The sequence below is a fragment of the Microplitis demolitor genome, chromosome 6, assembly GCF_026212275.2.
Source record: "Microplitis demolitor isolate Queensland-Clemson2020A chromosome 6, iyMicDemo2.1a, whole genome shotgun sequence".
Classification (NCBI taxonomy): domain Eukaryota; kingdom Metazoa; phylum Arthropoda; class Insecta; order Hymenoptera; family Braconidae; genus Microplitis; species Microplitis demolitor.
In genome coordinates, this window is record NC_068550.1 from 6,803,676 (window position 1) to 6,875,764 (window position 72,089).

General features: G+C 28.6%; 2 protein-coding genes and 1 long non-coding RNA gene across 6 annotated transcripts; 2 read left to right on the plus strand and 1 right to left on the minus strand.

The window, feature by feature from the left end:
- Nucleotides 1–456: 456 nt before the first annotated feature.
- On the minus strand, nt 457–8,411 carry LOC103568774 (protein yellow). 4 transcript variants are annotated; one of them, XM_008545739.2, is made up of 7 exons: nt 8,332–8,411; nt 8,145–8,246; nt 3,465–3,732; nt 3,077–3,258; nt 2,554–3,011; nt 1,345–1,588; nt 457–1,269 (listed from the first exon to the last, which is right to left on the minus strand). In XM_008545739.2, exons 3-7 carry the CDS (start codon nt 3,709–3,711, stop codon nt 1,024–1,026), a joined length of 1,377 nt encoding a protein of 458 aa, XP_008543961.1. In that variant the 5' UTR covers nt 3,712–3,732; nt 8,145–8,246; nt 8,332–8,411; the 3' UTR covers nt 457–1,023. The 4 variants fall into 4 exon arrangements, with proteins under 4 accessions (XP_008543961.1, XP_008543963.1, XP_008543960.1 ...); XM_008545741.3 differs by lacking the exon at nt 8,145–8,246 and having other exon boundaries at nt 8,332–8,363; XM_008545738.2 differs by lacking the exon at nt 8,332–8,411 and having other exon boundaries at nt 8,145–8,325.
- Nucleotides 8,412–13,629: 5,218 nt separating this feature from the next.
- Nucleotides 13,630–14,149, plus strand: LOC128668005 (uncharacterized). Its single transcript, XR_008403894.1, has 2 exons — nt 13,630–13,866; nt 13,937–14,149. It is a non-coding gene; the product is annotated as an uncharacterized LOC128668005 (long non-coding RNA).
- An 18,571-nt stretch (nt 14,150–32,720) lies between these two features.
- On the plus strand, nt 32,721–33,743 carry LOC103568809 (protein 60A-like). Its single transcript, XM_008545783.1, has one exon. The coding sequence runs from the start codon at nt 32,721–32,723 to the stop codon at nt 33,741–33,743; it is 1,023 nt and encodes a 340-aa protein (XP_008544005.1).
- Nucleotides 33,744–72,089: the final 38,346 nt, after the last annotated feature.

The following is a 72,089-nucleotide window of genomic DNA, read 5'->3' on the forward strand; positions in this document are numbered from 1 at the left end:
TAATGAACTCTAGACCGTTAATCTTAATATACAGAAGTGAATGTATAAATTGTAAGGTTACACACGCTCATGTTAAGCTAAACATCAATATATCCTGTTAATCAACCTGCTATATATTAGTTTATTGCAGTCTATCAAAATTTTTCCGTTATCCATTGATTGGTAAGCACATTTTATATAAAATTAAATTTTTCCATTACACCCTTTTTTTATTTCAAATTTATCTTTATGTTTAAATAAAATATATTTATAACTATGTGGGTGTTGAAAGCAAAAAGAGAGAGTTATAAATATTGTAGATCTAACCATCAAGATGAGAGCTCTTTTATTCTCAGTTTATACGATCTATCGATCTATCACGAATCTTTTTCTCTGCATTGCATAACAAAATCCAAAACAAATGAAATATACACGTATGTATATATATATATATATATGTAGTGGACTTTTACGCACTTTACATGGCGATTCACTGCTCCGGCGATGCTCGTTACCCACGAGAAATCTTACGATTAGCAAAGACAAGAGTCTCTTTGTCTGACAGTGCACATTTATTTAACCTAGCATTCTGTATAATACTCTCTTATCTTACAGATTTTATGTTTAACTATTTTTACATATTATCGATAAAGCGGATGTGTGGCCCTCTATGTAAGTTAGCTATTCAAAAAATTAACCTAAAAATATTAAAGTGTTTAGGCCGATATTCATAGTCAGTACAGCTTAAGATCATCTTCCCCATGCTAAATAATATGAGTAAGGTGATCTTAGGCTGTAAGTTCTGATTATGAATACGAGCCTTAAAGTTTTTCCAGAGAGGAAGTGGCCATTTTACCCCCACTTTTTAAAAATCTGCCTAATATGCTATTGGCACACGTTAACATTAAAAGCCGAAAATTTCCGACAATCCCCGAGGATGATAAACTCTCTGGAAAGACTTTATGTTTGTATTCCCTCCACCATGGACTCTGCATTCAGTGAATATTAAAAACTATGTGATGAACAAAAAAAAAATAATTATCATCAGTAGTAATGTTGATAATGTTGGTTATTATTGGCTTGCAATCCTGATGGATTTCTATGTTGTTGCCCATGATAAAGACTATCGTGAGATAGTGGCGTACACTTTGTTCCGCTAATCAAATCTTCAACATAGGCAGCCTGTATACGGAAATTCGTTTCTGCTGAATTTAGAGTATTGGACATTAATTTTTGAAACCGTCCTGTTATAACCCAAATTTGTTCTTTGCTACTATTCATCTTTACAATCTAAAAATAAATTCATAAATGTAGATAGTTAACAAGTAACCAAATTTTATTACGAATAATCGAACATAAACGTACCTTCAAACCGGAAATAAATTGTAATGTTTTACTGTTGGCTACAGCAATATCGACATTCGACCCACCAAACTCAGGGTAATTTTTACTATTCCAACAACGAATTGCTGTATCAGACATTGAACCATAAAATAAAATTCCGTCATTGTTCATTGCTTCAGGGCCAGATTGTGTTGAACGTCGTTGGGGAAATGGTTTAAACGAATCTGGTTCATTACCGGGATCATTTAAAAATAAGGTCGAATTTCTAAAAAAAATAAATAAATGAAAATAAAGATCTATTTCAACCCTTTAGTGTTTCAGAGTCTCGAAGCTCCTCAGTGTGTCGAATGGACAGAGCGCAAATTAAAAAGCGTCGTAGGTTCAGATCCCTAGTAGCATTGTCTTAAACGAATTACTCGACAAATATCCTTCAGCAAGTTTCTTACGGTAGATTTAGACAAGACTTGAAGAAGATGTATTTCATAAGTATACTTGCCAAAGATTTCATCAAGTCTTGCTTAAGATTCTTCTTAAAGACTTACGGAAATCTGTAGAAACAGTCTGCAGCAATTCGAAACAAATATGTCTACTATATATCAATCTTAGGTCAAAGTTGCTGCAGAATTGCTTAAGATATTGGGTTTCTTTTTCTCCGAATCACTCCAAGCTCAACACACAGTACCTATAGCTGACCCAGTGGTCCTCATTTAAATTTAAAGGTCTACTAATTAATAATATCACTCGATAAAATTATATTGAATATTTAGTGGGCGCCACTGAATTTATTAGACTAATGCTGAATAGACGGCTCAGGAAGTAACGAAGTAAGGGTGGCCATGTCCAGGTATCTTAAGCAATTCTGCAGCAAGTCTGAGCTAATGCATTTTAACAAATTTACTTAACGCATCTTATGGAAGTATCCTGCCTCAGACTTACTGAAGTCTGAAGATACAGATTTACGTAAGACTTCCTTAAGAATGCGTGCAATATCGAATAGTAGTGTTACCGTGTGCTCATTTCCTCTCATTTTAACCCTATTTTGTGTACAGTAACAGTGCCGTAGTTAGAATTATTTGCATAACTAAGTCTAGTATTGAAAGAACCAAATCTATTTTTTTTCTACAATATGCGCTCACTTCTAGTTTTCCAACGATCTGTCTGACCATGGAATGGGGTTCCAAGATCAAGTGCCAAATAGTTAACAATAATAACAATAATTATAAAACGTACCTAATAATGGACGTGGGCACATAACTTTCAACAACACTCGCCAATGAATGGAAATATAAAATTCTATCGCCGGTGGTAGCAAGTGGGCCTAAAGTCATTCCAAAAATACCATCCATGAGATCAAAACTTTCCCCAGCAATAGTGAACCTTCCGTACTCTGGATACGGATAAAACAAATTATTTTGTATGTTCCAAGATTGTTTATTTTTGTGATCGTAAACAATTAACTGGAATTCAGAAACATCAGCAATGTAAACAAATGTGTTGGAACATTGGCCTCGTATATCAACAACTGGGGTTATCAACAATGATTCACTCTTCATAACGTTATCAGGAAATTGGTAACGAGATATTAATCTGTCGGTTGTTAAGTCGAAAATAAACAATTGGGCTGGACATTTTCGTTCTTCAAGTAGTCTTCCAGTATCTAACACCCATAGTCTACCGCATTCATCGATCTGGGAAATAATTTTTGGATAAATTGCATTATAATTCAAATTTTAGATAGTTACTTTATGCATACTTTAATGCGATATACGCTGGTGATATGACTACAGTATCCTGGTTGGTTTAATTCCCAATTGGGGTAAGGAACAATAAGAGGATTACCATTAGATGTTAGATTTGAAACATATCCAAGAGTTATTGGTACACCTTCTTGAAAACGGGGTATTGTTACAAATACTCGTGGTCCCATTGGACCAACTGTAAAAAAATTCTTTTTTTGTAAATGCATATCTACAATCTCGAAGAAAACATGGGGTGTTAGACATCCTAAATAGTAGGACTATTTTGAAATTTTGACCAAACAGAAAAAAATAATTTCGTGTTTATTTGCTTATTTATTGCACAATGAAAACAAAATTTTGTCTCACTCTCTATTAAGTAAATAAAAAAATATATTGACATACCATCGGAAGCATCAACATCTATCGGAAATGGAGCACCAGGAATATAATTTCCATTTAAAATTGCCTGCTCTCTTGTGAAATCATTTGGAAATAAAAAATCTAACGTTTTCCATGAATAAATTAGACGTAAATTTTTATAATTTAAATTTCCATTTACATTAATATTATTGTTTGCTTGTTGTTGATAATAAGCCGCACAACAAATAATATTTACACCAATAAAAATGATGAGTTTCCATGAATTCATATTTCGTAATAAATTTTATATCTAAAAAAAAACAAATAACATCCAATATATTATCATTTATATTCATTATACTTTAAATCTATTTATCAAAACTTCGTATTTCCGCAAAATGATAAATATATTAAATATCAAAAGTCATTTAAATAAATCACTCAATAAAAGTATTTATAACTATAATGAATATGCAAGTATTGATTTATAAATAATTGATCAATGAATAAAAAAACTTTTTTTTTATTTAAGATAATAAATTATGAATTATTATTATCATCATTATTATGATTATTATTTTTGTAACAAGACAATGACCTTGAAAGAGCGTTAATTGAGAAAGGAGGATTTACTACTGATCGTAAAACATACTTTAATGTACCAGTAGGTCAAGGTTATAAATGTATATATGTCTGTATATGTATATGATTAATCCAGTTTATTAAGTGTTGACTTTCACAGTTTTATTTAATATAAATACTCATTAATTTATCATATTATCAGTTTGAATAATTTAAATCATAATATGTATAAATATATTCATAAAAATAATCTATTAAATAGATAAGACAATTAATTTTAATTAATAACCACAAATTATCACTATTCTTGAGAAAAATTAATCATATATGATCATATATGAAGTTTACCGAAAGTCTGCCTATGTGCTCTATATATGCAATACATACTCCATATATGTCATATATAACCCATGTATGATTTATGTATGCATCGTATATCGATCATATATCGAGTATATAAAACATTGATTGTATATGAAGCATACATGGATTATATATGATTCATATAAGGTCCATATATGAATTATGTGCTTTATATGTTTATGTATGAATCATATACTTCATATAAGGTTCATATACAAATTATATGCTTCGTATATGGTTATATATGAAGCATTTCTGATCCGTGTTTCTTTCATATGTGGTCAATTTTTACATATGTTTATATACGGTCAGTACAGTTTGTTTTATTATTAGAATCATTAACACGACTTGAAACACATACTTCTCATTGCTCGCAATGTTAATAATCCAAACTTTAATTACAAATATCTCGAATTAGAGATGTTCAATCGACTTTAAACATTACTGGTAATTGCATCTTTATAGCTTTAATAAGTATACAAAATTTAAAAATTTTTTGACACTATGCTCATTACCCGACAACTACACAGAAATAAATTTTCTTTAAAAATTACTGTTAAGTTCCGTATTGTAACCGTGGGACAAATGGCACGACCTAATTATTTGTCGGTAAGTGAGATAACTTTTAATTATTTTTCAACAAATTTTACCGTAGTCTACTATAAATTTTATTCGGTTTTCGGTAAATTTTATAAAGACTAGGGAAGACCGGGGCAAGACGGCCCACCTAAACCGATTATTATTCTTTGTGGCTTTTAACCATCAACTCGATTTACTCTCATCCAACTTTAACTCAATTCATTAAAATTTTGGTGAAGCTTCTGAAAGAAAAATTTTTTTTTTTCGGGCAAGACGGTCCCCTCCGAAAAAAAATGAAAAAAAAATTTTTTTTTTTTAATTGTAAAAAAGTTTCCCGCGTTATAAATGTTTATATTTTTCTCTTTAATAACTGTATTTAATTTTATATTACTCGAAATAACCTTTTTTGATATAATACGAGTAATTTATTCACTTCTGTAGAAAAAAATTGAGTGTTTTAATTTTTTTCCAAACATATTACCAAATACTGTACCAAATTTTATAAATATATTATTCATAATGTTGCATATAATAATTATAATTGTTTTGTTGGATTCTATAACAAATTATATGAATAAATTAAAAGTTATTTAATAAAAAATAACTTAATTAATTAATAATTATTTTTTTATTGAATAAAAAATTGATTATTGGTATTTTTAACTTTTTCAAATGCTCTATTTTACTCCAATTCATAGAATTAACCAAAAAATGATATTTCTATTAAATTAATCATGACTAGGTTATAATAATATGAAATACATTTTTTTTTATAATTTTTAAGTGGTTCATTTTACCCCTAGTTTTACGTATAGGGCTAAAAGCTAAAAATGAGTAAATAATCTGAATTTGTGATAATCAAAAGAAAACAAGAAAAAAAAAAATTTTGGTTAATTTTTGAGGTGGGCCTTCTTGCCCCAGGGGGGCCGTCTTGCCCCGGTCTCCCCTATCACAAAATAAATAAATTTTGTCGTAATTTTTACTTCAAAAATGGCAATAAATAAAAGCGGCGCATTTTGCCCCACGATTACAGTGAATTTAACGGTAATTTTTTAAGAAAATTTTTTCTTGTAACTTTAATAACTAATACTTACGTTCTATTTATCTTTGTTTTAAATAAAATAGAAATATATTTATTTAAATGAATTAACTACTTCGAATTAATAATTATCGAAATTAGGTTTTATTTAATTTTGAAATTTTAAAATATTCACTGTAGGGTACGATCGTGCAGACGGTCACTGAGAAACTGACTAAGAATTCGATGAGAACCGGATGAAATTTAATGATTATCTTCTTCAGTTTTCCAGCGTGTGCGTAATGTATATGTGCATATAAATATATACGTATACTTGTTTCATTAGTATCAATGTCCGCTTACTTTTTACATAATTACATACAAAAGGTATCTTACCTACTTTGTTTATTTTTTTTTTTTTAATTATTATTTTATTCAAGCGAAGACGTTTGAGTGATTATTATATTTATTATCTCAGCAAAAGTATAAGTATTATTAGTCGAATATCCTGAAACTGATAAATTTAAAAAAAGAAAATCAATTGATGACCGTTATAAATTAGTTTAATTATTATTAATGAATGTTTCTGTTTAATTAGCCACGGTTATAAATTTAAAAAATTTTTAATTATTTTATTTTTACTAAAAATTTTTTCAAGTCGGACATTGTTCAGTTTCTTAAAACAAATAATTTTTTAAAAGCAACTTAATAATTAATCGCGTTAACAAAAATGAATTATTAATCCATTGAATGTCTTTGTTTATTTAAAAATTTTACTATCAGTAAATTTTATAATTTTATCTCTGTACAAAGTTTATCATTGCGCTTCAATTAAGTTTATTTTATAAACTTTATAGTAGAAATAAATTTTATTATGAATTAAAAATGATAGAAATTTTTTTAAATTTAAAACAAATTCATGGTTAGCATTCTTGTTTACGCTAAATAACAAATTGACATAATTATTATAAAAGTCATTATTATAGATCAAAGGTATAGCATCAAATTGTATACGGAGAAAACATGTCTGGAAAATATTATAATATTTAATATATTTTGGTAAGAAATACTAGTGTACATTAACAAATGTATACATTACTATTTGTTACTAAATGTATAGTAAAAAATCGGTCTGTCGGTTGACCCTGTGGGCCAGCCCCAAAACTTCCCGCCTATTTCGAGCTCCTGGGGCTCGAAAATACTTTTGTATGCGTTTATTTTTGAAAAATAACGTTTTTTACAATTTTTTCTACAACGATATCTCTCGAACGAATTCACCGATTGAGACGGCTGAGGTGGAAATCGACGCTTTTTATTGAATTCTACGACTGATTAGATTTTGAAATTGATTTATCGAGTCGTTTTTGAGAAATTTCCAAAATACTAAAAAAAATTTTTTCTTTTAATTCTTTCGTTAACGGTTGCTCTTGAACGAATGAACTGATTTCGATTGTTGGGGTGGCATTCGACGCACCTTACAAAGTTTTAGAGCTGATTAGATTTTGGAATCAATCCATCCAGCGAATTAAAAGTTATTCAAAAAAAAACATTTTTGAAAAAATTTTATTTTTGAAATATCTTCGAACGTACCGTACTGATTAAGCCCAAATTATTAGTGTTTATAGTAAATAATAAGCCGCGTCGAATGACGCCTCGAAGATCAAAATCGGTTCATCCGTTCAAAAGTTATAGAATATTTACATACGTACGTACGTACGTACATACATACACTCGGACATCATCTTGAATTTAGTCAGAATAACTTCCTAGAACCTCAAAACGTCGACATCTGATGAAAACTCGATTTTCGAAAATCGGGGTAAAACCAATAACTTCTCGAATTTTTGAAAATTTACAATTTTCTTAGCGGGAAGTTAAAAATGATAATCATAGTAAAAATATAAAAATAAATTTAAAATATGCATTAAATACTTTAAGGTATGCAAAAATTATAAAAGGATTTGTAATTTTTCCAAAAACAGATCGAAAAATTTAAAAATTGCTAAGGTAGAGCATACAAATATGTTTTAAAGATTCAAAGACCTTTGTCAGAGACAGGATTCACACGCGAGAGATCAGGGTTCAAATCCCGGTCAAGTTAAATGGTTTTTAAATTTTAAAATTGACACCAACACATAGACGTAATAATAATGATAATAATACTTATGTTGAAAAACTACCAGGTCACAATATCTAGCCTCATCGAACTCAAGTAACCTCAATCCAGTCTCACTGAGTGAAAATTTTAAGCCTCAAATGATGTTCAAAAAGCTTCAAACCAGCTGATAAAAATTTAATTTTTTTGAATAACTTTCGAATAAAGTCAAATTTTTTGAACTGGGCAGTAAAAATAATTTTAAACTATACCTCGAAAAAATTCACGTAACTCACAGTTCGACTGTCAAACTTAAACTAACGTTAGAAAAATATAATAATATACACAAATTTATTAGTATCGATGAAGCAATATTGACGATAAACAGGTGCTATTTAAAAGTCACGCATTATTCATGCAAGTATATATATATATATATATATATATATATATATATATATATATATATATATATATATATATACCTATAACCTTGCGATAATAAGTAACCATCACTATTATGAAATATTAACAACGTTGCCTACTCAGAAAATTCAGTTAAATAATTTTTAACGTTAGAATATTTATCATTTTAATTTGATGATGAATCACTTTGTTTAAATATTTTAATAATTTCATACAAATTGTATAAATATATAGACATTGAAACTACATTAACTATTATCTGAGTTGTTGTTGAATTGATTTTTGGTGAATGACAATAATTTTTTGGAATAACGAATTTTGGGTCGAAACGTCTGTTTTGATTTCAAACTAATTTTGAGTAAATTTATTTAAATTTTACAAAGTAGTTTTAGTTTGTCTTTCGGAATTTTTTTTTAGTTATTAATAATTTATGACTTACTTTTTTTTTTCAAGGCCAATGTCATATTTCGTAATGATATAAGATAAATTAAGTTTAGAATTGGGCCTTAAGAAGTCTCAGTTAATTCAAATCATATTTAAATTTTATTTTTAAATCAATTTCAATGACAATCATAACAATGAATATGTACATAGTGATATATATATATATATATATATATATATATATATATATATATATATATATATATATATATATATATATATATATATATATATATAAATAAGTAGATTTAATAAAATTATACGGGTACGTCATCATTAGTTATCATGGATCTAAATTTCTATTGAATTAAATTTAAATTCTCGATGGACCGCCACCTGGTGATATGCGGGTTTAAAACTGACGACCAACGTGAGAAAATAAAAGCATTTTAATATTTCATAAATCGAATTTATATTTTACAAAATAATATTTTTTTTTTATTGTTGTATTATATACGTCAGTAAGTAGTACTGAGTACTGTAGTTATAAATAACAACTACAGCGAATTGGCAAAAAAAAATAAGCGGGATGATGATGATGATGAGGATGATGATCGTATATGACGCGTGCCAATACAATCGACCCTTTACAAAGAAAATCACGACTGACTCAGTCCCACGCTATATAATAATACAAAGACACGTGTTTCATTCAACTGAACCTGCACTGGTACTGACAACCCGTGTGATTTTTCTCAGTCTCTTTTATATAATATCACTATAAGCCCGTACCAATTTTTATCATAAGTACATAAATAGTGTAATTTAATTTAAATCCTTAAAAACTTTAATTATTTTTTAGAATAATTCTTTTATTCAGTTATTAGAATAATATTACTACAGAAAAAAAATATGTTATTCGGACCAAGAAAAATTTTCTACAGTGAAGGGAAAGTTTATTTTTTTCTACATAGACTCTAAAATAATGGAGCTTTTGGAATTATTTTATTAATAAAAAATCATTTAATCTACACTGACTCCGCATCGACTCAAAATGAAATTCGCATTAATTTCCCAAATTTTTTACAGTATAATAAATCGAAAGATTCAATTTTGTCAATATAATGAAGTATAAAATGATAATTCTTACACTCGTCATCCATCAAAATGACGATGAGCAATATAGAAGAATGAATCGCAGTTAATTTACTCTACGAGGGTTGATGACGTATAGAATAAAAGTCATAATAATAATAACAATAGTAATAGATAAGGCATATATTCTGTAGGGTGGTATTGAACAACGAGCTTCCGATTGAGAAGAGTGGCTGACTCGTGTCTCATGTTTAAGATTCATTTTATCTGAATTCGTTTATCATGTTCTTCTTTTCTTCCGTTTATATATTTTATATATCATTGTCTAAGTTCATAGACGAAACTGTGACTCATCTTGTCGGATATGTGTCATGAAAAAGATTTCTAAACCATTTAATAAATTTACATATAATACTAGGGATTTAATAATGCGAAAACATAGTTTATAGCAGTATTCATAATAAATGTTATCAAACTACACTAAAAAATTTTTGGACTTGGTGTAGAGTAAATAATTTCTTAAAATTTGTCTAAAAATTTTCGGTGTGAATTAAAAATTTTGACACCGTTATTTTATAGTTGATGACCGTGTAAAGTTTCGAGGCCATTTTTACACCAAAATTTTTTATAGTGTACACTGTAAAAAATTTTGAGTCCGAGGTCCGGTGTGAACGGTTTGTATTAAATTTTGGATGATGTGAGTTAGAACGTTCACACCACAAATGGTGTAAATGTACAAGCTCTTTATTCAAAACTCTCGATTACTTCGACATGAGGTATTTAATTTTTATTTTAAAATATTCTACATAAATAATACTAATGATATACTAGTGCTGTATCCTATATATTATTTAACAATTTCGAACTATCGATTATATTTTCGGTCAATATTTAGCTTATAACACCAAACAGTGTCAAAGAAAACGCTCATACTGTGCAAAAAAAAAACACCCCGTGGAATTTCACATAAAAAAAAATTCACAACGAGCAGGCCATGTGTAAAGTCATCGGTGACCATTTTCACACCAAGAATTTTTAATAGTATAATATTTATCAAACTATTAATATTCATAAATATGATTTAAATAAATTAAATAGCATTGTCTACAATTACGAAAGCTAATGATTCGTTGTTAAAAAAATAAAATAGAGTCTTTTGGGACTAGGTATTATGTATGGTTTACTCCCAGTGGAATTGAATAATTGTTGTGATACATATGTTTCGTGTACTCTTATGTTGTATAGATATAATTTATAAAGAGATAATATAATGAAGAGAAAGATTCACGAGCAAGTCACGTGTGGGAAAGATATACAAACTAGTGGTTTTACTGTCAAACGTTATTAGATCAAAAGGCTCAATAAAAAAGGGTGGGTATGCCTACTTATCAAGTTACTATAAGGGTTCCCTTATATTTTATTTATTTATTTTTTTTTTCCTTGTAATTTTTATCGGATTATAATAAATCATTTATTTTACATCACAAGGTAAAAATTGCGTTTTGTACGGAATAAATTTTAAAAGAACTTAAAATAAATTTTAAATGAGAATCTTCTCCATCACTTGGAGTTACAGCGTTTGAAAATTGTGTTTTTTATATAATCATTTGTTTGACAATTCCTGTCTATCGGGTTTCGCTCATATTATTTTTGGTATCGATTTACACGGATATCGATTAATTGTTAATTTTTGCTGTTATTTTTAGGAAAACAATTCTAATTGAATATTCAAATAAAGAAAATCTATAAATATATATAATAATTCTGAAATATGTCTTTAAACAGGAACACCGTGAGTGACTGAGCGCGATCTCGCGGCGATTGCTGAACTACTCGAGCCCTGTTGCCTAGCTGTGGTGACTTCTCCTTCCCCCATTTATAATACTGTGTTACAAATTTATTTTCAAATAAAAACAAAAACTCAAGTTTGTGATTATATTATTTTTTGCTTTACCAAATTTCAGATAATGATTTTTAATTTTCTCATCATTGGTTTTATAACGACATTTAGACACAATGCCATAATACTAATATACAAAATAACATTATTAATTAATACAAGTGTCTGTAATTCTTTATGACGTTGAATATTAATTTTGTATTAGAATAACTTTTTTTTTTTTTTTTTTCACAGTGTATACATTATTTCAGATGTATATAAACTTATCCAAGTGAGAAGTTGTATACATTTATATTTAATATGTGACGTCAAAAGAATGACGAGTGTGTCAATAGAATAATAATAAAGAATTGAATTGAGAGCAAATAATAGAAGAATTATTTTTTATATATTTTTTTTTTCATTTATGACATTCAAAATGTTACGTTATGATTAGTGTAGCTTGTAAATAATTTGAAAGTATGAACTATTGACATTGTAACACGTAAGATCATTAAAGTTTAATGCTTCACTGATTTAACTACATTACTTTTGTATAAATTTATATGAAAGGAATGTAGATTAATATATATATATATATATATATATACGTTCATTAATTTTTTGAATAAAAAAATTATGTTATAAAATTTTTATTTTAATTTAAAGGTCATAGTTTCGGTGCAATTATTAATTATTGTTCCATATCATTATTTATGTCATTTATAATTTTAACTATTCCGTAAATTGGAAAAGGTGGGCCAAAACGGGACCACTAAGGAAATAATGAATTTTAGTTTATTTGAATTCGGTGAAACCCGCAAAAAAAGGTATATATAGCTGATCATATACCGAGAATTATACTTTGCATATATAAAAATAGATAAAATTATATATGGGAAAATATATAAAATTTTACCGCTTATAAAATATATCAGTCATACATGGATTGTTGTATAACATATTATATAATGATGTAATACATTTTTGATATAACATTTAATATACCAGTAAGATATATATTTTTTTATTCGCAGATATATAACTTGTATTATATTTGGGATAGTATATGATTCTATGTATAATATGTATTATATTTCACAGTATTGGATGAACAGTATATTGAAATCGATTATTGAATTGATTTTAGAATCGGATGAATCCATTAGAAAAATTAATAATATTATCATATATCACATATATGTAGGATTATACATAGTGATACATAGCAATAATATATTACAATGAATATGCGGTAGTATATACATGGTAAGTTATATTGTGATACTTTATAAGGGTATATATATGTAGAAAAATATACTTAGTATTATATAGCAATAATATATCTCATCATATATTTTACATTATATACTTTCACATATAAAAAATTATTATATTGTTACATTATATTTTGCAATGTACATGGAAATGTATATGGAAGTAATAAATTTGAAGTTATATCAAGTCACATATATTATAACTATATTGAGTAAACATATATAATTAGATATATATAATTTTATCGTCATATATGGTCACATATTCACCATATACTTATCAATATATGTTCGACCATATATAGTTTTTTCATGTGGGAAAGAATTTTTCTAAAATTTTAGCGTGGTCCGTTTTGCCCACCCTTCCTCAACAATATTTATTATATAATATTGATATTAAATTAAAAGCTGAGTCATGTTTTTTATTGTGGAAAAAAATTATTATCGAAATATACGCACATAAAAATTTTTATTTTACAACTATATGATAAAAATGAATCACTAAACTATTAAGTTATATATAGATATATACGAATATATTTTGCCGACGACTTTCGTATCGACCACAACGTTAAAGCGCACAGACGATTATTTGAAAAATTAATAAATTTCAGAAGTTCGTGAGTTTTAACATTTTTGAAAAAATGATGAAAAAAATTACGTTGATTCTTTGCGTTTCATTATTTCTCATGATAATGGCGAGTGCTGATGAAGATCTCGACTACTGTACTCCACTTGGTCATAAGGTATGGTTATTGAAATTACATAAATTCATCGTTAATACTATGGTAATCAAACAATTAATTTTTGATTCAGTGTACTGAAGAAATTTCATGCTGCCAAAATGAAACATCTCAGAATTTGGGAACCGATGCATTTTCCAGCATTGAATGTGTTTATAGAGCAGAAAACTCAGCATGGATATGTGTGGAAATTATTCATTATGATTAAATGACACTTGTTGATTGTAATAATTAACTATGCTTGCATGTTCTTTCAAATAATAAACATTTGTTTGAATAATTCAAATACGTTCATTTTATTGGTCTTAAGAAAATAAAAAAACATGTTGATACTTTCAAAAAATTTTACGAATTCCAAAACAATTTTTAGTTTATCGGGATTCGAAAATTTCTTTCGATCGCCTTTTCTCTTACACTGTAAAAAGAGTGGTGTTAAAAATGGACTCATTTTAACTCTGCCTGGTGTTAAAATGAAATTACACTGGTATAGGAGGTGTAATTCGGCGGTGTTAAAATACCGGTGTAAAAGCGGTAAAGAATATCTACACCAGCGGCGGTGTTATTTTAACATCGGTCTAGAATCTCTACAACGGCGACGGTGTTATTTTTAAACTGCTTACGGTGTTGAAATTTAACACCGCCGATTTTAAGACCTACACCGCTTGGACTTACACCGGTGATTTTTTACAGTGTATTAAAGCTTAAAAATTATTAATTTAGTATCCAGATTAAAGCATAAATTTTGGATTTTATGTTTCGTAATAAATATATGAGATATGAGTAACTCGTGCGCTTAAAATAAGAAAATCAAGGTAATTTTGATGACTAAGTGACTCGAATTTTAAGTGAAAAATTTATCAATTTCGTCGTATGCGATTGGCATAAAATTTATAAAATTTTACATCCACTTAAGACGTCATTTTTTTTTTTTACATTAAAAATGATGGATTGGAAAAAAAAAGTCTTAACCCCATGACCTCATGAAGCCTTTTTGGTGTGCCCTCGATTTCAAGTAGTTCCCACAGGTCCATTTGTAAGTCGAAAAAACATATTGTGGCTGTTGACAAAAGCCATAGGGGGTCTGTGAGTACTACTGTTGTGTGTTGAGCCAATAGTTTATATACATATATATCTACACCCATACATACAAGTGAATCATTAAATCATGTGTCGATCGTTACCCTCATATCCAATACAGTTATATAGATAATAGGCAACGAGGTGCTGAGAAAGATAATGTTGCATTGGACGAATATAAATAAAACGAAGTCCGTGTGAGTTTAGTAGGAGTATTGTATTCACTGACAACCACCATGATGAGTACTCCCTCAAAGTATAAATGCGGTCCACCCTCGGTCGTCCCTCGTGTCGGTGGAATCGAATCATCCACCATCGGTTATCCAGATAGATATGTATATGTATATATATGTGTGTGCACATGAAGGTTACGGGATGAACAAGCGGGTGGGAAACCATGACCGCTATCTCATTACCAGTCACTACCGTTCCCATGGGTACTTGTACTCGAGATGCCAAATAATACTGGTCATAGTTTGTAGTGTATAATATAAATTGTTTTGTTTGCTGTGTGAATGTAATCTTGAGGGTCCATCACATTTATTTTTATGTCATTTATATCAACTAATTTCATGGTTCTTTTTATGGTCCTATCCGAAAAAAAATAATTTAGATTTTCGTGGATTTACGTTGATCTGAAATTTTGAACCGATCTCAGAAGATCTCTATGACTTCGAAAGATCGTCATTGATTTTCGATCTGTGGTGATCTTTAAAGATCTTTACCGATCTCAGTAGATTTTCCAAGCATATTAATAGAGATCTATTTAAATGTATGCATATCGAAAATTTCAGATAGATCTCAAAAAATTTTTAATGATCTTGGCATGTCGTTGATGATTTTAGATCTATGGCGAATTCAAAAGATCTCTATTGATCTCCTTAGATCTTCAAGGATTTCACTACAGTATAAATGGGGGTCTATCTACAGAGGTCACCGACGATATCTGACGATTTCCGTGAAGTTCCACGAATTTTCATAGGTATCTAAAAAAAAAAACTCTGGCAACCATGAGATCTTCCTGATCTCCGTAGATCTGCTAGAAGATACATAGATCTAATTTTTGTAAAAATCAGATCCTTGTTGATCTACTGTAGACTAATATAGATCTGAAATTTGGAACAGATCTCAGATCTCTGATATTTTTGGCAGATCGTCAATGATTGTATAGACTAATGATGATCTCTAAAGATCTCCAATGATCTCGATTTTTTAATGATTTTTAACCAACGTACCTTGACAATTTTTTCCCTGGTATAATACTATCATATAAATTACAGGGGTGTGCAAAGTGTATATATTACACGGAGAGAAAATTATGGTAGCTGTTCCTAGTACGTTTATGAAATATCATCCCATACCGTTATGGTAATGATTACTTGGGATTATGGGATATAGACCCATACTTTCTGGGAAAAGTTTCAATAAGTATGGGAACAATCCCTATCAGTATGGTAACAGATTCCATATCGCATGTGAAAGAATCAAGGTAATGATTACCATACTCATAGGAATAGTTCCCACAAGCAAATAGTAACCGATCCTATAACCACATTGTAATGGTTCCTAAGTGTGTATGGGAATAAGCCCTAAATATTATGGTAAACATAACCATCATATTATGGGAATAGTTACCATAATAGTATGGGAACGGTTACCATAATATCATGGGAATGGTTACCATAATATTATGGTAATAATTCCCATAATATTTAGAAATTATAATAATTTTTTTTTTTTGTAAGAAGCGTTTTTTTTGTATATTACAAAATTTTAAGTATATAAAAAAAACGCTTATTTCAAAAAAAAATTTATTATAATTTCTAAATATTATGGTAACAATTACCATAATATTATGGTAATGGTTACTATAATATCATGGTAACCATTACCATAATATTATGGTAACCATTATCATAGTTACATGGTAACAATTACCATGATTCCATAGGAACTATTCCGATACCATAAGGGAATTACATCCATAATGATAGGAATGATTACTATAATATATATGGGTGCCGTTCCTATAATCAACATTTCAAAAAAACCGGTTACCATGCAGTATGGGAACCATTCCCATAATATATTGTAACTGTTACCATAATTTTCTCTCCGTGTACTATTTAATTTAAAATTCAAATTTTCAAATAATAATTTGCATTATTAGTCAATTCTCTACTAATTCGAAAACTGGGTAAATTTCGAATTGTTACCAAGTTTGAATTATTTGCACATCCTTATTAAATTATTATTTTTTTTTGTGATTTTTTGCACACCCCGAGCGTGATTATTTATTTTGTATCAAGCTTCAGTTTTACATACTTCGTAAAGTCTTTTTTTTTTTTTTTTTTCAAGTTCTTAATATTTTTTTAGTCTTATCTATTATTCAAGAATAAAGAATGGTACTTTAAAATAAGCAATGCTGATATCACGTAATGAAAGATTTAAAGAATAATAACCGAATATGGTATATAGCATTAAGAGACACACGTGTTCAAATGTATTGTAGATGACAGTTGACTGCATAACGTGCACGTGACAAACACTCATACCAATCTAACATCAAAGTCCATGCTATCCACTCAGCTAGTTCATGTTACACAAAATGAAAAATATATAATAAACAGAGAGGGAGAGAAATTGAAGATTAATTAAAGCTAAATTGACTTTTTTTTATAATTATAAATTAATTATTCATCTGATTAATGATTTGTCTCTTAATGCCATTAACCCGTACAAAGTCTTAGGAGGAACTTTTTTTTGTACGTCTGAAAAAATTGTTTATTAGAAATTAAAACAACCCGTAGAAAAAATAGATCTGATTAAATCCAGTCAGATCTAGTTAGATATTGTATTTATATCTGATCATATCTGGAAATACTTCAGATCTAATTACATCTGAAAATTTTGTTTCTGATAATTCTCCAAATCTTGTCATACATATTAAGATTTGGCCAAATATACTCAGATTTTTAAAGATCTGAGTGTATATGAAAAGATCTGAGCACGTATTAAAAAAAATTTAGGACATATATTTAGATCTGAACAAATTTAGTTAAATCTTGTCAGATTAAAAATTTTTTTTTTTTGCGAAAACTAAACAATTTCGCAACGAAAATAATTTTTTGAAATATTAGAAAAGAGTTGAATATAATTGACGTGTATAAATGCAGATATATAATATATATATGAGATTACAAAAAAGTAATGCATATATGTATAAGCTAAACATATGTGGTCCATGAGGGTGAAATAGTGTGGGGTGAATTCATCACCTGTGGGAACATATGATTTTACTACAGTGGGAAAACTTTTAACAAATATATATTTTTATTCCATCCATTATATATATATATATATATATATATATATATATATATACATTTATAAACAGTTCGTATACATACATTGGCTTATGTTGTCATTGACATTTGCCAATATACTAAGGAAGCATGAAACGTGTAGACGTACAATTGACTCCTGGTACTCCCACGGACCCGGAAGACATTTAGACATGAATGTCGGTTATAAATATTGGTAAGATAGACAATGAAATAGATAGAGAAGATACACACGAAGACGTATGAACTACGTAAGAAATTTCTTTTGCATTGACACTAACATCCAAGTTTCGTGCTTGGAAAACTTGTTCACGTAGGATTCTGCGGGATGTGTTAAGAAATTGACGATTTTATTTTTCGAAAACAAATTTATTTTTATTTGGCAAATAAATTTAAACTTAAATTAACAAGGAGAACTTTAGTGTCAATAATAAACATCACAATAATATTCATAATATTCAACTTATGTTACAAAATAAATATAAATTGTATGTATGTATGTATCTATATATAAAAAAGGTATAAATTGATATTATTAAATAAATTACCGTATCGGTATGACTAATGGTTGATATTTTGTATAAATGATATTTCGATCGCACAGCAATCAACTTTAATGTTACGAGTAAATAAAAAAAACAAATGTCTGATACAAACAAACAAACAAACAAAAATATAGTTAACATGCGTGGGATCGCGATCGGTTGAGTGAGAGTTGCGAATCGCGGGAGCAAGTTAACTCACAGCAATCGGTTAAAATCTGACGAAATACGTCGCGTGGCTATCAATAATCGCTGGCAAGTTGTTTTGTGCTCACCATAAAATGTATGTGTATGTATATATTGAACGAAAGCTATCGTGCTATAAAGTAAATAGGTAAATGTAAGCATTTAACTGGCAGCTTACTACGACGTGCCGACGTGTGCAGTAAATGCACGGCTTTTATATCGGTGCCACTATTGATAATAATTTTTATTCATTTACACGGCTATGGGATATGAACTGAACTATACAACCTTCTACTTTGAGTTTTTACTCGGGTCAAAAAAAAAAAAAAATGTGGAAAATCCAAAAGTGCACGACTCATAATACTCATTTATTATGAAATAATAAAATAATAACAAAAAAATGGCGGGAAGCACGAATAAATTTAAAATATTTAAAATTTGTTGTTGTTTTTTTTTTTTAATTATATTAGTAATTTTTTATAATTATAAAAGAATCTTTTTAAAATATCTCGATTAATAATAAAAATATATATATATATATATATATATATATATATATATATATATATAAAAACAAATAAAAAAAAGAGAATTGAATTGAAAAAAAAACGAAATAAAAAAAAAAAAACAAATGAGTCGTGCAAAAAAAAAAAAAATTTTTTAATTTAAAAAAAAAGCAGCTGTACTAGGACGGTAATGTGCAAGCGCCCCTGGTGGAATAAATGTACGTATAATGTAGATATATCACCATCCATGTTAATTTTACATAGATATATATATATATGTATAGTTATACAGCGTTTTTACTCTTTTATTAATTGTAATTAAACGACACTGAGTTACCTAGCCATTTTCAATAGGGGATTTACAAATCTTTCAAAGAATTTTTTTGAAAAAAATTTTTTTCAATTACTGGATTTTTTCGCAAGTTATCGTGTCTACGGGTTTTATACTTGACGGACAGGAATTTTTTTTAAACTATTTTGATGTTTTTTCAGTTTTTATTGAACTAAATAAATTTTTGAAAAGTATGGAATTAATCTTCATTAAATTATCCTCAAAATGGTGTGCAACATATCTTAATTCCGTGAATTAATAAAGGTATAATAATTGAAATAGTTGCCGAAGTGAGGCGAAAAAAATTTTTCGATCGTAAAGCACTCTCTAATGCTTCGCATCATGAGTCTTGCAAAATTAATTTGACTTTTTTTGACTCGAATGGACACTTAGTAAGTCGGGTTAGCCAAAAGCAAGTCAAAAATGAATGAAAATCAGATTTGATTTTGAAGTGCTTTTGGCTAACTTGACCTCCTTAAATTCATTTAACTCAAAAAAGTCAAATTTGACCTAGCTTTGGTATAGTTGACTTAAATTAAAGTCAAAAAAGTCGAATTTAAGTTATTTTGTTAACCCGGGTATCGGGACTTTACATTTATCTAGTTCATTTAACCCTTTATTTTATAATTTAGATAGTGAAATTTTGAACTATTGTTCGCTAATAACTATATTTTATTGTAAATAAATTCATGGCTGGATAGTATTGATGCTAACTTAATTGGAAATAAATTTTTTCTATAAAACTACTGTATTCATTTCAGCAAATAAAAATTTAGTACACGGAGAGAAATTTATGGTAACAATTACAATATATTATGGGAATGGTTTCCGTAATGCATGGTAACCGGTTTTTTTGAAATGTTAATGATAGGAACAGCACTCATGTATATTATAGTGATCATAACTATAATATTATGGTAATTGTTACCATAATATATGTTAACGTGTACCATAGTATAATAGGAACAATTACCTTAATATGATGGAAATAGTTATACCATAATATATAGAATTTGTTCCCATATGTACTTAGGAACCATTACAATATGGTTATAGGATTGGTTCTTATTTGTTTCCGGGAACTATTCCTATGAGTATGGTAATCATTAACACAATCCGCATATGAGCCATATCCGACCCGCACTCATTCCACACATGATCCACATTCGCTTTGTACTCAGCTTGCACTCACTCCGTATTTGCTCTGTCTTCAATCCACACACGATCCGAGTAAATTTACATTAAGTCCGCATAAAATTTCCAACTTTTCAGCATCGAATCCAAGTTTAATCCGTATCCGTTCCGCACAAAATGCACGGATGCTCTGGGCTCAGCTCAAATTTGCTACGCACCCAGTCCACACTTGATCCCCATTAAATCCGCACTCGATTCGCAATCTTTTTTACAGTCTAATGAATTTTATTTCATACCAACAAACCTTTTATCAGTACGGATATTTTTTTAAAAATAATAATAATAAATAAAAGATTTAGTAACGCATAGTAATTATTATGTTAATAAAAATAAAATTTAATGGATACTAAAATAAATTTATTATTCAAATTAATATTCCGTATAGTGTCTAGCCTATTGTAGTATATAAAACAGTGTAGGGTTTATAAGCAGTTAAACTGGAATTAAAATATAAGGGCGGAAATACTGCCAATTAATAGTATTATAAATTCAGTCATGCCGAGCAATCCAGCTCAGCTAAAACAATGGAACAACATTTGTTGTAATCGTAGTTAGCTCCGTTGTTGTCGACTAACAGTCTAGATTAACCTCATACAACTTCTATACCAGACTAGTGACTAGATAAACAATGAATACAACTACTTGTAAGTAAGTATAAGTAGAGAAAGAGAAACTTTATTTCAAAAAAATAAAATTACTAGAGTAATAAAAAATTTATATAGATAGGGAGAAATATATCTATAGACAGAACTGATATGACGGAGATAGAGAAATTAAGTTTTCTCTCTTTACTTGTGTTATCAATGAGTCGTGTCCTTTACATTGTATCACTAGTTTAATGACGTATTAACATAGTCATGAAGTTTATATTGAATTGCATACCAAACGATTCGATAATTGAATTAGCAATTAACAATTACTGATTAAGTGATATTTTAACAAGTTACTCTGATTGTTTTAATTTATAATTGGTAATTTATATAACATTCAATTTTTTTTTTTAAATATATAGAAAAGGAGCTGCTTCCCAGGGAAAAAAATTATGTATAATTATATATGGAAAATGGCTCTATATAATTATATATAATTTTATATTGTTAAATTCCTATGCAATGTATTAAATAACTTGTAAATTTTTTTTCATATAGTAGAGACTCTACACTGTGAAAAATTTCCTACAAATTTTACTATGGGCGTATTGTAACACCGGACCATAAGAAAACTGGTTCAAAATTTACAAGTATCCCATAGTAAACGGTATGCGCAGACGACGCAATTGGGACCTATGCGCATACGTTTACTATGGGACACTTGTAAATTTTGTATCAGTTTTCTTATGGTCCGGGGTTACAATGCACCCATAGTAATATTTAATGGGAATTTTTCACAGTGTATACTTTTTATTAAATCATTTTTTTTTGAAAGTTCAAGTTTAATTTCTATATAGATTTATATATATTTATATTAGGGTGATTCAGAAAATAATAAATTATTTTTTTTTTTCGCAAACAGGTTCAAAAATTTCTTTTAGATAAAATAAGACGCCTGTGAAAATTAGAACTCTTAAAAGGGTTTGCCATCTATTCTCTTCCTCACACACATGTGAACAAACAAAGCGTTTTCAGATATAAATTGAAATTTCCGAACCGGAAGCATTTCACTCGATAAATAATAACTTTACGCATCGAATGACATATTTTATTTAATTATCCGGACCTTTATCTATGAAAACGGTTCATTTGAAAATCATCTGTTTCATTCTCTTAATATTAACACTAAGAGGTTCCGCATTGCACTTTTCTATTTTCCTTAAAAATAACATGGAAAAAATTTTTTTTCGTCTTCTGATTTTTATAACTAGCTAACGATGCACAGTAGAAAAAATCAACAGACATATTTTGTAGGGAATTGAATGCTCTACAAAAAAAAGTTTCTTATCATTTTTTGATAAATCTATTCGTTCAAAAGTTATTTAAGGTTAAAGTCTAATTCTTATTAAATTTTGGGATCTTTTTAATTTTCCGGCGAAACTATCAGACCTATTACAAAATATCGTAAGACTTTTTTTGTAGGCAATTTTATTCCCTATAAGTTATTCTAATAAAGTTTTTTCGAATTCCGCATTGTTTTCTAGTTATTTTTATTTTAATGTTAATGTATATATATATATATATATATATATATATATATATATATATATATATATATAATTATATAGAGTTACATATAATTTTTTTTCCCCAGGTCACCCTTTTGATAACCAAAAAAACCAATTTCATCAGCAGATATTTGTCGGCGATCCAAGAAAAATTTTTTTTTGCTCCAAGAAATTACTCGCATTACGAATTGAGACCAGAAATTTTCTTGGGGTAAGTAAAAATTTTTTTAGCCAAAACAAATTTCTTGCGTCAAGAAATTCTTTCTAATCTTAAAAAAAATTTTCGTACAGCGTAAAAGTAATCAAATTACAGAAGTATGCCAATTTTTAAGTATCACAATAGCTCCAAAATTATTGTAGCTCTCAAGTAAAAAAAATTCAAAATAATGCTCAGTAATATTTAAAAAATATTTCAAAAAAAAATTTTTTTTTTTCAATAAAATTTAGGGGATAACCCATTTTGCCCCCTTACTCCCGATATAAAAATAAAAATTACAAGTATATATTTAAAAATTTATCTTAAAAAATTTGTAAGATTTCATGTTATTTTAATTAATTTTTCACCTTTGAGGTGCAAGGTCCAGATAGATATCTTCTGATAAAAACAAAATTACACAATAAAATCTACTCCGCCACATATCTGATGTTTAAAATGTGAACACTTGAAACTTTGAAAAGTGTGTGCAGACCCACTTGTAGACCGTTACCTTATTTTTTTGTCGATTAATTTTGTATTTTTCATTAATGACATTTTTAATAATTATTTGTTATCAAAAAGTCTAAGTAATAAAAAATATCTATTATCTCAATTTTTCGTCCAGCTTTTTTTTTTCAATTAAATAATATAGAAATCTAAAACTAATAATTTTTATGATGTATATAAAATATAGTTATTTTTCAAATTAAAAATGTGATACATTAGATTTTATAACCATACATTTGAAATCATAGTAATTTCAATAAACGATCCAAAAAAATAGAATGACAGTAGTATCTTTACGTCCATATTGTTTGAAGTTCAAAAAACGTCTTAATGTACAGATTAAATCCTTCACTTTATACTGCTATCAACATGCTATAAATAAAAATCTTTGAATTATGAAAGTGGTGGCGTTCTTTGACTTTTAAAAAAAAACAACATAATTCCAAAAATAATTATTAAGTGGATTTGAGCCAATCAGATAAAGAGTTAAATCCACAGCGCATTAAAAAAAAAAAATAATAAAAATTATAATTGACTTATTTTTCGATCTTTGGAAATCCCGTGAAGATAGGCGGCTGCGACAACAAAGTATTTATTTCTATATCTCTTAATTACTCTATATTTGTAGTCATGAAAATACTGAAAATATAAAGTGTAATTGATGTTTTAAAAATATTTCTTCAATGATTGAGTTACTTGAAAAATTAAAAGAAACCCTTTTTGTGGGGTTTATAATTTCCTACAAAAAAGCTTATTTGAATTTTCGTAAAAAATTACTTTAGCATTGAGATATTTTGAAAAAACTATAAAAATGTTTTTATTGTATCGAATAGAAAAGGATTAATCTTGATGTTTTAAATTAAGCTTAATGCAACTTTAAGAAAAACAAAAACAATGAAATAAGACTAGTAGAGAAAGCGTTGTAATGTGTCTATACAGGCAGCGTAACCGTGAGCTCTCTAATTGGATATATCCATTGTAGTTAACTATCTTAAGAACCAAGAAACCGTAACACAAATTTTCATTTCTATCCCGGGAAAAAAAAAAATGTAGATCTATGGAGATCTAAAATTTTTAATTGATCTAATGATCTCACTAGATCTTCCAAAATTTCACAATAAAATCAATGTAGATCTGTATAGACCTACTATAGTCTAGTCAACAAGTTCAAAAAAGTGTTAAATAGACATAAAGCTCCTAAAAATATGTATGATAGCTCATTGGATGCGGAATGATGTCTAGAAAAATGTTTTTTAAGGGCTTATTAGCACATGAAAAATTGCGATTGTTATAAACAAAATAAGATTAAAAAAAAAGGAATTTGGTTTTTCCTTAAAAATTTCTAAAATAATAATATTTAAGGAATTTTGAAAAAAGATCCTGAAAGAGGAGGAAATTTTCAATACTATGTTGATGTTAAATTTTGAATAAATTTAAGATCTTTGATGTTTTCAGCAGATCGTCAAGGATTTTAGACCTATAGTTATCTTAATGATGTTGACTGGTCTCCCAGATCTTCAAAAATTTAACAATCATATCAATGAAGATCTCATTAGATCTACTATTGTAAATTTATATCAACTTGAAATTTTCAATAAATTTCAGAAGATCTTTGATGATTTCGGCAGATCGTCAATGATTTTATAAGTATAATGATCTTTCAAGATCTTCAATGACCTCGAATCTTCGATGATTTTAAATTCATGCTGATTTTTAAAAGATTCTACTGATCTCACCAGATCGTCCAAGATTTCACAATAATATCAATGGAGATCTATTAAGATTTATATAGATCGACGTAGATCGACAAGTTACAAACATCAATTTTCCTCTTTGGTCTACAAAGACCACCGACGATTTTCGCAAATTTCCATAAATCGTCGTAGATCTCGTGAAAAAAAACTCTGACAACTATGAGATCTATCTTGATCTTCATAAATCTGCTATACTGTAAAAAATTGCCGATATGAAAATGGTCTCTTGGACAAAGCACGACCACCGCGGTATGAATTGACCGAAAATTTTCACGCTGAATTATTATACACCCCCGTAGATCTAATTTTGAAAAATCAGACCTCTAAAAACCTACTATAGATCTTAATTACTTTTTCCCGGATACACTTCCCTGATTTTCAAAAAATCATGCTCTGGTCCCGTTCCTAAGCCCAATAAAATTGAAACGGCATAACATTATTAAAAAAAAAAATGTAACGGTCTTATCAATAATTATGCTTATACGTAAGAACTATACACTCGTAAAATTCAAATTGACAATTTATTACGCATTTAAAACATTCAAGAGATGCATCATCTATATACGTCAGTCTAATCCTTCCGGTTCTAAACTTGTTATTACATCGTTCTCTCTCTCTTTAAGCAAACATATATATATATATATATATATATATATATATATATATATATATATATATATATATATATATATATATATATATATATATATATATATATATATATATATGTATATAATGTGTTAATGTAACACATATATTTGTTTATAATATAGTGAACCGGACTCGCCGACGCGGTCGATCTATCGCATATACGGACACCGCATTGTTCGATAATGCCGAGTACTCGGGTTTTAAATCGCACGGTCGATTATTTCATTGGGAGACATTCCCAGACGGTCGGTGGTCTTGGCGCCCAGTTATCAGACACAGCAGCGCCGTACGACTAATACACATTTAATGTTATAAATGATTATATATATATATATATATATATATATATATGTATATATATATATAGATGCATGTACGTATGTGCGTATTATTTATTTTTATAATATATTTTCTTGTTTGTTGTTACACATTTACTTCAACGCGTAGACTGGTCATCCAGTTTATACAATACCACCCCCGGGTTTTCGATTTTCACAATCACAACATAACAAACAATAATATAGAGTTCATGATGTTTGTCGATATAGATTTCAACAGCTACTTAAATCGTCAGGTATTATGGTTGATGTTGGGAGAAAACGAAAGTTGGATAACTTATAATAATAATAATGATAATAATAATAATAATAATAATAATAATAATAATAATAATAATAATAATAATAATAATAATAATAATAATAATAATAATAATAAAGTATTAACATTTTACTATTTATGTCTAATTATTATATATTTATTTTATGGAATTATGTTCGTATGGAGTAAAGATTTAAATTAAGTTTTCCTTGGGTCGGCATTTGTTTTATAATATTCAGGTTTCTTTGTATGCATGATCGTGCATAGAGCTCTATAGTAAACAAATTAAACAAGATATTATCAAACAATGACTTTTAAATAGAACCGTGCAGTTGGACTATAATGAGTCGTTAAAATGAAATCATATACAAGTATTATAATTCTGTCAAGTCTAATAAATAATTAGCTAATTTCGTACAGCTAAGATGGAACCTCTTTCGGAATATTCGCCAGCATAAAATTATTGTCATTCAATTTTTACGTACATCTTTCTATTTCTATCCATATTGTATGGGAATCTATCGAGGAATTCCCCATAGAGAATTATATGATGTAATTGACATAAAAATTATCCGTACAGATTTTTACAGAATTTTATGGATTGGCAGAAAATTGAAATCGAAATTGTTTTCATGGCATCAAATAAATTCCCATATGGGTCTCATAAATTTCCATATGTGATTCTATAGATTCTTTACCGTCATTGACAACGGAAATTATTCCCATAAATTCTTGGGAATTTTATAGACCTCCGTTCAAATTCCCATAAATTTGTATCTGAATTTTTATGGATTTCTATCTCATATCATCATCTAGGAAGTTATCCCATATATTTCTATAGTCTTATAGATTCCCATATCGGATTCCATCAATTTTCACACAGAGTTCTATAGTTTTTACTAGACATCATTAATAGAGAAAATTATTCCCATAAATTCTTATAGAATCTTATGGATTTTCATAAAAATTTCTATAAATTCCAATCTGAATTTTTATGGATTCCTATCTAACGTCATCTAGAAAATTACCCCATAGATTTCCAGAAGGTCTTATATCCCATATCGGATTCCATGAATTTTCACATAGAGTTCTATAGTTTTTCACCACATGTCATTGATACAGGAAATTATTTTCATAGATTTTTATAGAATCTTATAGATTTTCATAAAAATTTCTATAAATTCCAATCTGAATTTTTATGGATTCCTATCGAACGTCATCTAGGACATTATCTCATAAATTTACAGAAGGTCTTATAGATTCCCATAACAAATGTTATCAGTTTTCACATGAGTTTCTGTAGATTTTTACCAAATGTCATTGACATACGTAATCATTTGCATGGATTCTTATGGTTTTTCACTAAGATTTCATTTAATCCCGATACTGATTCCAATTTTTAAAAATTCCCGTACTTTTACTTTTAATTTCAATCATAATTATAGTCTTCACTTCTCTATATTTGCTATGATTTCCACTTATACGACTTAATGTTACACTTATGATCATAATGTAGGCGATAAGTGACAGTCTAATTATTGATCAACAGTTAAATTTATTAAAGATTTCATAGTTCCAATCTATATAAGCGTAAATACATATATACCATTAAAAGACCATGAACTTTAATAAGTAGACCAGTTAGATTACACCGAATCCGATTCCCGCCCCTTTTACGGGGGTGTCAATGCATGGCCACTTAAGTAGACAGTTTTACGCTTACATGAGAAAGACCCAATATACAACAACAAAGTCTGAGTGTTTTAAACACTAATATCTCGTTATTAAGTAATCGTTTAAACGCACAATGGCCGTAAATATTACACACACTAGATGCTTGGATACATATATGCTTCTAAAGCTCGATAAACTCCTTTACGCAATAATCTTGGGTTATACGGATATATTACGCACACATGTTTTAACATAAGAGTTAATTTATTCTGACGAGTATCGAGGGCGGTCGATCGGCGAAAAACCAGCGTGGACGTTACAATAGGCCATTTCCAAGGTGTGCCGAGGCGTTTGCAAGACACCGCGAATCTTGATTTAATTTTTTTTTTTTTACTTTTCATTCTTAAGTAAGTGTTCATACTTTGACGATAAGATTAACGAGCAATTTACTGACATTTGAACTGTTTAACTATTTGTTTTGACAATGTTGTACAATATGAGTATTTATTATTTATTATAGATTTTATTAAGTCTTAAAAGACAATATTTTTTATCATTTTATAATGTCAAGCTGAATTTATTTTTGTTAAAAACCATCGTGTCTCATTTTGCCCCGGTCTATATTTAAAAATCTGAAAACAGCCTAACCTTGTGAGCCAGCCCTAGAACTTTACGCTGTTGAGCTGGAAAATAGAAATGTCGCACCTTTCATTACGAAAATTCAAGTAGTAGACAGTAACAAAAGAATAATGAAGTACATCGTTGTTTTTTTATTTTATATCGGCAATATCTTTGGAAATAATGAACCGATTTTGATGTTCGAGGTGACATTTGACACAACTTGTCAACTACTAATGTTAAAAAAAAGCTGTCATAAATTAGTTCAACGATTTGGATTTCATTAAAAAAAAAAATAAAAACACTTTTTTGAAATTCTTTTGGCAACGGTTTCTCTTGAACAAATAAACCGATTTTTATGGTTAAAATGGTATTCACCGCAGTTTATAAATTTTTAGAGCTTAATAAATTTTAGAATGAATCCATTGAGTACATGACAAATTATCCGAAAAAAACATTTTTGAAAATTTTGTTTTTGAAATGTCTCTGAATACACTGTACTGATTACGCTCAATTTTTATCAAGATGTTGGAATTAATATAGCGGCTTCAAACGTCACCTCAAAAAGCCCAATCGGTTCATCCGTTCAAAAGTTACAGAATGTTTAAATACACGTATGTACATACACACATACATACGCTCGGATATCGTCTTAAAAATAGTCAAAATAGCTTCCTACGACCCGAAAATATCGAGATCTATTGAAAACTCGGTTCTCACAAATCGGACCGAAACCAATAAGTTCCGTTTTTTTTGAAAATTTTTAATTTTCTTAGCGGAAAGTTACCCTGATTAAACAAAACGATTTGTGACAATTAAAACTGTTTTAATCGTTTTAAATCGTCATAAATCGTCAATTGATGATTAAAAGCGATTAAATTTTTCGAATGAAGATTAAAGACGATTCATGACGATTTGAAATTTTAATCGTCATTAATCGTTTTTAATCTTAAAATAATGAATCGTCTTTTGATGATTTGGGACGATTAAATCTAAAAATTCATGACGATTATGACGTTTAACGACGATTAATGATGATTTAATTTTTAATCGTTTTTAATCGTCACAAATCGTTTTGTTTAATCAGGGTAAAAAAAAATAGCTAATGAGGTTAAGTATAAAATTATTAATATTTACATTTATCTAATGACGAACGAAAAAAAGTTGTATTTATTTTTGGGTAATTAATGCAGTCTGACACCTGAACTCTGTTATAAAGTACAATGAGATTAAAACTTATACTGGATAAATATTAATTTATCATAATTGAGGTTCTTAACCTACAATTTAATTTTCACAGAAAATGTTAATAATGTCTTGATAAGAACAGCTATTATACTGCACAACTGAATTTACCCACTACTACAGCAAATATTTATTTAACAGGCAAAAAAAATAAACGGAATAATTATGATTAATAATAATAAAATTTTCCATTTCTGAAAACAATTTATATTCCCGTGAATTTCTATCACTAACGACTCTCACGATTTTCTGGACGTGAAAAATAGCCTATATCAATATATAATATTGATAACATGTTAATAAAATTTTATTCAGATCTCGGATATATTATAATTATAAATGTCGAAAAAAAATTTGTTTTTTCCATTACAATAAGTGTTAGCTTAATCGGTACATAGATATCACAGAGCAATAAAAATTATTATTTTATCGACTGGTAGTAAGAGGCTAAATGTTGAAGTGATAAAATAATGTTAAAGACTTCAAATATATACTAAGTAGACCAATTCAATATTATAATACATTATAATGTTTACAAATTTAATACACACTCTATTATCAAGCTTAAACTGTTTGCCGTTCATATCTATAGACATTTTTAATTTACATATTTTTCACATTCTCATAATTTATTCGCAAGTATAAAGGAATGTCTAGCCATCTTATTTACATTTATACTAAATAATATGTATATGTACATTAAAGAAGGCAAAAAAAATTTTTTTTAGTTACCGTGAAAATAACATGGAAAAAAAAATTTAAGTTTGGAATTCTATACCTCGGCAATGGCTCATTGTACAGATAAGCTCAGGATATAATTTTTTAGTGAATCAAATGCTCTACAAAAAAAGTCTCTTATCATTTTTTGATAAAACAATTTATTCAAAAGTTATTGGAGCTTGAATTCAAAATTATAATCAATTTCGAGGTCTTTATACTTTTTCAGCAAAACTATCAGACTTATCACAAGATCTCAAGATCCTGAGGCAACTCAAAGCTCAAACTTTGCCAGAATTTTCTTTTACCATTTTGAACGATATTGTCATGGTAGCTAAAGAAAAAAATAATAAGTTTTTTTGTGCAATTGTCAATAATAAAAATTTACAGATCGATTGCGGAATGGATGCGGATCAATTGCAGAATAAATGCAGATCCAATCTGGTATGCTGCAAATACAATACGGAATAGTACGAAATAAATATAGCATAGACAGGAATCAAGTGCGTAGCCAATGCGGATTCAATACACGGATAAATTATTCTCCTTTAAAATGCTACGGTGTCATAGTAAAGCCTGACCATATTCGCCACCTTCAGAAATTGAAATAAACCCATGCAAAAATGACTATGACCATAGTAAAAGTAACATATCATAAAGTACTGTCACTATTGTATGTTTTGCTACTGGTCATAGTAAAAATTCTGTATTTAAATTACGATAAGTATAAATAATGGGGACTCAAACAAATGATCTAACAGTAAAAAAAGTTGACTTTTCGTGCTCTAAAAAAGCGATGACGAAACGAACTATCGGTCAAGTTAAATATGTGATAAGAGTATATTTCTACTACAAAAATACATTTAATTATAATCTAAAAATAATTACATCCTGTTTAATTAAGTGTTCTAATAAACTTAGGCACACAACCAGGAATTTTATTGAACTTAATAAATTCATTTAAACATTTATCTAATGTCCCAAGCAAACTATGAAAAAAATTAATATTTACTTATTCAAAGCGATAGTTATATATATTATCAGTAACAAAATTGTTACTTCAAACTTATAAGTGCTGATTAAATAGAAACATCATAATTTACATTTATTCCACATACATTAAATACACTTATGATGCTCGACTTATTTATAAGCAGTTGTTTTTCTTAAGCTTCCTATTAGTCTATTCAGAATAACCGTCGAGTGCGTAAACTTTTGGTATTCAAAATGAATCATAATTTTTACACAATGAAATTCATCATATCTCTTATTTATATTTTTTTAATTTTTGATTACATCAATGTCGTAATATCTTTCACGGTACCTTTCCAAGTTGATACTACGACTCACGATGATAATTTTATTCAAAAAAGTATTGATAATTCAATCACTGATAAAAATTCAAACAGTAAGTTGACTGTTGAATTGATAACGGAGCATAAAAATATTTTTAAAAATTCTTTTACTGCTGCGTTTTCATCAATTCTTAATAAGACTCATAAGAATAATAAAATATTAAATAATTCATCAGTGATAAATTTTTCGCGGTCTATTTATATGCATAATGAGAATAATAATGAACATCAAAATTTATATTTATCTGCATATGATAAACAAGCATATAACGAAAGTGATGTTATTATCAGTGTCATTGGTGAAAAAATTACTAATTATAGACATATACATAATTATTATGGTGAAATGATGTTTTTTAATGTAACGAAAGTACGGGAAAGTAGAACATTGCAATTCGCTGATCTAAGACTTTTTAAAAAATCTTATAAAACCCAAAATTATCAAAATGATAACAGTAAGAACATTTCTTTTGAAGACAATTGTGACTTTTATTTTATTGAAGTGTACGAACTCAGAAAATCTAAAAATTTGAACCATCATCTTGTGACCAAATCAGTTGTCAATAAGAACTATGAAGGATGGATTACACTAAATATCAGTTCGTTGTTCTATAAATGGTTACGTCATCCGGAAACAAATAATGGAATTTATGTTAATGTTTTTCCAATGAATGAATCTTGCGAAAATAAAAATTTGACTTTAGGTGACATTGGAATCGTTAATGTTGAGTCGGAACCTAAACGAGACATGGATCCATTTATTGTAGGATATTTGAAAACGAGCTACGGAATTGATGATAGTTTTCTTGATGATTCCGTCAATGACTTTCGGCTGAAGCGAGATTTAAGACAGCTTATAATTGATAAAAGTTATCATGTTCCAAAAGTTCGTAAGCATGTTGGCCGATACGGTTCGTGTCAAGTGAGACCATTTACGATATCTTTTTCTGATTTTGGATGGGCTGATTTTATAATAGCACCTGTAGAGTATAAACTATCATTTTGTGCCGGTGACTGTTCATTGTCTAGTTTCATAACGGAGAGAGATACTATGCACAGTTACTTACAATTATTAGCTCACAGTGCATATCCTGACCGAGTACCAATTCCGTGTTGTGCGGCTAAAAAATTCTCATCAATGGACATTCTTTATTATGGTAATAATCAGAATATTATTCTAGAAAAGATGAAACGAATAGCTGTTGCCAGTTGTCAGTGCCTTTGAGGGAAATTTAGAAAAAAATTTTATTGAACTGTACATTTTTATATTTTTATCGAACTTTGTTTGTTACGCGACATATATATAAATATTTATTATATGTAAAAATTATTGTTACATTAATTATTTATTTAATAAATCGTTTGACAATGTACTATTATTTTTCTGTTTACATAAAATAATTAAGAATTATGGTTACAGACAACCGATCCCCGACAATTGATCACACTAGGAATCACTTGTCGTGACATAAAATTTCTTGGGATCAGTGGCCGACTTACCACTCTAATAACGATACTTCCTGATCATAAAGTTGGTGTCAATTAATTGCGATCAAGTTGACGTCAACTTCAATTTTTTGTAACTGTTGACTACAAGTTGTCGAAAATTTTCCCAGAAAATTGGCGACAATCTACAGCCATAACCTGTCGCCGACTTTCTGGAAAAATTGACCGCAGCTTTCCGTCATTTTAGAAATACCAACTTTTGCATTCAACTTGATGACAATTTGCAGCCTGGCCTATGAAGTGTCATGCAGATACTGAGCCTACTTCATCACTAGCCTCGATTTTTTTTTTATTTCATATTTTACCATACTTATTTTCGTAAGAAATTTCAGGTGACATCAATCCCCATCAATTCATATAAGTCAATCAGGACCCTCGTCACATGATATTTTTGAGGAATTAAATATTTAAGGTATATAAAAATATCTTTTATTGTAAAAATTTATAAATTACTAAAAAATAACTTTTGGAAGAATAATTTTCTTGGCAGAAGGAAATCGAAATTCATTTACACTGTTTACTCCGAAAAAAAGATCAGCGTATTTCGAACGAAATTTTCTAACTTTTGCATTAAAAATATCTTGGATTCAAAATTTTTAGCAGCATCATTTCTCTTAAAAAAAATTCAATATTTCTAAAAGTTATTCTTTCTCTCAGTGTTCGTGAACCAGAACGCAGACAAATACATCTATACAATATATGTACATACGTATATATTTTTCTAAGCAAGATGACAAAGAGATTACTTTGCCAAGCTACCTGCAGAAGGTCTAGTGCACATTCTCAATTACTTTACATCTCTTAACGAGAGTACCTGTTCAAAAGAATTTATTTGTTTACATTCCATAGAAAAGTATATATTCTTCTTCAATTTAAAAAAAAAATCATTAACATAAATTTTATTATCAACCATCTCAATAGCAATCCAGAATACACATGGGGTGAACTGATGGAAAGTAATTAAATCTGATGGCATATAATTAAGTAATTAAAGTTTGGTGATAATTTCGAAATAGAAAATATTTTTTAAGGTTAGAATTAATAGTTTAAGAGAAAATAGTAAATAAATACAAAAATTATGAGAACCATCATTACAAAGTAGTCGCGTGGTTCAACCGTTGTCATCACCTGCCTCAGATTAATACAATAGAAGTGGTTGCATACTAGGTAAGCGGTATTGCTTCTGTCCCCTTTTTTACCAGCACGGAATATACCCCTCTTTACTGTACATACATCCTCATTATACACCATACATATTATATATAAAGGTATCCTCGTCCTATTGTAACCCCCTCTAGCCTCCGAGTCCCCTCTACAACCCGACAGAGCGCCTGTATCCCTTCTCTTATTTTACAGATTCACAAATCCGTCTCCATCAGGGCCGTAAGTTGAGAGTACGTAAGATTCGTGCGGCCATATTGCGTGTGCGCGAGCATGTGTGTGTGTGTATCTAGAGGTATAACCTATAAAGAGCACACCCAACAACAGTACAAGATTTAAGTACAAGAATATATATAAATATGACGGTGGTAGTACTCAATACATATGTAGGTCTAGGGACTACGGGGTGACGGCCATGAACTATTGTATTAAAAAAGCAAAGCCAGAGATTGACAATACAGGGGGCTCACCTGCCCTTGTCGGATACTGGTCTGGACACGCGCCTTCATGACACACCACCTGGAAACTAGAGCTTAAATTTTTTTTGATAAAAGTATATGAAAAGTGCCATTAAGAAAATTATCGCAACTATTTTTCACGATTAGGATTTAATTATAATATTGTGAGTCAATTACCAAAAGCCTCAACTTCTAGCCCTTATCACTCTACTTTGGTAAAAGGTCAGTAAACTATTGGTCAATTATAAACATGTCCACTTTTAGCCCTCATTACTGAACTTCGGTAACAGGCCAGTGAAAAATCGGTCAATTATAAAAATTTCCCCTTCCAGCCCTCATTATACTTTGGTAAAAGGTCAGTAAACTGTCGGTCAACTACTGAAGTGTCTACATTCAGTCCTTATTACTCTAGTTTGGTAAGTGGCCAATAAACCGTCGGTCAATTACGAAAATTTCACTGCCAGTCTGTATTACTTTACTTCGTTCAAAAGTCAGTCGTTAACGAAAATTTCTCATAGAAATTCTGAAAAATTTGATCAAATCAAACCATATATTTTCAGAATCAATAGACAAGTATTAAAAAAAAAAATGTTTGTTTTCGTTAAGGAGTTAAATTTTTTTAATGATCCTAAAGTTAGCCGAGGTTTAATAATTTTTGGATTTTTTTTAGACAGTAAATTATAAAAAAAAATTTTTTTTAAATTATACTTATAGTTTTTTAGATTTTCTATGTGTGCATTTTTTAGTTTTTTTTTCACTATAATTGAATTGTTGAAAAAAAAATAGGGAAATTTTTAATTGTCGGTTAACTTCAGAACCGTAATTTTTTTTAGTGGTCATTTCTTATTTATAGTTTTTCGTTTTGCATAAAAAATAATAGCATCACCATTACAATAGTTCGAGCATAAAATTCCTCCCCCGATTTTGAATTTCCTCAGTATTCTAGTTTGTTACATTATATACATATATACATATATATATGTACACATTAAGTACGGATATCGATGTCCTCTCGACGAGTGCATACTCTAGTATGGGGCACGTGCCATCAGCTGTCACCGTAGTCAGTATCCAGCACAACTATGTGCATATACCAAACCACGTACTATGCATTACTATGTACGACTATTAAAAGAGTACATAGATGGACCACAGCTGGCGAAGAAGGTGCACACTGTTAAATATAACAATGCGGTTTTATTCTTGATTTGTTCGTTCGTTCGTTCCGACGTTCTTATATTTTTTATTTTCCTCCATTATTCTTTTCTGTCTTTTTTTACTGGTTCCCCTCAGCCTCTGGGGAGTCCAGTTCTGTCATCTGTCTATCTCATTGTCGTACCCAATACACTGTGCTGGAATATATATATATATTTAGGTATATATACATATATAGATCCTAGAACACCAAAGATGGACAATCTCATTCCTTATATGCTTCGCTGGAAATTCATAAAAATTCACTTGTACATTTGTACATACATACGACTACAAGATTTTATGTACATTCAGAGGATTAGTTACATTTTGTTACTCATTATTTGCAAAAAAGAAAAGTTATCAATTTAATCTGTATAATAAATTTTTTTTTATTATTTTGATTCTATTTACGTAAAAATTTAATCGAATAATTCGAATTATTATGGAATTTTCGAATTATTAGTTAATTTTCTAATTATGGTAATAATTCAAAAACTGATAGAAATTTTAAAAATTAATGAACGATTAGAAAATTTATAAAATAGTTTAAAAATTTACAGAAATTTCAAATTTGAATCGAATAGTCAGAAAATCTACGAATAATAAAAAACTGAAAAATAACTCAAATTTTGCACTAAATAATACACAAAAAAAAGGGTTTCTCGGCGCAAATAATTTTTAGGGGAAGAGGGGCAAAATGGGCCCCTTAAGAAATGAGGGCTTATATGTAATATAAATGACTATTTTGGGGGCCCATTTTGCCCCCCCCCCTTTCTCTACCTGCCCTCGAAAATTTTTTGCATTATCAATTGTAAACGAAAATTTTCATGGGGCGAAAAAAGAATTTTTTCGCGTCAATAAAATTTTTCTAGTCCTAAAAAAATTTATGTTTTTATTTTATGATTCAAAATTTCTTTTCCGCCAAAAAGTTATGTTTGTCTATATATGATACGATGACGTTTAGCAGGTCATTGGACTAATTGCAAGAATTGCACACAAAAAAGGAAATATTACTTGAAATTTTGATAGTTCATATTGTATTTTTGACTTTTAATAATAAATATATATATATTGTAGTAATTATAAATTTATAAATTAATATCACTTATACTACAATAAGAACACACTTAAAATCGAAATAATAACACCACAATTAATAGAGGTAAAAGAAAAGGCAAGAGAGATAGTTTATTGAATACAAGATGTATGCTTTGCCCAATTTCAAAACATAGTAACACACATAAATAAAATCTTTGAAACATGTAATGAATCATATTCACAAGACTACACTGTAACTAAAAATACTAAAAAATCGATTTTGAAAAATTTGTCCTTTACTGCACTTTGAAATCGGGCAGCCGTACTGTTATGCTGTCAAATTATAACGATTTAGAAGTTAACAGACAATTAAAAATTTTCAAATTTTCTTTCAACCAAATAAATTACAAAAAAAAAATAAAACTAAAAATATGCACATGTAGAAAATTAAAAAACCTATAAGTGCAATTTTTTCAAATATTTTTTTTTTTATAATTTGCTATTTAAAAAAAAATCAAAAATTAGACGTCGGCTGACTTCAGTATCATAAATTATAACTAACTAACTCTAGTCGCGTTTCTATATAAAACAAGATAATAAGACATTTGTTTTCTAGATATTCAAATATTTAAAAAGATCAGTTTCACATTTGTTACAATATATTTCGAACTGGGGCCAATATTTATCAAAAAATGGACATCCGATTTTTTTTTATAATTCTTCCGTTACAGATCCACTTGTAATTGAAAAAACAAACAAAAAAAAAAAACACATGATATTTGTCAGCAAGTTTTTGTCAAGTACAATGTCGTTATAGGTATATACCATTTTTACAATGCACTGAGTACCAACATACTTAAAGACAAATTCATTATTAAAAACCCACCTGGATACTTGAGTCAAAGTTCTTCAAGATTTCCAATTAGACCATTGTTTGGGTTTCATTTCTCTCCAATCACAATATACATATGCATTTTTTTTTATATTATTATTAAAGACGGCAGTTAAAAATCCTGATATATTTATTTATATATATATATATATATATATATATATATATATATATATATATATATATATATATATATATATATATATATATATATATATTTTTAATATAAAAGAACTAAAAAATGTTTAATTGACTGGTGGATTATGTCATTATTTAATTACATTAAACTGTTATTACTAAATCTATTAATTATTTAAAAAAAAATATATAAATATATTGTTATTTATTATAAAATATAATTATATATATATATATATATATATCGTAAAAATTTAATTTCACTTAGTAATTTATTGTCTGTCACACTTTGAAATACTTATAATCGTAGTTGTGATTTTCTGAGCAGTGAAAGCAGTGTCGCAACTTATACAGTTAAGATATCTGATGTCTACATACATACATACACACATATATTTGTGTATATATATTGTTCTATGGCAAATTCAAGATTAACTTTCGATACAAAAATTTTATAATTTATTATAACTTAAAAATTTTAAGATACTAATTATATATATACCTATATATGTTTGTATACATATATATAATTTAATTCTTTAAATTGTCTGGATTAATATATCAGTCTCTAAAACCAGAGATAAATTATCTTTTATAGATCAGTATTACAAAATAGTGGCGCAATTTTTTTCATATTTATAATACATATTATATAACATATATTTTTTATACAAGCAGTCATGCACTGTTTAAAATTTTCAGTGTGAAAATGGTCCCTGAGAACTTTACAGACAGTGTCCTCGGTGTGAAATATCAAACAGTACTTTTAACACCGTATCAGTGTTATTTTTTACACTTTTCAGTATTATTAACTCACTCCAAAAAGTGATACATTTTTAGAGAATATTTAAGTAATATTTACACCGTTGGTGGTGTGATAGTTCTAACTCACACATCAAATATTTAACACCATACATGGTGTAACTTCTACACCGTCGTCGTTGTACATTTCCACACCCCATCTTGGACTCTGAATTTTTTACACTGTAGTAACAGACCTACAATTTTTGAAAATTATTTTTTAAAAAATTCAAAGCTATCTTAGACAAAATTTGACTTGGAATTCGCTCAGACTCAAGATAAAAAAAAAAAAAAAAAAACAAAATTATGTATAGTAATTTATTAAATAAATGATTTGTTACTATAGATATTTTGTTTACTTGCACAATAGTTTTATTAAGCGTCCAGAAAAAAAAAAAATTGAAATTAGTATAGATGATGGTTAAAGAGGATCTATTGACACCTGGAGGTTACACATGCCTTTATTTGGTCCAGCACATGTGCGTGAGTGCTCGCACATGCCTGTATACACACAGTAGTTTACTGTACATATATATATATATATATATATATATATATATATATATATATATATATATATATATATATCTGCCTATGAAAGCTTTAATACACAATACCAATAATAACTTATCGTTAGTTCACCCTCTATAGATCTGAGCTCTCAGTCGACCCTTCAAATAATACCGAGTCCCAAATCGTCGCATCCCCATGCACATATACTCTGAATTCCAGCAGATGCTGTGTAGGCTGTACCGTTTAAAAGTATGTGTGCATGTGTATGATGGGGATACAAAAAGAAGAGTTTTGGTATTTTACTAGCACCGGTAAGCATCAGCCCTGTTTCATTTTACTACGAGAGGAATGATGCCCCCCTAGCCACAATGAGCCGTGGGGGCAGGTGTGGTTCCCCTTATTTTTATACGCGGCGCGTGCCCCACACGAGCGGGGGCGGAGTTCACTCTTTGTATTATTTTTTCGCCAAAAGGATCAACTCAAGATTGTTTGTCATCTGCAGATATTTTATGTAATCTACTATTTTTTTTACTTCATCATTGATTAACTGAAATTATTTTATTTTTTACTAAGACAAAAAAATGGGGTGAAATGGGCTACGAATGTTTAAAAAAATTATTTTGTATTTTATTAATAGTTCTGCTAATAATAATTAAAAAAAAAAATAATATTTTGTTATCAAGTGCATAGGGGCAAAATAGTCCCCGTCTAAAAAATTGGAAAATTTTTTTTTTTTAATAAATTTACACAGAAAAAAAACATTTCTTAGCACAGTCTATTTTTATTCGCTCCAAAAAATTTTTTCTTGGCTCAAAAAAATGTTTGTTTTCAATTTATGACGCAAAAAGTTTCGTAGGGCAAATAAAAATTTTCTCGGGACGAGGAAAATTTTTTGTGTCAATAAATTCTATTTTTCTGCGTACATATTTTGTGTAAATAAATAAAATCGACACAAAAATAAAAAAAAAATTTATTCTTCAAGTCCATCTTACCCCAACAACAGAAAATGCTCCAATAGACCATTCGCTTTCTGCAAAATCCGAAACTACAAAAAACGAATTTTTATTTTTGAACCAGGCCATTATGCCCTTTTTTAAAATTCACTTTTTAAAAAATACCGAAAAACTCAATTTTTGATCAGAAGCCATCTTACCCCTCCCCCCTTACCGTAATTAATTTCCAACATCCCAACCGTTTTGATTAACTCGCTGTTAAAATTTAAATAAAAATAAATCAGACAATTGAAAATAAAAAAAAGGAACTGTATAACCCTTATATTTAGTTCCAAAACGTTATGCATAAATAATAGCAATGCTCGTAATAAGTGACGCGTACCAAAGTATCGTCTATCCCCTTCCCACTTAATATATTTTCATCATTATCCTTCTCTTTACGCTTTTTTTTTCTTTCATCTGCAGCATACAAAAATCCACTTGGCTCCAACTCAGCATCACCGGGCCTGTTACCCGGTGGAAACTATTCTTGAATAAAAATCTCAACGGTCACTGGCACATACACACATACACACACAAACTGACACATGCACACACTTGGATAATGTATACCAGGGGGTTCAATAGTATCGAATCCACAAAAGGGGCGAGAGAAAACTGGTGGCAAGAGGAAATGGAGTGTACAGAGAAAGAGTGGGGGGAGGGGGGTAAGTAAAAAGATAGACATGTGTGTTTGGGGATGAAAGAAAGAGCCGCCAAAAGCAGTTCCACGACGCGTGTCTTCTGCTGTAGCTCTCCCCTATTTTATATATATACATATATACACACATACAATTTTTATAAATGGGCACAAGTATATGTGATGGTGTGCTGCGTAGTGCCAACACAAAAGTATATAGTAAAAGTGGCTGGTGCCAGTGTGAATGTATTTAAAAATGTACGCGTGCCGCTGGTAAAAGTTGCAAGCTGGATTTTTATAGTTGGACTCTTAGTATCCCTGCTAGCAGACCTATCAGAAACCATCAAGGGGGTAAATTCAAAATTCAATTGTAAAATCGCCAAAAAGGGGCTCGCACCCATCTCCACACACAAAGATAAATGTTGACAAAAAATATCACTATACATATATATGCATGATGTTAAATAATGGGGAGAAGTTGTTATGCACACTGATGGTACGTGTGAGTTTTGTTATTCTTGCAGAAAGGGTTGTTTGTTAACCGGTACTAGATTCAAGGCCAGTTAGACCACAGCAATTCACCCTCACCTGGAATTGTACAGATACTTTGTCACCTGGTGGTTATTAAAAATATTTTATCAAGTTATAGCTTTTTAACACGATCATCATCGCGTTTTTTAAGCATAAATGTAAATTAGGATGGCCTGATATTGATTGACTAGTAAAAAATAATTTTTTTTTGTAAAATAACACATTTGGGTACTAGAGGACTTTTTGGAACCGAGTTTTTTATTTGAAAGTTGATATTTAGGTTAGAATGCGATCGAATTCGTTTCAAATGACCAATTTTTTATAGCTCTGGTTAGCAGACAATTAACAATTTATGAATTTTTTTTTAACGGTTTAATTAAAAAAAAAAAAATATGCACATGTAGAGAATTAAAAAAACTATAGGTGCAATTTTTTGATATATTTTTTTTTTCATAATTTAGTGTTTTTGAGAAAATCCAAAAATAATTATCCGTTGGCTGATTTCAGTATCATAATTTTTGACGGCTGCCTATTTGTTATATTAATATATATCAGCATTGGAATTTAGCAACCAGGATTAATTATCAGAATCGATTACCAAAAATTATCTTTATTGAAGGGATAAAAAAAAAGTATAATTCCGATTTTGGATAACATTAGAAGAAATAAAGTCTTTGCTATATTCAGCATTAGTCCATTTTTAAAGCGAAGAATGAACATTTGGAGGGCTGAAAAAAAACGGAGGGTTGAAAATGAGATAAAGAACGAAAGAGGTATAGAGAGATGATTTCTCGATCAGGGATTGGCTAGACATATAACGAAAGAACGTTCTCGGATGTCTGCATCCGGTTGGTCACTTCCGGCACGCGTTGAGCCACGTGGCTGTAAGCGTGGCAAGAATATCCCCTTATGATATATATGAAACTACATATGAGTAGACGGGTGTATGTACGGGTACTTGAAGAACAAACTCCACCCCCCATGAACTATATTTTCTTATGTAGGGTCTCAAATTATTTATATCTATATATAAGGGTCCAGTTCTTCTTTTAGGTTATGAATTTTTTTTTTTTTTTTTTGTCAAGTAGGAAATGTCCATCGTGCACACGTTTCAACAATTATAACGGATGTTTAAATAGGCATGTGTTAGTATTTTTATTCAGACTCTATGGGAGAAAAAATATGTATTTGTACAACTGATGATTGATAATTGTTCATGAAAAATAGAACTTAAATTATTTTTTTGCTGACGATTCTGGGTCAAAATATTTGATCTGTTTTAAGTCAAATAATAATTTTAAGTTATTTCTATTCAATTTTACTTTTTATTTATATTAATTAATATGTAAAATTAAATAGAATTTTCCTAGTAGTACTATTCCTTTTTTAGACTTGTTTTCAATAATTTTTGTTTGATTTTGGTCGCCTAGATATCAAAATTTGATTTTTTTTTCGAAATATTTTGCATTCTTATATTTTTATCCAGACCAATTCTGAATCAAAATATTAAAGGTAAATTGAACGTTTTGAACGTAAATTAAACATTTTGAACGATGACTGGCCTAAGGAAGGAAAGACATCGGGAAAAGTTCGCACCAAAAACTTTATCGCAAAGTTTTCCAGACTGATTCGCAAAAAGGTACGTTGTATCTTGAAGGTCTTCCTCGAGAAAACAATTAATGGTGCTGTCACTTAAACCAAGTAAATTAAATTGAAGACTGACACTGCCATGAAGTTGTCCGATCAAAAATTATTTTACCTATACATATAGATAATTATCAAATTTTTTGACCTAGAAACTGCAAAAAACTAAAGACTGCATCTATGCTGATAATGGCCCACACAGTAAATAATTTTCGGTTTACTATAAATGACTGTGTAAAAATTTTGGTGTGAAAATTTTCTCAAATTTCGTTTAATTTTTATACCGTTATTTTACACTACACGGCCGTGTAAAAATCTCGGGGACCATTTTTACACCAAAATTTTTTACAATGCAGAATATTGGAAATTTTTTATCTTGAAGGTAAAATTTTCCAGAGCTGGTTGGTCATTAGGGCCACTATTTACATGTTTATTCCATGTTAAAAAAAAATTCATTCTAAGAATTATTCAATTTTCGAAGTTGAAAAGAGTGAAAAAGGTCATAAACTGGGACGAGGTCAATAACGAACCTAATAAAGTTGATAAAATAAACTTATAAATTAAAGGACTGAGTAAACGCATAAGAATATAAATAATTATTTAAAAAGTTGTATATACACTTGTGCAGCCGGCGGTTTGCGTAAGGCGCGTTCCGCACTTGCTGGATCAAAAAACCCAAAGCAGCTTGGCTTGATTTTCTGAATGGCGTGGGATGAATAGAGTAAAAAAAATACTATAGAATGGAATATAGAAGAGACTTATAGAGACTAAAGACTAGACCTAACCAGACGTAGGACCTGCCTCGTGGAGCATGGAGCAGGCTCCAAGATGACAAAGAGACCAGTTTAAGAAAAACCGACAAAGAACTTAAAGTTCCTTTTGTCACCCTCAGATATGACTGTTAGACATATTCAGCATCAGTCGTTTGGTGCTACACACTACTATACACCATCACTAGACTCACTAGACAAGGTGACACCAAAAAAGTATACAGTGTATAGTGAATATGAAGAATCGTTGAATTGAATCCCAATCCCAAAACCTGAACTAACCAATGCATTAAGTCTCAGATATTCGGATTCGATGACGGTACAGTACAGGCACCATCCACGTTCCGATCATCGATATTCCCTCTCCCTCTCTACTATTGCCTATGTGTACAGACGAATCTGTACCTGAAGAAAAAAAAATAATAAAAGAGGATATAGGAGTCTTTTCATGATCAAACACGCAAGAGGTGTGTGTAGACAGGTGGACCCTGGTAGCATTGATTTCTTTAACGATTTTGCATCTGCCTCTGTGTATATCCTAGATGGGGGGTTGATTTTAGAGCCCAGTTTCCTAGAAGTACACTGTACCATACTCATTTATAAATTTTTTTATATTTTTTCATGGCTCTTATATTTACCAATACAATTTATCGATCATCATTCTCCTTTATATCTTCAATATACACTTTTTTTGTCGTTCTACTAAACCTTTATGTTGAACGGCACGTACCACATTTTCAGAGCAGAATATAAGTTTCGGTTGATAAAACAATTTTTGATAAAATGTGGAAAAAATGCTTTAAGGATACCCGCAACAAAATTAGAAAAAATTTGTGTTTGTTCTGAAAATTCTTCGCTGTGGTTCGTAGAAAAAGTGGGGTAAGTTGATCAGCCATGACAATGTGGCCACTGTCAAAATTTCAATATTTAGCCATGATAAAAAAAAATTTTGAATTGATCGGTGATCAACTTGCCCCATTCTTTTGTATAAGCTATTAAATTGAATAAAGAATATATACTGAACCCATGAACTAATGGGCAGAATTTTCATGGTCCAATTTGGAAAGTGTAAAAAATTTTCTTTGTAATTTACCATCGACTTTCTTCCGGCCTCGGGTTAGATTACCTCAAAAACGTGAGAAGTTTTTTATAATTAAGAATGAAAAATTTCAAAAATAACATTGGGAAAAAAAATTCATAATCTCAAGAGTTTTTTCAACTTTTAAGAAAAAAAAATATTTTAAACCGTTTTCATCATTATCAATTTTGGTCAGAATTAAAAGAAACCAGACTGAAAAATATGATCCAATTCATCTAAATTAGTAAATTAGTTTTTGAAATATCGTAGGAAATTTATAAAAGAAATTAATTTAAACGAAAACTGGTTTACAGTTTTTGTGTACGATGCGTAGCCTCATCAATTTTTCATTTAAAATTTTCATGCTGGAATTTAAAATTTTCCAAAAAACTCTCATGCATGGTTTTTGGAAAAGTCACGCAAAAAAATATAAAAACGGCCAAATTCAGGAAAAGTTATCGGATGTGTCCAGATCTCTTTGTCAGCAAACTGATCCAAAAAATGATTACCAAAAATATTTTAACGTATTTTTACACCGGAAGCAAAATTTCATAAAGCCATATTTTATAATAAAATAAGATCCAGGTGTTAATCTCTTATAAAAGTCTATAAGAGGGTGTAACCATCGTATTGAGTATAAAGTAAGCGTTCTTAAGAATCAAAAAATCTTACCAAAGGCATTCACATATTTTTGGGCGTGATAAAATAAAAAATATACGTGCGCAACTTCATCCCTTACAAAAAGTACTGCATCAGACGACATAATATATTATAAGGAGGTCGTAAATTTTTTAGCAGTCATATCATTTGTTCCTCAACATCAGGAGATTCCGATTAAAGATCCGTTGATTCTGATTCTTAAGTACAAATGCTCCAGATCTAAATCGAGGAGAGATGACATAAAGGCAACTTGAATATAATAAGGGCAAGTCAGTGAGAGGGTGTTTAGAATTTCATTTCCGGACATGAGGTCTGTCACGATTTATTCTATAGTCACTACACACAACATATATATACGTGTTGAATGTATGAAGATCGAGTCTAGTAGTTTTGAAAAGGCGACAGAGCACATACATCTGTCAGCAGATGCAGAGCAGATGCAGACAAGTGAGATGAAGTCTTACATGGTGGATATATATGTTTTTGTTTGATTCTTTTTACCTACAACTCCGTACTCTTATACATTATTACCACCCTTTAGATTTAAAATCGTGTAAAAATCTAATTGCAACCCCTTTGGAGTCGAGTAAATGTACAATAACTTGAATATGTTAAGGCATTTTGGTACTTGCAAAACTCGCTTAGACGGCTTTTTTTATGTTTTTATTATGAATCACTTCCGGGGTTAGTTTTCGAGCTGTATAAAGATCTCTATTGGCTGTAAGCCGAGAATTGACACGCGACGTACATGGGGTGAATTTTTAGTTTGTGAATAAAATCAAAACTGATTAAAAATTTTTTTTATCTTTAAATAGAGAAGGCGGGGCAAAATGGGCCCCTTAGAAAAATGTCTACAGGGTCCGTCTTGTATCTTATGGTTACAAGTTACGATTTATTCAGGGGAAATTCAAGTAACCCCCCCCCCCTTCTCCACTAAATAAGTGCCATAATTTAAGTAAAAAATTAGTAATTAAAATTTACAAAATTAGATTCGTAGACTTACTGGAGATCAAAATTATGTTTTACCGGGAGAATTTAAAAATAAATTTTCTCGACTGATCCATCTTGCCTCAGTATTTCAAACCTTTTTCAGGTAGTAAGTGTAGGATTTTTAAAAAGCTGCTTATAGATAATTAGTGATATATTTTTGTTTTTCACGCTCGTAATTTGTAGATCACTATAGATACCGATTATCCTTAAGTGAAGAAAAAAAAAAAAAAGAAAAAGAAAAAACAATTTGTTGAAATAATAGAAAGCGTGAAAACAGGGTGGGTATTAAAATACCGAGGTGTGGTTTTGAAGGATTTATATAATAGAGGATTTGGGATCTAGACAAAGCTAATTATAATTATAGTTGTCGGTCTTCTTTTTTTCTTTCCGGTATTTTTTAAGACCCAAATTTTTACTCAACAGATTCAGCGACTGGCTAATGATTTTCGAATTACTTTTTTCTCACTTTTTTACAGTTAATGACATATTTTTTCGCACATAAAAAATTTAATTGTTCAGTTTTTGGACCACACAGTAAAAAATTTTTCCATATCTCTGTTTAAAAAAATTGTGGTAAAAATTCATCGAGTGTTAATTTAACGAAATAAAATATTTCTGTTGAAAAATTTATTTATATTTTTCAAGTTGCATTCATTGTTATTTTAAACCAAGAACACGAGTTTCAAAAATTTTTACAGACTTGTGCCGACTAGTTAAATAACACTCATATATCAAGAGGTAAAGGATATATTTCTAGTCGATACTATCAAAACATCAACAAGTATCATCCAAATATAACTAAAAGTCACGATGAGAATCGAAAAATAGCATTACGTTATTTTTACAGGCTTGAAAAATATATTTTCACCTAAAGAGCTCATTCTCCGAATGTTTTACAAAAATAAAATATATAAATCTCTATCTCAACCTTAATTAAAATTATTTAACTATAATTACAATAATCTAGTAAATATAAAAAAAAAAACAAAAACAATTTAACTCTTCATGGGTACTGGCTTTTTAACATTAGTAGTGTACTTCAGAAAAACTTTCAAAGTTCTGGTTAATGGTGTCCATTGACACGCCTATATGCTGCTTGAAGCTCTTTGATTCCTAGTATATATGGCGTGGCAGATGTTGCATTACAAAACTCCGTATACCGAGAGATTTTTAAAAACACATGCTTTTATGCCACGTGGTCCACCCACAATACATTCGGTTACAAAAAAAATTTGATGATGCCTTGTGTGATGTTACATTTAAAAACCTATAGCTTCTTTTAATCTACTCATTTATGTAGCCATCGCACCGTACGTTGTACTATATAAGGGTGTGCGAGTACTTGAATTAACGGATTATTCCTGAAGGATCGAATCGATTCGAATAGTTTGAATATTTGATTCAATCTGAACACTATTTATCCAGACCTAATTTTTATCAAAAATTGGTCTGTAGATTTACTCCTTTTAGGAATAACTTTTTACAATATGAATGTTTCTTGTTCATTATAGTGTCCTTTAGTAAAAAAAATTCTAAAAAGTCCTGAAAAATAGTTATTTGTTTGGACTTATGACCAATATGAAGATAGAAGATGATGCTCTCCAAAACTGAATTAGTAAAATTCGCTAGCAAATAGTAGAATTCACTAATTTAGAGTTATAGTCGTACCACTTTTTGGAAAATTTTCACTAATTCAGTTTAAGAAAGTGCAGCCAATGTGAATTTTTATAACGTCCTTAATTAGGAGAATTTGAAAAAAGTCCAAGAAGTTTTCTTTTTTCAACTTTAGATAAGGACATTTTCGGGACATGGATACTGTTTTTTGATTTTTATGAAAATTGGCCCCTAGATTTGCTCCTATTGGGAATAACTTCACACAATTAAAACATTTTTTGTATATTATAGTGTCCTTAAGTAGAAAAAACTCCAAAAAGTCCTGAAAAATATATTTTTTTTTTACTTATGACCAGTATGAGGACAGATGAGAATGCCAGTGTTTGTGTATTTTTATGAAAAGTGACCCGTAGATTGATCCCTGTTGGGAATAACTCCTCACAATGTTAACTTTTTTTATTCACCATAATGTCCTTTAGTAATAGAAACTCATAAAATTAAAAAAATATTTTTTCTATTCGTAACCTCGTGTAGAAAAAATTATATTCAATAATACACGTTAATATATAAAGAATTTAAGTATCAATATTTCGTATTTTAATAAATATGAAAACTTATACGTATATATATTTCAGGTTTACTCCCGTAGATTATATTGTATTTTTTTTTATTAAACAGGTTAAGTTGGTATTTTAAATGACCTGTCAATAATAGATACAAATTACCATTTAATGCGCCGGTCTATTAGCAGCAACACTTTTATTCATAAATAATCATAAATAATCAATCAAATTTAATTACTTTATTTTTTTTTTAGAACTTTATTAACACATACATTATCATTCATTATCTTTTTCACTATACTAATAATTAGTCTAGTGGAGAAAAAAATGTACAATAAAAAAAATGTAAGAAAGTGAACTGCAAAAAAAATATAAAAGCTGACCATTTTGCCTCCTGTGCCCGCCCTCTTCATACTACCTTATATTTATTGCATACATTTCTAGACAACCCTAAAAAAAATTGTGAATTTAATAGAAATTGCATCAGTATGTCCTAATAGCTTTGATCAAAGAACTGTAGTGGCTGAAAATTGCGCCATCTATGATTTTTTCGTACAAGTTAATAAGCTTATACGCGTTCAACCTGTGATATAAAAAAATAACCAGGGATGTTGATTTTAAAATTCAAATAAATGATGATTCGTGTAAAAAAGTCGACAAGCACAGAAAAAAAAGATGTCTTGGTTCAAGAAATATTTTACATCATGAAATGAAAAAAAAAAATTTCTTAGGACAAGAAAATATTTATTTGTCTCAAGAAAATTTTTTCTCGCCCCAAGATCCTATATTATAAAATAGATGAAAGTCTTGAAGTTATTCAAAGGTCGAAACTCGCAAAAAACGGGCCACAATTCAGTATTGGTTGAAATTTACGCGCGCGCGCAGCACGCTATTCAAATTTCTAGTAATTTTTATTTTCAATTTTAAATGCAAAAAATTTCCTAGATCAAGTAAAAATTTTTTGTGCCAAAAAATGCTTCTTTTTGTGTGGTTACCCATCGACACATTAACGAGCTCTCGCATTATCGCAATAGAAAAATTGTCAAACGAGACACAACAGAGCCTTAGTTATTTTTTTCCAGAGTTTGTGAAGTACTTAGCGCAATTTAAATAAGACTACACAGAAATAGCATATTTCTTGCTTCAAGAAAATTTTCGCACTATGAATTGAAGACGGAAATTATCTTGAGGCCAGAAAAAATTTCTTGACAATTAGTTGCAATCAGTAATAATAATTAACCTTTTTGACATTGTCCACAAATACTTTTTAAAAATTCATCACTTTCACCAAAAAAATTTTTTCCACTTGATAATTTTCTGTCAATAATTATAATAATTATTACTCCGTATGAAATATTGTATAATTATATACAACTCGCGATAAGGATTGCTCCACAATAATATGTAATGAGCTTAGTCTAAATCCAAATCTAAATCTGAATCTAAATTGAAAATTTTAATATAAATTTTTTCTCAACCATTTACATGTAATGTAACAAAAAAAATACTAATAAATCCATTTTTTTTAACATTTAATCTGTACTAATAATAATGATAATATTGATGATAATAATACTTTTTTTCTATCAATTCAGAGTCAAATGTAATTTTCTATTGCTGATGCAATATCCAATAGATATCGAACAATAATCATTGTCGATTTATCTCTTGCGGTCTCACGAGACTTTAATATTATATCGAAATGAAATACATATACATATATACACATGTAAATAGTAAATAGTAAATATCAGCGGGTGCGCATTTGCCCATGAGTCAATAATATGCAAGTTATATTATAGTGACTGTTATGGGCGCCTGGGCTGTAATCGGTCATTGAGATCTGTCCGTAACCAGCTAGGTACTTATATACTTAATATCACTGTATATGCTATACTAGACCCTGTACTGAACAAAGTTTAACATTAATACACCTCGATAATTGTACGCTCGCACTTGGATTCGAGTTGATTCGTCGATCGATCGAGATACACGCGATTGATCCAGTCGATCACGCGTGACTGAACTTGCTATGGCTTTACTCATATCTACATATATACATATGTATATATAAACATATAAATATATGACTTATCCATATGGATTTCACCAAACTTTATTTCTCTTACACGTTACTAGTTCTATTCCCGCATGTTATATATATCATGTTGATCATGTATATGCACACCCAATCATCCATCTTACTTGATTGCCAGATAGATTTCATATATTCTCTACTGGAACAAGTGTTCATTAAAACTATATGTGTATATTTATATATAAACACCATTTTTTTAATGTTTGCGAAAGTATTATTTTTTATATTTATTTTATTTTAGTCTTTTGAATAAAAATTTTTCATATATTATTGTTTAAATTGAGTAACCCATGAAAAATTGATCATATATATGGCCTTATATGACAGTTGATCATATAGGGATCATATGGAGCCATATATTCTTCATATACGACCAATTTCTATATATGAGCACATATTATTCATGTATGAACATATGATTCATATGTATGGGAATACGTGATTTATATATGACCATAAATAAGCCATATATATCCTTATATGAACATTGTCCATATATGCATCATATGGGCATATATGGTGGCAATATATGAATTATATATAACCATAAATGAATCATATATATCCTTATATGATCATTGGCCATATATGTATCATATGGGCATATATGAATCATATATGATCTACATATACACATCTATGATTCAAAGAGGAGCCATGTCTATCTAATTGGATATATATAATTCACATATGGATATCTATATGACTCATATATATGAGAATATCATATGTTCACATATGAATCATATATACCTGTATATATCCATATATGTTTCAAATATTGTTAATTTTCTTATATGCACTATATATGGGCATATATGATTTATAGATTGAAATTTGTCATATATGCACCATATGTAAATCATATACGGAGCATATGTGATCTCTATATATTATATATATATATGGCGAGCTTTCATGTAAGTTGCATATATGGCTCATTTTTAACGGAAACAAAATTGGGGAGAGAAAATTAATGAAACGAAGGTATCCTATGATTTTCTATAAATTAAAACTATAAGAGATAAATTCGACCCTGTATTTTTTTCATCACAAAAAAAATTAGAATTTTAATTTTTCTAAGGGATCCATTTTGCCGGCACTATAATTTTCTTTTTATAACTGGGTCATATTGATACTGAACTAGAAAGAAAATTTAAACTATAAATCCAATTTGTCCCATTCCATAGACACTATCACTAAAGATTTCCGGACCGAAAAAAAATGATACCAAAACGTTATCACTTTCCTCCAGTGACTCCTGTTTCATTTTACTCCAAGTTGCCCGACATATAATAAATATTAAAAATTTCAAAATGAAAGGAGGAAGAGAAGTAAAATTTCATTAGTTATAAATCACATAGTAATAAGTAATAAATGTAATATATATATATATATATATATATATATATATATATATATATATATATATATGTATATTCAAAAAATGTTAATTTAATTAGAGAAATCATTTAGAATGTAACCAGTCAATTTATAATTTTTATGGTGTTATATATATATATACAATAGTTAATAGTTAAGTGACACACGGTTTCTGATTGTTGGTAACATATGAGTTAATATATAGATATGTATATAAATAAGTGTAAGTGGACTATTGTCTTGAGTTGACTAGTGTAGTTTTGTTAGAGAAAGTGTGACCCTAATAATATATACCTTGTATACAGTGGAAAATGATTACTTGATTAGAGAATCGAACACAGCAATCACCAGCACGCGCGATTGCATGATCAATTGTGTTCATTATCAAACATTCATATCGGTAAAAATTTATAAAATAATCGGGACTCAAATATATCAGTCCTAACATGGTATTACTTCAACTACATATATATATATATATATATATATATATATATGTAACTACTATTCTATAAAAAAAGTATCAATCTTTTCAAAACTGAAACTTAATATTTAATTATGACTGTAAACAAAATCATTTTTTTGTATTTATGGGAGATAATTTATGAATTTTATTAATAGAATTAGTACTTTTAGTTTTTATTTTTTATAAATAAATTAATTTTATAATCAGTAGCTGTCTCGACGCCATGACCCAGACAAGTTTGCAAACAGTATGAATACAAGATGCCTCCAGGCACTGATCCTTTTTGGACTACCAGCTATCAACCAGCAGGATATAAACTAATATTAACCACCCGCGAACAAATATACATATATATATATATATATATATATATATATATATATATATATATAAATTTTTTTTTTTTTTGTAAATATTTATTAACAGTCTCTAGAAAAAGTGTTGGGTAAGTTGATCATCTCGAGTAATGTGATCATTTTTTTTTTGTTAAAAAATAGAGTCTCACTTATATATATATATATATATATATAGGGGAAAAGCGGGGAAAATGGAACCTCTGAAAAAATTATGGATTTCTGTGCACTTGAATAATGAGGTGAATTTAAGTTTTTTGACTTATATCTGATGTAGTAAAATTTAACTTCAAGTTGCCATACAAAAAAATTTTTGTTCCTGACGGGTAAAATGGTGAACCCCGAAAGAAAAGTAAAAACACTGTAGAAAAATAGAGTTGCTGAAAAAAAAAATTACTGAAGGTGAATAACTTAATGAAATTTAAATATAGCGAAGCAGATGATGGATATACTTTTTGTGGTCACCAACAAAAAAAAATTTGTAAAAAAAATTGTGGATCACTCGAAGTTGTAAAAAAATGATTATAAAAGTCCTCAATGACGATTCAGAAATACTTTGAAAAAAAAAAAATTTTTCCGAATTTTTAGAATGGTCAATTTCACTCACCCTTTCCCTATATATTTCAAATGCGCCATTTTTGAATGAGTCCATTTGTTTTGATAATTGATAATAAGGGATAAATTTTTCAAAATCGATTTTTCAGTATTTTTAGTTTCAGTGAATTCTTGTAAACATGATTTAATACATATTTCAAAAATTACGCGGGGGGCAAAACAGGGTATCCCCAAAATTTTATAAAAAAAAAAAAAATTATTTTTGAAATGTTTTTTAAACATTCCAAGATTAATTTTTTACATAAAGAGCATTATTTAAAATTTTTAATGGTGAATTTTTTCATAATTCGAGCGTCAGCTGAAAAGTGTTAATGACTTTTGTTTTATGATAAAAACCATTATTAAAAAATTTTTTTTTCTTCCTTGGTATCCAATAATTATGTAAAATGTAATTTTTCTCGACACTAAAATGAAAAATCTTTTTTTTTTTTTTTAAGTATAACTGAAAATTTTTTCTATTTAATTTGAATATCATTAAAAAAAACAAGATTTAGCATATTTGAGTCCTCGAAATTTAATATTTCTTTTACCCCGTTTTGCACCTCCATTCCCTGTATTTTTGTCAGTTACTGTATTTTTAAATTGAGCAGCCGAATTGGCCATTGAACTATTAGTACTATGATTTTAAATTTATAGTTTTTAATCAGTCGTCGCCTCGAACTTTATTAAAACTATTAACCATTAGTCGATCATCAGCATCACCTGCTTCACAGCTGTCAGCTCCAATTTATTAATGGTCTATCCTTTTAAACCTATACATCAAAACTATTATTATTATCTACAGAAAAATAGATAAAATAATTCATAAACTATTTCTTTCTTCTTCAAATACTATTCTACGATGACGTAGTCTAAATTAAATATATACCTTCTGTTCTATGACACATCATCAAATTTTTTTTTTAAATTTCCATATTGCCCGCAGATGAACTTACCCCCCTCCTCCTTTTCTGCATGACTATTATTGACAAAAAAAATATTTGATACCCTGTTAATATCTTCAATGCATAACTTCGTCATATAAATTTCATACTTCTTATTATTATTATTATTATTTTTTTTTTTTTATTAAATAATATTCCTTATATCTAACGACACCGCCTTTATCGATTAGTATCGATCTAATCGTTTGAAAGAGCGGCTTTACAAGGAAAATCTAACGCCAGAGCACCTGGCTGATGGCTGGTTCGACCCCCGCAGCACTCACGAGCAGATGCCACTCACCGGTTCACTCTCACGTCTTTCGCGTGATCGTTTCTTTACTTCGTGATAATATATATAGATGGTATAATGACGTGTGCTGGTACATATATATGTATATATGTACATCAACGAGAGAAATACACAAAGTGTATTCAACAAGTCCCCTAACTTATAGAGAATGAATGTCTGTAAAAAAAAAAAAAAAAAAAAAAAGAGGGAAGTTTATTCTCAATGAGCGCAATCTCCAACGAACTTTTATGTTGGTACTTTGAGAAAATAAAATAATATGAGAAAAACAGCTTTTTTCTTTATCACATTCACTTTCTCTCCCTATTCTTTTTTTTATTGGTTTTCATGTTCGGAAATCAATAAACGACTTTTTGAAATATTTTTATGCGACGTAATAAAATTCACTTGATTGTCAATTGAAAATCGAAATTTCGTATAGAAATTTCCAGTCAATCTTTGTTAAAAAAAAAAAAAAAAAAAAAAATATTGAGTGACGAAATTTGAATTTGAATTTGAAATTAGGCGGGTCAGTAAATTTGTTTATTTATTTTAGTATTAATATTTTTATTAAACTAGTTGAGGAAAAAATAAAAATACGATTGGTGAATTTTCACACGTTCGAGGTACGCAGTCACGATGTATGGTGGTATATTACTAATGTATGTACACATAATGCCTATAAGAGAGTTGAGGTTGAGATGGCAAAGAGGGTGAGAAAGAGAATGAGAAACTCCAGTGCAACCTGTCCCTGGTCCTGCAACGGTCATTCCCACGACATAAGTAACTCACCTGTGTTGCGAGATCATGAGATTGCTAATATATAGAGCCAAAAAAAACTAATTTATAATAATCATAATCATATTTTTATAAACATTTGCACTGTAAAATTTTTTTGAAATAAGTGCAGACTCCCCGTACGAAAAAAATTTATATGCGGACAAATTTCATATATGCAATTTGCCCGCATATATATTTTTTTCGTATGTGTCAATACCTAGCATTTGCGGATTTTATGCGGAATCAGTACGGATTCAATTTGAAATACGCGGAGTCAGGGCGGAATTAATACCGAGCACGTGCGAAATCGGTACAGATTTAATGGGGACAAAGTTAGTCATTGGATTTAGTAAATGATATTTATTGCATAATCTTAAATAAATTCTACCGAATTTCTCTAAATCTAGTTAGTTATAAAAAAATTTGCCATTTTTAATTGGTAACCGACCTAATGAACTTTGGAAATTGAACTTTACCAATTTGAACTTGACAATTTAAACTTTTGTAAATTTGAATTTTGGTAAATTTGACCTTTGGTAAATTTGAACTTGGGCGATTTGAACTTTGACGATTTGAACTTACCTTTTTTCTCAGGTTTTGTAAATTTAAACATTTGAAAATTTGAATATTTTATGTGTCCATACACACAAAACCCCTGAAAAAAAGGCACTATACTATTTCAAGCGTATAGGTTTACATAATTTATATTTCCACGCTCATAAAGCCTGAGAAAAAAGGAAAGTACAAATCGTCAAAGTTCAAATCGCTAAAGTTCAAATTTACCGAATTTCAAACTTACAAAAATTCAAATTGTCAAGTTCGAAGTGTAAAAGTTCAAATTTTCAAAGTTCTTGAGGTATGGAACCCTTTAATTTTTTTTTTAAATTTATAACTTTAATCACAATTAAATTTTGAATTACAATCTGAAATAAAAAAATTCAAAACTTCGTCAGATCAGTAACAAGTCAGTTAAATATTTAAAGTCAAAACATTTAATTTTTCGGTATTTACTAAGTTAGCATTCATCACCTAGCCATATATGTATAAATATAAAAGTATCGTATTATAATGTGTTGTGCGATAAAATGTTAGCGATTCATCATCATCTTTATCTTTTCTATTGCCGCGTGATGCGTGAATTAACTAATGCTTACGAATATATATGTTGTATTATAAATATAAGTGTATGTGTTAGGACGTTTATTATCTTTGGAATACAGGCGCATTGTATTTTTTTTCTATATATATATATATATATATATATATATATATATATATATATATATATATATATATATATATATATATATATATATATATATATATATATATATATATATATATATATATATATATATATATATATATATATATATATACATAAATATATTTTTGCAGACAGGCATATTCGTACAGAAAAATATTAAACGAACAAACGAATGCTGATTAGAAAAGCACTTAGATAAAAAAAGTTAAAACGAAGCCGAAATATTCAGTATGAATAGTTAATTCTTAAGTCAAGTTTGAATTTATAAAAATTTTTTTTCTAACATGATTATAATTTATACTGATGAATTCTTTTAATAATTTACCGTTAATTTTTTCATTGATACTATTTGATACATATCAATTAGATATATATTTATATTAAATAATCTATTCATTTTAGCAGAAAAAAAATATTAAAAATCATTTACTGTTATGCTGTTGTACGTGAGTAACAAAAAAAATTAGTTTTATTAATAGAAATTGTTTTTTTTTTTTTTTTTTTTTTTTTTTTTTTGAAAGAAATATTGAATACTTATTGTCGATAAATTTGTGATAAGTAATATAATTTAATTTACTGATAATTTTTTATTTAATTTAAAATTTGAAAATTTTTTTTCAATTTTTAATATTGAATTTTATTATATCATATATTTTCCATGAATTTATAAATAGTCCATCGTACTTATTCAATATCATATGAAAAATATGAAAAAAAAAATTTTTACTCCACCCCAAAATTTTTCAAATATTTTTTTGGTATAAATGTAGACGAGAAAAAAAATCTGCTACTTTGCCTAATTTCTTCTAATAATAAAAAAAAAAAAATTATGTAATTTTGAAAAATTCTTAAGAGGATCATATATATATATATATATATATATATATATATATATATATATATATATATATATATATATATATATATATATATACTTGTGATTAAAAAAAAAAGAAAAAATAAGATAAAAATTTCTATGACTAAAAACTTGTTAGAAATGATGAACCAGGTGTTGATAAAATTACGATCTACCCAAACCACTACCAGGTGGGTCAATATACTTATACCATACAAATATATTTCTAATTCCTAATAAATATATAAGACCGCTTATTATTGTCATTATCTACTTTCCAAGTGATTGTTACGTATATTCTTATTTACCGAATTCAAAAAGAGTATATCCATGGTAATTATTAATAGATATATATATATGTATATCATCTGGGACCAGCTGGTGAAAGGTTTCAATTTTATATAAAAGTGATACATTTTTGACCCCAATCAAGAAAATAATTTCAAAATTCCGCTTATGAAATTTTTCCAAATAAAAATTTATTAAATTCATACAAAAATTCAAATTTTTACCAGATGATCATGAAATATATTGAATCTTTATTTTTATTATATACACATATATTTAGCCCCGTGAGGGTAATTTGGATTCTCCTTAAATAAATAAATATATATATATATATATATATATATATATATATATATTTTATTATTTTTTCCAACTCAATCAGATCCAATATAATTATAAACCAATTGCCAATTACTCATTTGAAAAATTCAAGAAAATTAGTTTTGTAAATAATTTGTGGGGGGCGGGGTGGGGGCAGTGCCCTGATTGGCCAAAATTACTAAGGTTGAAAATTACAAAAAAAAAAAAAAATTCAATTCCACGTGTGGTTGTAAATTGTAAGTTTTTTTTATCGGAAGAGTTACGTTTATATTTGGAATTTCATATATTTGTCATAAAGGGGATATTCGATACAAAAATACTACTGTTCTAATAGAGAGTTCTTTATATAGTTCAATTTTTATGTTACAAATATAAAGAGGTTCTTTGTACGTTTTCAGTAACTTGCTTCTATTATTATTATTATTGATTTTTTTATATATGGGATATATTTGAGGCTGCGATAAAATGTCATATATTGCTAATAAATATCGTTATCGATGAATTAATTAAAGATAAAAAACAAAAAAAAAATAATAGATCGCTTGCAACTTTTATTTCGCGGCTCATTTTGCCCTGCGCTTTTCTTTTAACAGAAACAGTTTCAATAATTTCCTGTTGAAAGGTATGTTATACATTTTCTTCATATATTTAAGTTAGATAAGAAAAAAAAATCAACCTCGTCTAATGATAAAAATTTTCTTCGACTAAATTCAGAGCAGGTAAAATAATATTTTACATCTCAAAATTCTAGTTTCATTATCATCATGGTCATTATCACTATTTAAGACAACACACTAATCTTTTAATGCGACAAATGACGTGATAACTATATAAGTATAAGTCTAAAAGTAGTTAAATAGTTTTAAAAGAAAATTCTTAAAAAATTTTTTCTATTTTTTGTTTACATAATATATTTTATTTTCTATATATATATTTAGTTTAGTTAATCTTTGTTTTATACTAAGAAAGTAAGATTATTATTTATTAGTCTAGTGATAATAACAGTCAACTTGTGACGCGACAGGTCAAACTGAAATCAAATTTTTAATTTTAAGATAAATGTCAAGAATTTGACCTTTTTTAAGATATATGTAGGAGAATATAAAGGGCAGGCAAAACGAGCCACCCCAAAAATTTGTTAAAAAATTTTTTAATCAACATTTACGACTCTTATCATTATTTTTCATGTTGGTTACAAAAAAATTTTTTAGTTATTTTTTTTCCTGTAAATTTTTTTTTTAACTTGTTATACCTTCAAAATTATAGTAGCTAAAAATTTATAAGAATTATACATTTGATGGATTGCTACTATCATAAGGCTTAAGTCTACAGAGTATCAAATTTTTTAATCAATTACTTTGGTAAAAACTCTATGTTATTTAAATGGGAAACTTACATCGCTGTGTGGGACAAATTAAAATTGAGATAGAAATCTAAAACTTGGAAGTTACATAAGCCTATGAAGGCATGAAAATTTGAAAATGTCCAAAATAAGAACTACCCTAATATATAACACAGCATTTTGAGACAGTCTGAGTTGAAATATCGAGCCTCAATCAGTTCTCATCGAATTCAAGTAAGCCTTAATCAAGCCTCACTGAGCTAAAAAAGCATTTTGAGCTTCAAATAATGCTCAAAGAGCCTCAATGAGCCTCCAATAATACTAATCGAATTTAAATTCGAAAGACTGTGAAAAATTTTACTATGGGTGCATTGTAACCCCGGACCATAAGAAAACTGGTACAAAATTTACAAGTGTCTCATAGTAAATGGTATGCGCAGACGACACGATTGGGACCTATGCGCATACGTTTACTATGGCGCACTTGTAAATTTTGTACCAGTTTTCTTATGGTCCGGGGTTACAATGCACCCATAGTAAAAGTTAATGGGAATTTTTCACAGTGTAGGTTCATTCGATGCTCATCGAAGCTTCTTGAGGATTTTTGAGCATCATTTGAGGCTCAATACGCTTTTTTTACTCAGTGATTTCAAAAAATATCCATATTTTTTCTGTATAAAATAAAAAATGGTAATTTGATAAGATATACATTATTTGTCAATTGGACAGGTGACGATAATACGATGTATTGATTATTTTATTATTATTTATTTACATATATATATATATATATTTTTTTTTACTGTAATTTCTATAAACGTTTAAATGTATCAAAGCACCTTGTCATAATATCTTACGGTAAGTGTAAATAAAAAAACAGATCGTTAGTGTGGGACTCAATATTACTTGAGTTTATCTTTAAGTTATCGATAAATGTGTATTGATTTAAAAAAAAAAATTTTAAATAAAAAAAAAAATTTAACAGCAGGTAGATTTTTTTTAAAATCTATCAACTTAAAAAAATATATGTCCTCAAATTTTTTAAATAAATTATAAACAATATTAAAATTAAAAGAAATTATTTTTACGAGTTCAAATTTAAAATTCCTTTTAAATAACCCGCGTACGTGCTTGCGGAGCTTAACTTGGTCTTAAAGAAATGTCCATGACAACGAATCGTGCATGATATTTGAATTTTATTTGTAACTTCAATTTTTCACGTCACATTATTTTTTTATTTAAATAATTCAAAACATCCACTTTTTTATTTTCTATTCACTGATAAAGAATTATTTTTAGTCAAAAAAAAAAAAACTATAAATAATTTATCATTATTTACAACCGTTCGTCTTACATTAATACCAATATAAATATATGTATTATTTATTTTTTTTTTGTGTCTTTTTATTACATGGGTATCATAAAAGTCAAATAAGGGTGACAAATAGTTTCATTATTTTTATGTTAACGCATAAGACGTTTTATTTTTTTTTTTAAACGATCAATCTGATAAATGTTATGTTTCATGTCCGGTGGTCTCTATGTCCAAGATTACCATCGACTATTCTCACGCTTCACTTTATATGTCTATATATATATATATATATATATATATATACATATATATATATCTATATATATATTAGTTATATAATATATATATTTGCATAAATAATAGATTTAATTTTTTTTCTAATTCAATCAAAAATATTTAAAAGTAAAAAAAAAATGTATGACAATATTTATTGAGTGATAAAAAACAAAGGCACGTGCGCTAAATCATGGGTCATATGTTTGAAAATATAAAGATATGTGTATTTTTAAAAAATTAGTTTCTAAAGGACCTGGGACTTAGACGATAGAAATTATCGAGATATAGGTGTTTTGATTGATGTAGGTGTAGACGGTATCGTAGAGAGTCACCTGCCCAACCTCCAACAGCACCAGACCCCCGATGGGCATATATATAAGACCCATTAAACGGAAAATCGGCCTGACCAATCAGCCATATGTTCGTAGAAAGAAAAAAAACCCATTTGTTCTTATCTGTTTTGGATTTGATGGGTCATTTTGCGGTTTCGGTTTTACTTAATCCTAATATATTTTTTTGGTGTATATATATACTTATATACTCTGAAAGATGGTCATTTAAATTTGGAACCTGCCTGATGGTCTTCTTTATTGCCCTCGAAGGTGTCGAGGGACTTAAGATGACATTTTGATAACAGGGCTCTGTAAAAGTCATTAAGATGTACGATACGGGTTATTTTCACGACATATTTTAGGTATTTGTCTATTAGTTTTAAGTTACTGCGTCAAAATTTTTTACAGATGGAATATTGGGAAAAAAATACATTTTTTTTTTATGGTGTCTTATTTAGCCCCTATCTCTGCTATAATTAAGTCTAATATGTAGTCTGGGCTCATATTTAAGTAAAGGCTTATAAATATAGCTATATATGGACCCATATATATACGTAAACCTGATCGTAAAAATTTTTGAATTTTAGTTCCTGTAGATGGTCAAGCTACTCTTCGAAATTTTGAATTTCATCAGCTTTCATACCGAAATTTTGTGTCTACCATCGAGCTAGTAGCTTTGATGACCAATAATCAGAACTGTGCTATTATATATTTTTTCAAAAATTTCAAAATCTGCGAAAATTGTATTTTTTTTACCCAAAAGTCTCTTAGTTGTCACAGTAATGATCCTAAAGTTAGCAGACAATTAAAAATTTTCGGATTTTTTTTTAACAAATCAATTAAAAAAAAAAAAAAAAAACTAAAAATATGCTCTTGTAGAAAATCGAAAAAGCTACAGGTGCGATTTCTTAAATATTGTTTTTTTTTTTATAATTTTGTCATTTTTAAAAAAATTATTAAACGGCGGCAAACTTCAGTATGATACAGTAATCATTTAAATTTGAATTATTTAATTAAATATAAGAAAAAATATGAATAATGAACAATATGGCTGCCCAATTTCAAAACACAGTAACTGACATAAAATTTTTGAAATATATATTGAATTATGCTCACAAGACTCCACTGAAACTAAAAATACTAAAAAATCGATTTTGAAAAATTCGTCTCTTACTGTGTTTTGAAATTGGGCAGCCGAGTAAATAATTTTTTTAATAAAAAAATTCTAACTACAGTAATAATATGATCATACAATAAAATCATATATATTTTATCCCTCTTTTTGATAAATCAAGAATCAAGACAGTTTTTCCAAATGAAAATCTGTACGATCAGCTGCGCTGTCTTGACTACAAGAGATGAGCAGATGTCTTTTACAATCACTTTTTTTTTTCATATATTTATATATCTATATGTACAGCGCCATATCTTTAGGGTCATAGGGTGACAACAGTCTTCTTGGATCCAGTGCACGTACCCGAATAAAAAAATAAAGAATGAAAAGACAACTGACTAAAAATACCCCAGTATGTATTTTCCCGCCAATCTGCAGGTGAATGCCCTCAGGTTTATACCTAGCGTATATGATCGAGGGTCCTCATCATCATCACCACCAGCATCATCATCCAGACACATAGCACACGGCAGGTATGAACTTGCTAAGATTATTATTTACGTTTTCTTATTTCTCTTTCTTTCTTTACAACTTTTTTTTTTTTTTTTTTTTTTTTCATTCTTTTCGGGCGCCAACGTTTTGGGGTGAGATGTGCTACTTCTCCCTTACGTTATTCTTCGGCGGTTCTTTATACTACTTCTTCATATATATACATATATAGATTAAATAAAATGTCGACTCGATTCATCGTTGCTCAAAACGATCCTCAGTTACGCTTCGAAACACTTTATATAGTTAACCCTCGTATCATTTTTTTTAGCTTCAAATCCTCAAAAATACCGTTATTTATTATTTTATAAATATATATATATATATATATTTTAATGTTTATTAATGTTGTGAAGCAAGAAAATATGAAGTACATGCAGAAGCAGTACATCAGCAAATTTTCAGCCTGTTTCCATACGAAAAAATATCCGGCAAAATTGCATACAAAACCAAGGTAAAAATATTTGGCTGAGAGATTACGCTGAAAAAAGCCGAAATGACCCCGAAGCCGTAAAATTTTATTGGAAGAGACCAAAAGTTCGCCGAAAATACGCCAAAGTATCCTTCTTCCTCATAAACAGGCTGAAAATTGACTAAAATTTGGCCGATAAATTAAGTCGGCCTATTTTCAATCATTTTTCAGCCTTGCGTTCTACCCGGGCCTTCTGACGGCAACTTTTCGGCCGAAAAAAAATTTTTTAATTTTTTGCTTGAAATTTTTATATCCAGGAAGACAAATACTACAAATATAAAACGCATGTATTCTTTTTTGCCCGGATATATATTTTTTCGTGTAGGTTATTGTTCATTATAAAATTTCGACATGTTTCGTACAATTTTCGACTTCTTCAAATGAAATTCTACGGCTACTGCATAATTTTGGCCAAATTTACCTTTTTTGGCCGACTATTTTTTACGCAGATAGTACGTAAATAATTACGTAGTTTTACACTTTTCAGGAAAAATTGAGATAAGAAGGATAAGGAAAAAATCTTCTAAGTAAATAGTTTATATATAAATTGTAAAATATATATATAAATAAATATAAAAACCATTATCTGTTTTTTCACTGGCTCGGTCACTATAAAAAATATTTCTTTATTAATATTATTCCATTTATATATTTTAAAATCTGAATGAATGCTGGTGGACCGAAAAAATCCCCTTTTTTTTGACCCGTATAAATATGTGTCCTTTAGTTAATTCTTAGTCGCACGTGATTTGGACTAAGAAAATTCGTTGAATAGTTACGTTGAGGAGCCAAGAGGTTTCCTTTGTCGTTAAAAACGTTCAAAGAATCACTGGTTCATATATGTATGTATATAACGTTGTGATTCTTTCTGTCTTTTTATTTCTCCCTTTCCTCTTTCTCTTTGCTTTTTAAGGTCGACTAGACTTTGAGCCTTTGTATAACAATGAGGACAAAACGCGAAGAACTTAAAAGGACCTGCTATAATTTTTTTTTAAACTCTGGCCCGCATATCCCTAGGCAATGAAATTCCAACGGGAAAAGGATCATCAGGGTTAGTATATAGCTCTATGCTTACCATCACCCTTACCTTGTTACCATTAAATTCTTAACCTAAATACAACCTGCCGAAAAAATTTATTTCACTTCTTGATACTTTTTAGTGGCTCGCTTAAAAAATTTTTTTTTTTTTTTCAAAAAACACTCTTAATAGTTTCACAGTACTGTAGTTTATTTTCCGTATAAATTTTATTATTTTTATAATTTCTTACTTGTACATATTACGAAATTTTTTTCTTAGACAAGATTTGATAAAAATAATTTTTTTTTTATCATTTATTGACTATCGTATAAAAGCTTATGATAACTATATTCTAAGAAATTTTTTATTAATAATCATAATTGAAATTGAAATGACTTATTTATTTATTTTTTTTTTTTTTTCAAAGAAAATTATTAATTCTCATAATTGAAAAAAAAAAACAATGTAATATAAATTCGAAATTTCGAGAATAGCTATTTATATATTTTTTCATAATTGTATATCTTACAAGTAATTTTTCTAAGTATCCAGTAAAGAGAAATAATTTTTAATTTTTACTAAAAAAAAGCAATAGATCAAGTCAAAAATCGATCTATCGGTTGATTTTGCAGGCCAGCCCCCAAACTCCGCTATTTTTGAGCTTCTTGAGCTTGAAAATATTGTTGTGAATATATTTTCGAGCTCTTTAGTTACAGATATTTACATACGTACACGGAGAGAATTTTTTGATAAGAATTACTCTGTATTTTCGAGTGATCCTGAGTCGTTGCGAAAAATTGGTATTTTATTGTTTTAAATTTAAATTTTTTGTTTAAATATTAACGTTGTTAGACTATGTTTTGCTCTATTATTGAGTAATTTTTTAAAAGTCTTATATTCAATCGATTATTAAAAATATCTCATCTTAATCTATTAATTTTACCCCCCCCCCCCCCCCCCCAATATACCATTCTTTTACACCCATGAATTTTTCGATGGCGAACTGCTTCTAACTCGAATGAATTTTCTAATCTATGGAAGTAATTTTTACTCTAAACTGCAGAGTAATATTTCAGTAGTATCCGTTAATCTTCGGTTAATATCGGCTTTGATAAAATGTCTTTTATTTTGCTCGCGACAACTTACATGTTATGCACACAAGCGTAGGCTTAGAAAAAAAGACGATCTCTGTGTCTCACTATAACTTAATATTTATTCGAAAATTAAGAAAAAAATTTTTATCCTTTCTTTTTCAACACAATACGAGTAATTTTTTTTTTATTTTTTTTTCAAAATATTTATATTAATTCATATTCTAAGGCAATTAGATGGTTTTTTAATTTTTTATGGAAATTTCAGCCTATTCATTGTAATTTTTATTGTGATTCAATATAAATTTTATAAATCGAATCATCTACTTCTCATCATAACCTACGAGTAAAAGTTTAACTAGAAATAATTTATTCAGACAGCCGCTAGGGGTAATTTTTACTCTTAATTGTGAGTAAAAATTAATCTGATTGATTTTTACTCACTGAAAGAGTAAAATTTCGTAATTAAAAAGTTAAAAGTCGTAATGGCCCAAGGTTACTCGATTTAGAGTAATTTTTAGAATAAATAACATGGCAATATTCATACGAAAATTCTTTCCGTGTATGTACACACATACATACACTCGAACATCATCTTGAAATTAGTCAGAATAGCTTCCTAGAACCTCAAAACGTCAAGATCTTTTAGAAATTCGATTTTCGAAAATTGGACCGAAACCAAGAACACCGAATTTTTGAAAATTTACAATTTTTTTAGCGGGAAGTTAACAAATTCAAATAATTTTTTTTATAATAGACACATTTTACCTGTAATTCTTGAAAATACAAATATTCGACTAAATTTTTGTAAAAAATTCGCGGAGTGAACATGGATCAAATCCGAAGTGGATGACTGTGTATTTGTTCAATTGCTCTGAAGTAAATTTCTCTCCGAAATCACTTATTCACTTCGCTGAAAAACAAACTTTCCATTTACTCTATATGCAGAGTGATTTTTTTTAACTTCCGGAACTTTGAATGACGAAGTAAATTCGGATTTAAATAAAATCCGTAATCACTTCGAATTCACTCCCAATCTTTTACAGTCAAAGCAATAACACTATAAAATAAATAATAACTAGCGTACGTGTTTCGCGCGCGAGCCCGTGCGTGTCGTTTTTCATATATTTATTTGAATGTATATTTTCGTGTTGTTTGCATATATTTTTTGTTTTCGACCAATCACGTTACGAATAGTTTGGCCTACATATATTTCATCTAAATTTTATTACAGGATCATAATCTGAAGTACCTGGGGTATAATGGGCCATTTAAAAAATTTGGGAAAGATAAGAAAGTATGAAATTTTTAAAAATTAAGTGAGATTGCAACCAAAAGAAAATTAGTCGCTCGAAATTTTGCACAAATTTTTTTTTTAACGATTTCATAACATTCAATATTAATATAATTTTAAGAAAATAAATAAATAAATTTTAAAAAATAAAAATTGGCTACTCTATACACTAGATTATCGTCATCATAACTATTCTTCTGTTATCTGGTATACAAAAGTTTAATCACCTACACGAAATGGTTACGTGTCCAGTTTAACCTTCAACCACTTCATCATCTGTGCGCTTAGTGTATATTTTATTTAATCTATTTGTCATGCACCCCGTCGAGTTCAACACAACACTCTCTACTCTCTACGCTCTACACTTTAGCCTGCTGATGTGACTACACTCTTCTACCACCATATATATACATATATATATATAATATAATATAACATACCTCAAATGTTATCCCAGTATGTACCATACCTAAATAACTAAGATATAAATCCCATGAACAAATATCCGTATTTTCTTATCATCATATTTTCCTTTTAAATAAAATATATTAATAACTTAACTCTCGGCATATATATTTATGAATTAAATATAAGATAGTATAGACTGTAGACTAGACTTGACGAGACGAGACTAGAGTCTTTCTAGAGAAAGTTAACTAAGTAAATAGTGAGTAATTGTTTATCAACAAAATGAGTAATCGTATCTTTGAACCAAAATCTAAAATCCATGATACGGTTCTTTATTTTTTTTTTGGTTATATATTTAAGCCGTCATCTCGTCCATTGTCCTGTTGTATACCTGGTTAGTCGCCTCGACAAACAGTAAATCTATTTTTTATTTTTGTCTGACTAGATTGCCAGGGTAATATGGTCTACTTTGTCTGTTTTCCGCGTCGTTTTTTTTTAATTTTCATCAAACCTTTTTTTTACCGTCAGCTTAACGTTCACGTTTGCTTTAATTTTTACCTGTGCGACCTGCACTCTTCTTATTCTTTTATGCTTTTTTTTTGCTTCGATGAACTACTGAGTATTTTTTTTTCTCAAGTATTTTTCTGTGCTCTTGACTCTATTACATCAACTTATTATACTTGGATTTTTATGTTTTTTAAATTTATTTGTTAAAATGTTTGAATAAAAAAATTTAACAATAATAATTATATATCCTACGTGTGAAAAAAATGTATCTTATTTTTGATGGGTAATAAATTGATATATAAATTGAAAAATTAATATAATTATAAGTTGAGAACGATCCCTAAAATAAAAGCAAAAGGGGCATTTTTATTAAATTTATCATGGGGGAAGGGCAGGACTAGATCGAGTGGGCAAAATGGATCATCCCGAAAATTGGGTAAAAATTGTCTTTTATCATTTCTGACTGTTATGATTTTTTTTTCAAGTGTCAAAAATTTTTTTTTGGAAATTATTCCTTCAAAAATAAAAATAAATTTTTTTTTTTTGGAAATTATTCCTTCAAAAATAAAAATAAAAATTTTTTTTTGGAAATCATTCCTTCAAAAATAAAAATAAAAATAAAAATTGTTTTAAAATTTTTGCGCGGACTTAATGCATCTTTGGTCGCAAAATATACATGCAGTGTCTTCTTCGCTATATATAAATTTTATACAAGTATCTTTAACATTTTTTTTTTGGAAATGATCCGTTTTGAAAATTTTTTTCAAATTTTTGTAAATTTTTTTCTATGGAAACTTCAAATTTGGTTCAAATGTAAGTCAAAAAAAGAAGATTCACTTTATCATTCAAGTGCACAAAAATCCATTATTTCTTTAGCGGTCCCGTTTTGCCCGGTTTTCCCTTATATACATATTTATATATGTAGCACTTCCCCTCGATTTCTTAAAATATGCATGGAGTGCTTACCGGTACTACCCCCATCTAAATAAAACGTCGTCGGAAGGAAGCTGGTTTATTTTTTGTATCTTACCGATTATGTATATATATATATAAATATATATATGAGGAATAAAAAAGGGGAATACATACTTATAAGAGTAAAGGTGAACCGGTAAGAGAGAAAGAATGAATAAAAATAAAAGACAAGTATATATATATATATATATATATATATATATATATATATATATATATATATATATATATATATATATATATATATATATATATATAGAAAAAAAATATAAAATGAAGAATGAGAGGTAACCTCACCTTTCGAAACACCTGGCTATTACCACTGGATATTTTATGCCACCATATGTGAGTTTAGGCCCCACTGGGACTAGTAGACCCATTTTTGGGGTCTGTATAATGCAATAAAACTAAACATGTGCGTTAACTCCCGTTGGATGCCACGGATGAAAAAAAAAGTAGTTTTTTTTCTTTTAATTCCGGCCGGAGAGGAGAAAAAATTGGAGCTCGTGCCTTTCTGAGCTATCGGTTGCCCGATCGTAGTATAATGAAATTTAAGTCGACTAGCTCAGATTCACTCTCAAATTTCATTATTTCGCAGCTAAAAAATTTGAACTATTTTTTTAAACTGGTGGATGTCCTAATAATAGGACAGTTGTAACAAAAATGTGAATAATTTTTTTTATTTGTTAGCCATAAATAAAAATAAAAAAATTTAACTCTATGCAATGACAGACGAATCTGTTCCAATTACCAGACGATTTTTTCGTCAGTATGTTAAGTCTCAATAACGGGACGGTTGTAAAAATGTGGATTTTTTTTTTTTTTTCAATTTTTAGTAGAAAGTCAAAATTGTAACTCTATCGAACGATAGACGAAATCTGTCCCAATTTCGAGACAGTTTTTTTTTGTTAGTAGGACACATGTCCTACTAACGGGACGGTTGTAAAAATAAATAAGCAATTTTTTTTTTTAATTGCTACCGAGTAAAAATATATAAAATTTGGAGTATATATATGATTTCTAAAAATATCAGACTGCAAATTAAATTGAGGTAAAAAATTATATTTTTTTTATAATAAAATTTTTAAAAAATATAAAATTTAATTAAAAAATGAATTTTAGAATAACCATTTTTCCCCGGTTACTCGTATTAATTAATTAATGTATATAAATTAATTTATAAAATATATTATTTGCGGTATTTAATATATTTATTATTTACACTCAAAAATATTTGCTCACGTCTGTGTTTAGATGATTAAATCTGTTAAGAATTACGAGACATGTAATGTATATAAATATGAATAATAACTATGTTCTGTAGGTATTGTACTGCGGTATAGTAGCAACTAAGAATTTCGATGCGTTAGTGTGTTGAGATAAAAAACGATGACTAAAAAGATAATATTGAGTCTGTCAGCGGACAATTGCGCTGATGCACAGTGTACACTTTGCGATAGATTGTTGTTTTAAAATAAACAATAAAAAAAAAAAAATAAGAGAAATATGTACAGATTAGAGTCTTTTGAAAACTTTTAAATGTATACAGATAAAATATATTTATATATTTTTTTTGTTTAGTCAAGTTTTCACTTTTGCTTTTGCTTTACTTCAATACTATCTATTTACATGACTCTGTATTAACTCAATGTTCAACATTGTGAAAAAAATTGTACAATGTAATGCAGTACTAGTTACTGTATATATATATATATATATCGATATATCGATTGTAAAGAATGAGTCATATACTTTTCTATGTCAATATGAGTCACTAAAAAATTTTTCAAATTTTATATAAAACAAAATATATATATATATATATATATATATATATTTTTAAATTCAGTTCTCTATCCCCACCCTAATTTTAAAAAAAATTTCCAAGTGACCATTTTGCCTCACAAAATTACAAAAAATTTTCTACTTACTATTCAACCCAATTTTTTATTTTATTAACAAATAAAAATATATAAAACCCAGACAAACGTGAAATAAAATTAAAAGTCGCAAATTAAAATAAAGAATGAAAATTTATTCAACGGTCATGTCAAGA

Excerpts from the sequence above, each read along its gene's own strand:
- LOC103568774 (XM_008545739.2), bottom strand. The coding sequence starts at position 3,711 with ATGAATTCATGGAAACTCATCATTTTTATTGGTGTAAATATTATTTGT. Across the intron at positions 3,259-3,464 it reads AGATGTTGATGCTTCCGATG|TTGGTCCAATGGGACCACGA; the intron begins GTATGTCAATAT and ends ATTTTTTTACAG. Across the intron at positions 1,270-1,344 it reads AATTTATTTCCGGTTTGAAG|ATTGTAAAGATGAATAGTAG; the intron begins GTACGTTTATGT and ends ATTTATTTTTAG.
- LOC103568809 (XM_008545783.1), top strand. The coding sequence starts at position 32,721 with ATGCATAATGAGAATAATAATGAACATCAAAATTTATATTTATCTGCA.